This window comes from Apium graveolens, chromosome 5 (assembly GCF_009905375.1).
Source record: "Apium graveolens cultivar Ventura chromosome 5, ASM990537v1, whole genome shotgun sequence".
Taxonomy (NCBI): Eukaryota; Viridiplantae; Streptophyta; class Magnoliopsida; order Apiales; family Apiaceae; genus Apium; species Apium graveolens.
In genome coordinates this window covers 11608469-11680557 of record NC_133651.1, presented here as the reverse complement: position 1 = coordinate 11680557, position 72089 = coordinate 11608469, and the positions used below count along the sequence as shown (strand labels likewise).

The following is a 72089-nucleotide window of genomic DNA, read 5'->3' as shown; positions in this document are numbered from 1 at the left end:
AAACAAGTTAGTGGTGGAATTTTCATTAGTCAAACTAAATATATTTATGATCTTTTAAAGAAGTTGACTTAATGGATTGTTCATCTGCAAAAACTCCCATGGCCACTGCCACCAAGCTTGAATTAAACAAGGCTGAAAAGTCTGTGGACATTACAAGTTATAGAGGCATGGTTGGCTCACTTCTATATTTAACTGCTAGTAGACCTGATATAATGTTTTCTACATGTCTCTGTGCTAGATTTCAAGCCGACCCTAAAGAATCTCACTTAGTGGCTATTAAAAGAATTTTCAGATATCTCAAAGGGACTCCAAATCTAGGAATTTGGTACCCTAAAGAGTCTGGTTTTGATCTAATTGGCTACTCAGATGCAGATTATGCAAGTTGCAAGATAGACAGGAAAAGTACAACTGGCACCTGTCAATTTCTAGGGAATAAGCTTGTGTCATGGTTCAGCAAGAAGCAAAATTATGTTTCTACATCAACAGTTGAAGCTGAGTACATTGCTGCTGGTAGTTACTGTGCACAGATACTGTGGATGAGGAATCAACTATTTGACTATGGGCTAAATATTGATAAAATTCCAATATTCTGTGACAACACAAGTGCCATTACCATTACTAAAAATCCAGTACAGCACTCAAGAACCAAGCACATTGACATCAAGTACCACTTCATAAGGGAACATATGATTAATGGTACAGTGGAACTTCATTTTGTTCCAAGTGAAAAGCAGATTGCAGACATATTTACCAAGCCACTTGATGAATCAACATTCACAAGATTAGTAAATGAGCTAGGTATGCTTAATTATTCATAAATTCATGTCCTTATTATAATTTGTTTTGTAGCCTGAAATGAATTTGTTGCAAGAACAAAGTTGGCTTTAAGTAAAGATTATTCTATCAATGGATATTCCCTATCCGTTGAAAGCCAAAATTGTTCTATCAACGAATATTCAATATCCGTTGAAAGACAAATACATTTTTGATAATTTTATCCTTCAACGGATAAAACTGTGTTAGTATTCAACGAATAACTGTTTACCTCATCCGTTGAAGTGTCATATCAGTTGTTTTAAGTAAGTCACAGCCGTTGATTCTTTTACTTAACCGTTGATACATATATATATATACACAGTTGTATGTATTTGTATTAATAGCAGTTTTTAGAATTCATACAGTTTTCTTTATTCTCAAACGGCTGTAATTTACTTAAAAATATTGTTTAATCATTATCCTTATGTTTTAATTTGAGAAAGTGTAAAAGGCCTTTGAATTCTTATTTTCACTTTACGCTTTCTTGCAATTTTTCAAAATCTTTTACTCTCTTTCTCTCCCAAAACTCTCAACTTTTCTCTGCAACCTCTACCCACTACAATGGCACCAGTAGTAAAGATAATGTCCCAGTCTGGATTTGTCTACGAGAAAAAAAATTTCGTAGCTTTGGTGGAAAAGAATGAAGCCCACTCAGATTATCACAAGATGATGGACTTCATCAAAAACTGCAAACTAAGCTATGCAATGCTGGAAGCCCCAACTATTTACAGTAAGGTAATTGAGGAGATTTGGACAACTGCAGAGTTCAACCATACTGATATGACCATCACTTTCTCTCTCAAAGGTAAAGATTACTGTATTAACTGTGATGATATACAGTCCTGTTTCAAACTATCTGAGAACAATGCCATGACATCACACACTGATAATGATATATCTAGCATGTTAGATTCCATAGGCTATTCTTTTGATTCTGCTAGTTTAGGGAGTATTAGAAGAAAAGGCCTTAGGAAAGAATGGAGTTTTCTTGGTGATGCCTTTATTAAGGTTTTCTCTGGGAAAATTAGTAATTTTGATGCAATAACTTCATCTCTTGTTAATATGCTCTATATGCTAGTTTCTGATAGGTATTTTAATTTTAGCAACTATATTATGCTAGAATTGGGTACCAGGTTAGGTAACAAAGCTAATAGACCTCATAACATCTACTATGCTAGATTCTTTATGTTATTGGCTAACCATGTTGCTGAAGGTTTGGTCATAACCAATGAGAGTAATAAACTCAAGTGCTGGGCACAAGAGAAAAGGGTCCTTGCAGAACTTTTGAGAATTAACCTCAACAATCAGGTGCCATTGGTATATTTACCTATAATGAATGCACCTCAGGTAAGTGAGGTAAATACTTCTTCAACTCCTACTACTTCCAACCCCATTATTTCTTTGCCTTCAAGTGTGGCCATGGAATCTGTATCTTTGTCCCAACAGATTCCTACCAAGGCCATCAAACCTAAAGTTTCAAAACCAAAGTCAAAGAAAGCCACCTCTGTTGTTTCTCGAAAGACAACAGTTGTAACAACTACCATAAACCCTGAGGGGAGTGAACATGGTGTGCGTGGTGTGGGGAGGGGTGAACATCAAGAAACCCCCCAGGATAAGGTAGGAGAGGTGAGTGGTACCCCAGCTAGCCAAGCCACAGTTTCTCAAAAGACTGTGGTGGTTGAAAAAGATTCAAACTCATCCCTAGTTGCATCCTCCCAAAAGGGTGCAACTATTGAAAATAGTCCCCAACCAGGGACACAAAACAAAAGAGGGAGGGACACTGAAGCCACACACTCACCTGTAAAAGCCTTTGCAAGAAGAAAGAGGGTCAAAACCTTAGTTTCCAAACAGGGTGCACACACTGCACATATACACCCACTTGTATCTATGCCTTCTCAAATTCAGCTTGATGTGACTCCAACAAATGTGGAGTCACAGCCCCATTCTCTCAAAATTGACACACATCAATCACCAAATTCTCCATCACCATCTCTGGATGTGGACATGATATTCACATCAATTCCTGATTCTCCCTCTTTACAACTCAGGGAGGAGCCCCACTCAAATACTGGTGATCATCATCTTTTAGATGATTTGTTGGATCATCAGCCAATTCTTTCAGACTTAGTTGAAGAATCTGTGTCACCTAAATTAAAATCAATTCACACAGATTCAACAATTATGTCACTTTCAATTTCTACTTCTTTTCCTTCTTCAACGGATATTCCTCATCCGTTGACAAGTGGTTGTTCTTCGACGGATAAGCTTAACAACAGTTATCCGTTGATACTATCAGTTTCTACTTCAACGGATACTCCATATCCGTTGATAGTCTCTACACAAATAACTGACTCAATTCCAAGTATAGAAGACATGGTTACTGTACAATCACTTCTAGGATTGAGGGAAGGGAATGAAAATTTGAGTGAGAGGCTGAGTTGCTCCTAGGCAAAAGGAGAGCTTGAGAGTCTAAATATGCATACTATTTCTTCCAGCATGACAAAAGAAAGTGAGAGGAGTGCCACCTTAGTAGCTGAAGGTGAGGGTGTGAGGAGTGTGAGCCAGGGGGAGCCCCTGATGCAATAAAAGAGAGAAATTGAGAGAAAAGCAGGTACAGAAGGTATAAGGGTGGATCCAGCCATTGCTAATGAGTCAATGATTGTGGATGATGCTGAAAAGGAAAGATAATTTCAGCAACATTACAAAGCTGTAATTTATAACATTTCCTTGGATGCTGACACTTTTACTCATCCTATATCAGCCTATCAATTGTTGGCTACTCAGGGTAATGAGGAGGCAGAAAAGACTTTAAATCTAGTACATACTTTAGAATCTCTACAAAGGGATAAAGTTGTTGTCAACTTGATGCCTTCTACAGCTGGTGAGCCATCTGAAGAATTTGGAGTAAATTCTAATGATGATGACTCTGTTTCATTTGATGGAAGCATGAACTTAGGGTGAGATGAAGGCCCAAGTTCTATTCCAGATTAACCTGAATGGGCATTGACAAAGGAGTCTACACCAGGACAATTCAATGTATCCTTAGTCAAACAAATCATGTCTATCCAAAAAACCATTCAGAACACCTCCAATGCTGGTATCAAGGCTATTCTTCAAGCCCACCTAGATTCTATACATCTCATGAAGCTACAGCAATTAAAACAGAATCTGAGTGTGGATGAACTCAAGAAGGATATAGCTGACTTGAAGTCCTACAATTCTGAGAAGCTGGATTCAGTCATGCCCTATGGTACCATGCAGGACTTGTTACTGAGACTGAGAAGAGAATCAGATGCTGAAAAGAGGCTGGCCAAATTGGAGGACAGAGTTCAAGTCATTGAAAACTCTGTGGTCACCATTCTTCAAAATCAACAGTCTCAAACAAGTCTTCTAATGCAACTGGCTAAAGCACAAGGCTTGACTCCTCTCCTTGATGATAACAAAAAGGGGAGAATAAAGTGGAAGGGGGAGGGGAGCCATCTACAAACATTCAAATATCCAAAGTGCTAGTTCCTGCCATCACTACTTCTCCAACACTTCAAATCAAAGGAAAGCTTGATGGAATTGATCTAATCCAGCTAGCAGCAGCTGAGATGAAGGTGAAGGAGCAAAGGAGAAAAATTGATGAAAGGATGCAACAGGTGTTTGGCTCTACAACTTCAAAATCATTATCTGTGAAACATAGCACAAAGGTTGAGCCAATCATTATGGAGCACAAGCCAGTAAGAAGGAATAAGGTTGGAGAAACTTCTTTCAGGAATTTGAAACCCATGGTACTCAAGCCATCCACTAGATTCAACAGGGACTCTACAAAGAACCCTCTAAACTTTGGTCAACCAAAAGAAGTGGATTTTCCTCTTCCAAAACCTGATGAAGACAAAGTTTTGGGTGGTAGCATCATAAAGCACAAAGAAACCAATGATGTAGTGGAAAGAATGAATATGGCTATCATTTATAGAGAGGGAAAGAGTATTTGTGTGATGCAAGGACATCCCAAATTCTCAAAAGCCAAGAGGGAAGAAACCATGAGGTTAAAGGAAGAAGCTAAAAAGCTGAAGGCTGACAAAAGAGCACAAGCAAAGCTTGAAAAATAGCTAAAGTCAAGTCAGACTGAAGAAAAGAAGAAGATTGAAGACAAGAGTGAAGAAGACAAGATTAAAAGCAGAAATATGGATATGGGGAATGTGGCTGGTGAGAGTGTGGAGGAAAGAAAGGAATGACAGAAAGGGAACAAAAAGAAGGCCAATGCAAAAAGGAAGAGTGGAGATGACACTGTGGAAACCCAATCAAAATCTAAACCACTACCTTCCATTCCTGAACCTTTTGTTGCTGATCCTAGTATAAATGTCCATGGTGAACCAATCATCCCTAAAGAGGAACCTATTGATTGGGACACCATCAACTTACTTGCCTTCTTAACTGCCTCTCCACCATCAAAGAAACTGAAAAGAAAATCCAAATCAACACCTCCCCCAATCTCAAGTAAATTCACTCAGAAATATAAACCTAAGCCTAAGCCACAAGCCTCAAAGGATGATTATGTTCACATTTGTGACATAAAAGAGTTTACATATATTGAACTCTATCTGGATGAGCTGGAGGAAGTAAGGGGAATAAGTGCATACAAACAACTCCCTTAAAGGCTAGTGTTCAAGTATAAAGGAAGTGAGGAAAGGGCTTGGCCTCTTCAAAGAATTCTGAATGAAGGCTACTCTACCTTGGTTAGAGTCTACTCAGCTATCAAAAGGGATTCTGGCTTTACCAGGACTGCCAAAACTGAGATTCTCAACAAGATTGCCATCATAAGGAAAACTTGATGGGAGTCTAATTCCTTGCCTAGAACATTACTCATACCTAAGCATGAAATTACAATTCATAAATCACCTCATTGGTTGATGGAGTTCAGAGACAATAAAGGAGTCAGAAGATTTTTCAGACTTGAAGACCAGCTTAAAATTGCCAGTAATGAAACTCTCAAGGACATGCAATCTAAGTTGGACATCAGTGAAGAAGATGAAGCTGAATTTTACAGACAACTCCAACTCCAAGTAGAGGAAAATGACAGGAGGCTAGGGAAGAAAACAAGGGATCAAAGGAAAAGAAAATAATTTGCTCAGCCTAAAGGACCATCCTTGGAAATAATGTAATTCTTCAATTCTATCTCAGTATATACACTTTTGCAGCACTTTTGAATTTCTACTTGATTTCAGTTCATATATTTGTTAAGTGTTTTGTTATCATCAAGTTAAACCCAAATTTATGCCTACAATTCTGGTAGACATAAATAGGGGGAGATTTTTAGAAATATGTGTATTAGTTTGATGATAAGTTAAATAAAACACTTAAGTAGAAATTTAGTGTTTGTAGCCTCAACGGATAAGATCATTCTGGCTATCCGTTGATGAAGTAGCTTTACTTAGAAATAAGTTTAGTATTGTAGCACATTTTAATTTCTGTATTTAAGTTATAATTCTTAGATGTTGTGGGAAATTATAAGTCATGTTGACTACTAGTGAATATGCAAATAGGAGGGCTAATTATAAATATTTCATGCCTTGTAATTTTGTATAAATGAAGTAGTATCAACTGATAAATTAAAGGCCTTCAACGGATGAGAAACAAAGCTTCAACGGATGTCTCTAAAGCTTCAACGGATAACACCCATCAACGGATGAGTGCATCAATGGATAAAGCTTCAACTGCTAATGCATCAACGGATAAAGCTTCAACTGATAAAGCATCAACGGATAAAGCCATCAACGGATGAAAGCTTCAACGGATGCTCAGTTTAATAGCAGTTGACAGTGACAATTCATAAGCTGACAGAGGCACATGGGTTGACAGAGACAATTGGAATGTGGTAGCCTCTTGGAGGAATCAAGAAAATGCAGCATTTCCATTCTGGTGCAAACAAGGAAGTATTCAAAGATTCACAGATTATCCTAGATTGCATTGGATAGAGAAATGAAGAAGAAACATGTGAAGAACCTTTTTAATTGTATTTGTACTTTTGTCTTCACTTGTAAACTTGGTGATATATAAACCAAGTTGCAGCTAGAAATTAGATGGTGAATTTTTCCAGAGCTGTTTAGAAAAATTCAGAGAGAAAATCATCTAGTTTGTACTAGGACGCAACTGTGATCAATTCTTTGAATCACAGATTTTCTGAAATACACATCTCTGGTGGAACAACAAATCCACCAGAAAAGTTTTTGAAGCCTTTGTGTTCTTTACATTTGTGTCTTGAATATATATTTGTTTGCACCTGCTCAAAGCAATTCATACACAACTGTTCATCAAAACACTTAGCCTTTGAAACTGCTCAAAACTTAAAAAAGTTTTGAGATTTACATTCAACCCCCCTTCTGTAAATCTCATTGTTAGTTCCTTGGGAATAACAAACTTTTTCAGAAATAGGTCTGATAAACCTCTTTTTATCAAGTTTGGTCTCCATATCCAGCTTTTCAATATTTTCAAGAAGTTTGTCAACCTTTTATGAGTTGTAGAGTGCTGACCTTGAAGAGTCTTGACACTTAGAGCTGTGACTTTGAGTTGAGTCTTGAAATCAGAATTTATCATCAGCTCATCAGGTTTAGCAAAATGCTATGTCAGAACTTTAGAGCTTGGAATGAAATCAGTTTCATTCCACTTCTTGGTCCACTCAACACCTCTGTGAGTTTCTTCCCAAGGAACAGGAGCATCCTCTTTAGCAAATTTCTCAATGAGTGCCTTATTTCCAAGAATAGGAGCTGGAGTATCTACAGAAACACTGTATCCAGAACTAGAAGAAGACTCATTATCCTCTAACAACACAAGAGTGTGTGAGGCTATTGGAGATTTTGGAACAACTTCATCTAAATTCTGATCATCAGAATTTATCTCCAGAATAGGAGTTGTTGGTATCTCAGCCTGTAGAATAGGAGAATTGACTGTAGATGGCTGAGCTGCTGTGGTTGGAGCTTCCAGAAATAAAACAGTAGGAATAATCAGCCTTTGAAGGTCAATTTCAGGACTTAATCCTGAATCTTCAACTGTTGTTTCTCTGACTTGAGAGACAGTAGGAGTGATCACTATATCATTAGCAGTGTCTTTGGCTTGAGCTGGAGGTGGCAAAGATTCAATTACAATTGGTTTTGAGATCAGAGATTCCTGATCCCCTTCCTCAGCTTCAGTAGTATCCTCAGATGGAGGCTTAGCCATGTGCCTTCATGCCCTCATTTTCTTTAATCTCCTTGATAGTGAAGGAGTTGCTTGATCTGCATCAGAAATGCTCTCTTAGCAAGTTTAAATTATGAAATCAACTCACTTGCTAGTTGGGGTGCATCAGAGTTACAAAAGCTGTAAATAAGTTGACAGAATCTAGCAAAATATACAGTATTTCTATCTTCTGTCATTCTATCCCCTATGAATCCTAGTACAGCAGTAGCATAATCAAAATGAGATTGAGTAATCGGAGCATACCCAATTTGCTGACTTAGGATAGGAATTGCATCAAAGTTTGAACATTTGTTTACAAAAGTTCTGGTGATGCAGTCAAAGAAGAAACTCCATTCCCTCCTGATGTAGGGTCTCTTCAACTGCCCAAGCTTTGACAAACTTTTCTCATAGCCCAAATTGGTCATTAGCTGTTGAAGAGCTGGCTCCTCAACTGTTGAATAAGTGCAGTTTTTTGGCAATTGTAGTGTTGGCGAACTGTAGCCACAGTCACCACATGTTCATCCTCCCATGTTGTGAAAATAATACTAGGGGACCCATTTTCTCCACCATCATCATACACACCACTCCTCCAAAACTCCAGCACTTGAGTTCCTGAGAGAGATTGAGGTTGGGTCAGTGCATACCCAATCTCGCTGTTAGCAAGGAAGTCCTGAATGAAATGAAGATCTGATGGGGCTTCATCCTTGCTGAGAATAGCTAAGTAGTTGTTAGGAACAAACTTAGCTCCATTGAAAACAATGTCTTTTGGTGCCATTTCTGTAAGAAATAAGTGAGAGAATAAAGTGTACACAAGATGTTTGATAAAAGGCCTGTATGAAACTAGCTTCAGAGAATATTAGAGAGAAAGAATAAGAGAGATTAGAGAAAGAAAAGTAGGTAAAAGATTATAAAATCTTTTAACTCCCATATATATACTCTCTTTTTGACAACTGTTATGATTGAAACAGAACAGACTTTAGACACCTGACAGCATATCATTAGTCAAAACATTATTAGTGGGCACGGGTAATATGCAGTAATAAATGTCCACATGCAGTGTTTCAAGGAAAACACGCTTCCCACTTACTAAATGATTATGACTGTTTTTATCTCACATAATTATATTCTGATAAAATATGACCGTTACAGTATTTACCACAAATAAGTCAAGTAAATAAAAAATGCCACGTATGCATCAGAGTTTGCATCAGGATTTAATATCAAAACTTGACTATTATCAGATTTTAACGGTCATCAGAATATGGCTTCTGTACTCAAAAAATGAATGTTTGTATCTATGATTCTTTATACAAATACTAACTTGTTTCTTCAGAGTTTAATCATCAGAACTTCCATCAGAACTTGTCCTTAGAATTTATGCATATGACACCTAACTGTTTGTCTAAAATAACTTAATCACCACAGTATTTTCATCATTCATATGGAGTGATAGTGTGTGCATTAGCAAAATATCAGATAAAGATTAAAGTTTGATAAACTTCAATACATCTTAGAAATAAGGCATAACTAAGAAAAGTGCTTAAAATCTGTCTTTAATAATGAAGTCTACTATAGAATAAATTTATGCAGGAGTCCACCTCAATTGTTTGTGCTCATTTCATGCATCTTTTGACATTCTTTTTACAGTGGTTTCTCAGTGTAAGTGAGTCACAACTGCTATAAGAATTTATGCTATTATTAGAGTATTTCTCCAGTAATTAGAGAATGTGAAAAGTCACCAAGAAAAATTTATTTGCTTTTCTAATGCATATTACTTAATACCAACAATGCACTTGGGTCTTCCCTTCCACATATTTACTCTAGATCTCAAAGGAGTACCTGACTTCAATTTTCTTTTCTTAAAATAAGTGAGGCTTATCAAGCATGTGGTTCATCCTTAAGATTTACTGACATCAGAATTTGACAGATGAGAAGCAAGAATCTAGTTTGTGACTTAGCAATAAGATACACAAAGTAAATTTGACTAAGCTCATTATCAGAATTTGCTTGTGTTAATGGGTTTCTACATAAACAACTAATTCAAATATGGAATTTCTAGTATGTTAAAGACTACTAGGTCAGCATCTAGCACAGTAATCCTTATTAGATTGAATAATCACAGAACATTCAAAACACTATCAGAGTATATAGATCTGCATCATATAACAATTAGTATTTAATGTATTACAATTTAAGCACAGATTACATGGAGATAAGACAATCTGTAAACACTGATCATAAAGTCTGATGCATGAGAACAAAAACTAAGCAGATTTTGAGAAAGAACATGAAACCATTCCAAGTTCATTTACCAGTCTTGTGAAAGTAGCTTTACATAGTGGTTTTGTGAAGATATCTGCTAGTTGTTGATCTGTTGGAACAAAATACAATTTCACTGTACCTTCCATCATATGTTCCCTTATGAAATGGTACCTAATGCTGGTGTGCTTTGTCATTGAGTGTTGAACTGGATTTCCTATCATAGCAATAGCACTTTGATTATCACAGTAAATAGGTATTTTAGAAAATTCTAACCCATAGTCCAGTAATTGATTCTTCATCCAAAGAATCTGTGCACAACAACTTCCTGCAGCAATATATTCTGCTTCTGCAGTTGATGTGGAAATTGATTTCTGTTTCTTGCTAAACCAAGAAACCAATTTGCCTCCAAGAAATTGGCAGCTTCCACTAGTGCTTTTTCCTGTCTATTTTGCATCCTGCAAAATCTGCATCTGAGTAACCTATTAGCTTAAAATCTGATTCTCTAGGATACCACAATACTAGATTAGCTGTACCCTTGAGGTACTTGAAAATTCTTCTCACAGTTATTAGATGAGGTTCTCTTGGATTAGCCTGAAATCTTGCACAAAGACAGGTAGCATACATAATATCAGGTCTACTTGCAGTTAAATAGAGTAAAGAGCCAATCATACCTCTGTAGTTAGTAATATCTACTGATGCTCCAGTATCTTTATCTATTTTGGTTGCAGTAGTCATGGGAGTGGATGCAGTCGAACAGTCTTACATTCCAAATTTCTTCAGTAAATTTCTGGTATACTTGGATTGATTTATGAAGGTACCTTCTTCATTTTGCTTGACTTGAAGTCCCAGAAAATAGCTAAGTTCTCCCATCATACTCATTTGATATCTTGACTGCATTAGCTTTGCAAACCTTTCACAAAGTTTGGCATTTATAGAACCAAATATGATATCATCAACATATATCTGTACCAAAAGTAAGTCATTTCCATGGTTGAGGTAGAACAGTGTTTTATCAATTGTACCTCTGTGAATTCCACTTTCCAGAAGGAATTGAGTTAAAGTCTCATACCATGCTCTTGGAGCTTGCTTAAGGCCATAAAGTGCTTTGTCAAGTCTGTAGACATGATTTGGAAATTTTGGATCTACAAATCCTGGAGGTTGTTCAACATATACCTCTTCTTCCAATTCTACATTGAGAAAAGCACTTTTCACATCCATTTGAAAGACTTTAAACTTCTTGTGAGCAGCATAAGCTAAAAAGATTCTTATGGCTTCCAATCTAGCAACTGGTGCAAATGTTTCATCATAATCAATACCCTCTTGTTGAGAGTAGCCTTTAGCAACCAGCCTTGCTTTGTTTCTTGTAATTATGCCATCACTGTCAGTTTTATTTCTGAACACCCATTTTGTGCCAACAATTGATCTGTTCTTTGGTCTTGGCACTAGGGTCCAAACTTTATTTCTTTCAAATTCATTTAACTCTTCCTGCATTGCTTGCACCCTATCAGCATCTTGAAGAGCTTCGTCCACTTTCTTTGGTTCAGTCTGAGATAAAAAGGAATGATAGAGACATTCATTTGATGTTGCAGTTCTAGTTCCGACACCTGCTTCAGGATCTCCAATTATTAAGTCAGGTGTATGTGATTTGGTCCACTTCCTTGCAGATGGAAATTGTTCTCTAGAACTAGATCCTCCCCCATGATCCATGCTGTCTCCATCAGCATTTTATGATGCTCCCCCTATAGTTATGCTCTTTGAGACTTCAAAATTTGAGTCGGATCCTTCAGGATTTGAAGTATCATAGTTTCCAGAATTATCAGAATTTGGCTCATCAGAACTTGATGAATCAGAACTTGAAGAGCCAGTGACAGATTTTGATGCTTCTTGAGAGTCTTGAGTTGTGGTAGGATCTTCAGCTTGCTCCCCCTGAACAGGTGCATTTTCCCTTGGAGTAGTTACCACAGTTTCAATGACATCAGAGTTTAACCCGTCAGAACTTACAGGATCAGGATTTAAGCCATCAGAATTTACAGAATCAGAATTTAGATCTTCATTTTTAAAACTCAACTGATCATGATCATTGAAATCTTCAAGTCCAGTAATCTTCTTATCATCAAAAGATACATTGATAGATTCTATGACAACCCTTATTCTTAAATTGTAGACTCTGAAGGCTTTTGTGGAAAGTGGATATCCAACAAAAAATCCTTCATCAACTTTTAGATCAAATTTTGACAGCTGTTCAGGATGAGTCTTAAGAACAAAACACTTGCATCCAAATACATGAAATTATTTCAGATTTGGCTTCTTTTTATTCACCATCTCATATGATGTTTTTCCATGCTTGTTTATGAGTGTAACGTTCTGTGTAAAACAAGCAGTCTACACAGCTTCAGCCCAAAAGTAGGTTGGTAGCTTTGCTTCATCAAGCATAGTTCATGCAGCTTCAATAAGAGTCATGTTCTTTCTTTCTACAACTCCATTCTGTTATGGAGTTCCAGGTGCAGAAAATTCCTGCTTTATTCCATGCTCTTTGCAGAACTCTTCCATGATTGAATTCTTGACTCAGTGCCATTATCACTTCTTATAATTTTGATAGAATCTTTGATCAATTTATCCAGTTGTCTGACATGATCAGTTAGAGTAGATGCAGTTTCATTCTTCTTGTGCAAGAAATACACCCAAGTGTGTCATGTGAACTCATCCACTATAACCATAGCATATTTCTTCTTTGCAATAGACATGACATTGACTGGACCAAATAGATCAACATGCAGTAGGTGATAAGGCTCAAGAATTGAAGATTCAGTTTTGCCCTTGAATGAAGATTTTCTTTATTTTGCCTTTTGACATGAATCACAAAGGCCATCAGGAGCAAATACTGATTTTAACAGTCCTTTCACAAGATCTTTCTTCACTAGCTCATTTATGTTGTTGAAATTTAAATGAGAGAGTCTTTTGTGCCAATTTCAGCTTTCTTCAATTGATGCTTAACTCAACAGACAGATTCCAGAACCATCAGAACTTGTTAAAAGTCTGGCTTCATAAATGTTACCATGCCTGTAACCTTTCAGAACCACTTTGCCTGTAGAATTGCTTATAACTTCACAGTGTTCTTCAAAGATATCCACATGATAACCTCTGTCACAGATTTGACTCACACTTAGCAAATTGTGTTTAAGTCCTGAGACAAGAGCTACTGTTTCAATGATGATATTCCCAAGATTGATATTGCCATATCCCAGAGTTTTTCCCATGTTGCCATCTTCATAAGAAACTCTTGGGCCAGCTTTCTCCACAAAGTCTGATAGCAGGGCTTTATTTCTAGTCATATGTCCTGAACATCCACTGTCCAGCACTATGATATTTTTTCTATAGCCCTGCAATCACAAAGACCACTATTGGTTAGTTTTAAGGACCCAGACTTGCTTGGATCCTTTGGCCTTTTTAAGTTTGTTAGCATTTGCAGCGGATTTAATTTTAGATTTTATGCTAACATGCTGTTTATCAGAACTTATATAAGATTTTGCATCAGACTTTACACTAGAAGGAATTAAACTAACTTTCTTCAAAGATGGTTTTATTTAATAATAATCATAGTACAAACTATGATATTCCTTACAAGTATAAATGGAATGCCATAAACTACCACAATAAAAACAAGGATTTTGTGGTTTAAACCTAACAGACTGACTCTTAACTCCTGATTTAGGAGGTAAAGAGTTTATTTCTTTATTTTTCCTGTAAAAAGAAGCAAGATGGTTAGAGTTTTCACAGTTATAACATTTCTTTCTAGGAGCATTGAGAACATGAATATAATTATTGTTTTTATTCACACCTTCCTTTTCATTCCTATTTTTCCTAGCTTCTTGTTAGGTCACACACACTGTAGAAGGGGGTTGAATACAGTGTTTACTACAATCAAGTCAAATATAAGAACTCGAGTAACATAACACAGATTTTATTCAACACAATAAACTCTATTATAAAAAACTGTTCTCTCTCAGTGATGAACAAATTATCACGAGGGCTGCTAGGGTTACAATGAATAATAATCTCGATTAAGATAACACATATAGTGTAAACCCTATGTCTATGTTTATATAGACACACAGTTATAAGATAAGTTCTAATTGATATCGAATATAATTCTGCATCCTAATATATATCAACTAGTTTTCTTTTCTTCCAAGTATTCTATTCTTCATAGAATTCTTCTCCATGCATATCTCTTCTTATGTTTGTCTTGATCTTCTTTCCTTTCAATCAGCCGCCTTCCTTATCTGAACGTCTCCTTAAGTCCTGATATTATCTCCTGATAAATATCTCTTGATAACTTAAGTTCTGACAACTTAAATTCTGATATCTTAAGTCCTGACTTCAGTATAAGTACTGATTTCCAGTTAAGTCATGATTTGTCATGTTAAGTAAGATCTGAAAACTAAACAAAAATCATATTAGATATGACATCACAAATATATCTAACAATCTCCCCCAACTTGTAAATTAGCATAATATACAAGTTTAACAGATATTTGATTATGTCAAAAAATATTAAGTACAAATGCATGAGAATTTGACTAGATAACTACAACTTACAGTCCTTGTAGCTTTACCATCCTTAAAGTTTGATATAAGCTTCAGTCTGTATATCCTTCAGAATCTAAGCAGTTGTAGATCTTTGACTTGGCTTCAATTTCTGATCTCTTTGATATCAGGAGTTGTTCTGAGATAGTTCTTCAACAGACATCTCTCAGCATATTCAAATTCATTGACCATCCTCCTTTTAGTATTCTTCAGTTCAACTGTATCTTCGCCAGTTTGAAAGATAGGAGCCCTGAGATCATTTATTTTAGCTTTTCTTATATCCTGATCCAGTCTGATGATATAGGCTTTATCAGACTCTAGATTGAATTCAAGTCCCTTAATACCAGAAAATGTAGTGATGATTTTAGCAGTATTAGGCTTCATTTCAACAATATCTACACTGTGAGATCTGTACTTAGGACAATATGGGCTGTCAGACTTTACAGAGTAAAGCCTCTTCTATCTTTGAATATTTGATTTTAAATAACCTGCAGCACCATCTGTTGATCTATTTTTCACTTGAAGTAGAAATAGAACATGTTCCAGTTCTTCAAAATACTTCAATGAAATAGCATTCTCCCTGATCTGGAATACCCTCCCATCTGTCATAAAGTATAACATAATATCTTCTTTCAAAACCGAGTGGTAAACCATTTGTACAGATTTAAGTTGATTCAATCTCTCAGGAGTTGCTCCTACTCCTGGTTCACTTAAGGAAGTTGGATCATTGGTAGTATTATTTGTTCTCTTCTCTTTAGAACTATCCAATCCTGATTTGTCTCTTGCTTCCTTTTCTTGAACAACTCTTGCTTCAAAACCACTTGATGTAGTCTTCAAAGGTTGAGTCTGTTGAGCTTTGGTGAATCCTGGTAGTAGTATCTTTGAAGGTTTAACATGAGCAATGTCAGAGGTTTCCTTTTCTTTATCTTTTGATAACAAGCCAACTTGAGCTATGTCAGAGGTTACTTGCTTTACTGTAATATCAGAATTTACTAAGTCCTGATCTTGAACAACATGAGCTCTGTCAGAGGTTGTTTGAATATCCTTTTTCTTCAAAATCAGACTAACATCTTCATCAGATTTTGTCTCCAGATCCATGATTGACATATATACCTTTACAGGTTCATCAATTTTTGCTTTGCCCTTGGATCTAGGATATACCTCCACTTGTGATTTGGCTTTGGTTGCCTCAAAAATTGTCTTTTCTTTTATCAAAATGCCTTTAGGCTTAGGTGGCTTCTTTTCCATGACTTGAGCTTTAGACTTTGACTTGACATTTTCTGCTTTAAGTATGGCTTCTTCTTCCTTCAGACTTTCAATATCCATGCCTGGATTGTCTTTTAGGAATAGCCTTTTGGAAATCTCTTCATCAAGTTCCAGATGTTCACTAGAACTTATCCTTTTACCAATATCATAACTTATTCTTCTCCCGGTATCAGAACTTGTTCTTTGACTTGTAGTTCCAGCTTTGCTTGATGAAAAACCTTTGCCTTGACCATGACCTCTACCCGTTCCAGAGTTTCCCTGGTCATCATTTCCATCATCCTTACCCTTCAGTACTTGACTAGATTTGCATTTGGACTTAATCACTTTCTCCCCCTTTTTGGCAACAGCAGGTAGAAGAAGAGAGACAAGCAATTCCACTGAGGATTGGATCTCATTGAGTTGAGTTTGCTGAGAAGCTTGATTCTTTAGAATTTTAGATATCTGATCTTGTTGCTTCTCCTGAGTCTTTTCAATATACCCAATTCGGTCAAAGGCTAGCTTGAAAAATCTGTTCTTTTCCAATTTTATATTCATATCTTGTTGGATCAGTGATTCTTGAATTTTGTTCACCTTGTCATGAGTTATTGAGTGTTGACCTTGAAGGTTCCTAGTACTCATTACAATAAGTCTCAGTTGTGCCTTAAAATCATCATTTATCAGCATTTCATCAGCCTTAGCCAGGTGCTCAATAAGAATTTTTTCAGTAGGAACAAAACTAACTGAGTTCTATTCCTCAGTCCACTCTTTTCCTCTAGGAGTTTCACTCCAAGGTACTGGTGCATCCTCTCTAACAAACTTCTTGATTAGATCAGCTTTGTATAGAGCTTGTTGAGGTGCATGTCCAGATGGACCAGCTACATCAGCATCTAGATTGGTAGCAGCTTTACCAGTAGATTCAACATTGTCAGTATCAGAACTTACAGAGCCTGCAGTATCAGCATCCTCTGATAAAATAACAGTATGTGAGGCTATAGAGGCTTCAACATCATCCTCTAAATTCTGATCTGCAATTAAGTTCTGATCAACATCCAAATTTTGATGCTCACCTAAATCTGATTTTCATCATCCAGATTCAGAATTGGTGTTGTTGGAATATCTTCATTGAAATCAGCATCTAGAATTGGTGTTGTTGGTGGAGTGAGTTGAGTTGGTGGAGCTTCCAAGTACAGAACCTCAGGCACAACCAAGTTATGTATGTCTATTTCAGCACTTGTACATGGGTCTTCAGTATGTACTGGATTAATTATTGGAGATGAGGTGTAGGCACTTGCTCTGGAATATCCTCTTGCTCTTGAATAGGAGACTTTTAAGCTTGAGTAAAGTCTGATTCAGCAGTGGGAAGTAATTCAATTACTATAGGTTCTATTGGGATCAGAGATTCCTGACCCCCTTCCTTAGCTTCTTCTTCCAGAACTTCTTCAGAGTGTGATGATTCACTTACAGCCCTTCTGGCTCTTTGCTTTTTAAGTCTCTTTGCTGAAGTTGAGACTTTGGGAGCTTCATCATCAGAATTTAGCTTTCTAAGCCTTTTGAGGGGCCTAGAACTCCCAGTTTCAGTATCTTTCTGAGAAGAGATCTTCTCAGCTTCTACAACAATAGGTTCTGATATTGGAACATGTTCCTCATTATCTGACTCATCTCTCTGAACAATTCTCCTTCTCTTCTGTTGAGACTGAGGTACTATCTTAGTCCTCTTGGATTTTGAAGATGAAGGTTCACTGGATGTGCTAAAGGTTAAGGTTGAGATTACTGTGTTGGTTTGTAATATGTCCTGATGGAGGGTTGAGTTGGTTGAGGTTGAGAAGTGTGAGGTTGGTGAGAGATGATATGTTCTAATGGCTGTTATGTTGGTTGTGATGAGTTGGTGGGTTGGATATCAGGATAGACAGATGTATAAGTTTGTGGATCAGCATTTACCAAGATCTGTTTTACTGACTGAGGAATCTGTAAGGGTCTCAGCACTTGTTTCTTATTGTCAGCATTTAACAAATCATTAAATGCCCTTTTTGCAAGCTTAAAGGGTGGAATTAAATTACTGTCTAGTTGGGGTTCATCAGCACAACAAAAAGTATATATAAGCTGACAAAATCTAGCAAAATATACTACATTCCTATCCTCTGTCATCCTATCCCCTATGAAACCTAGCACATCACTTGCAAAATTAAAATGAGTTTGATGAAGAAGGGCATACCCGAGTTGCTGACTCATGATGGGAATAACATCAAAGTTGGAGCATTTATTGGCGAATGCCTTTGTGATACAATCAAAGAAAAAGCTCCATTCCTTTTTGATATTTGATCTTTTCAGTTGACCTAGCTTTCCCAAACTTTTCTCATAGCCCAGACTGGCCATAAGCTGCTGTAAAACAGGATCCTCCACTGTTGAGAATGTACAACCTTCAGGTAAGTGGAGAGCTTTACGAACTGCTCCAGGAGTAACAACATGCTCGACATCTCCTGATGTGAAAACAATGCTTGGAGTACCAGTAGTGCCACCATTATCAAAAAGCCCAGTTCGCCAAAATGTTAGCACTTGTTTGCTTGAAATAGTTTGAGGTTGGGTCAAAGCATACCCAATCTCACTATTGGCTAATAAATCTTACACAAAGTGTAGATCTGATGGAGCTTCAGCCTTATTCAGGATTGCAGCATAGTTATTTGGTACAAACTTGGCTCCATCAACAATTAAATCCTTGGGTGCCATCAGAATTAGTGTGAAATTAGTTTTCCTGAAAGGTGTTTGATGAAATGTTGTTAGGGCGAAAACACGCGCTAATAACACACGCAAGTATACGCGTTCGCAAGTAATATAGAATACTTTCTAGTTCGTTCCCACAGAGACTCAGACTAATTATTGTTCAATTAAACTCACTCACCAATGTATGATTACTTCTCAATGTTAAGACAATAACACTTAGAATTGTTAACTAAATATTAACTACAATTAACTACTAAAATTAACCACTTAATTAACACTTCGAATTAACAATATTAAAACACTCATGAGATCACAACTTCATTACTACTTCCTTCAATAGTTATTGTTATTACCCTTAACATGCAACAGTGATGATATTAATCGAATAACACGAAACTGATAAAAGCCAACTTTCATTGTACTAATACCATTCTACCAAACATCCACAATTAAGATAGAAGTTGAATAAGCATCAATTATGTTGAGTCCCTATATGTATACAGAAATTGACAACATAATGATTTAAGCACAAGTTATTCATTTTGATTACATAGGGCGAATAAAATTGTTAGAGTTACCCACTAATCATGCAACATCATACATGAACCTATGCTAGCATGGCAAGTTCTAAATCTCGAGATCCACCGTCGCTTCACAAGAGATTAACACCCTATCTTATATGTTCACGACGCACATAAGACAAATACGCACAACCAATACTAGATATCATACAATCATCATACACTAAGGTATTAAACAACTAACTAAAGAATTCCATAGTAAATCCGTTACAACCCCATGATCACGATTAGCCATTGATAGCACTTATCGTCATCATGGGTTCATATGAAAACATGATAAACAAACACAAGAGAATAATAACTAAACTAATTATATTAAACCAGAGTACGTCACAAGAGTAAATAGGTTCAAAGCAAAGAAAACTAGCATCCAACGTTACAACAAAATAAAGAATCACAAGAAAATATGCTTCCTCTTCGTTGCGGTGTGCTAAAACGGTCTTCTTCCTTATCTCCTTCGCTCCTTGCTTAATAGAACGATCCAACCTTGTGAAAACGTCTCTAAATCTACTTATATAATAGTCCCATAAAACTCAGATTACATAGAAGTTGGAAGCCAAACAGAAGTAGAAGTCTAAAACAAATTATCTTTTTTCCCGACCTTGCGCGGCCGCTCAGCATAGCTGAGCGGGCGCTCAGCTTTCTGCGCGGCCGCTCAGCATAGCTGAGCGGGCGCTCAGGACCCTACTGGAAAATTCCTGAGTTTGCTCCGTTTCTTCGCTGTAATCTGCTCCTTTCTTTCCTCTCGCAATGCTGAACACATGCCAAGGCTTATTCTTGATGATTACTCCCCCGAAATACAACTAATACCCTGAAATGTACAAACACTAGAAAAACGCATCAAATACACAAAATACTTGATTTCAAGACACCAATTTAAGCTATTTTAAGACGTTCTAAGTGGTATAAAATGCCACTTATCACACCCCCAAACTTAAATCGATGCTTGTCCTCAAGCGTCACAGACTCAAAAACAAATAAAAACATGCATGAATGCATTCTATATGAAATGCAGCGATCCCCCTTACTACGAACAAACCAACCAACTTACAACATCTCTACAAATGCAATTAGGCGACTAAAGATCAATCAAATCATGCCAACTAACATACAGCCAGAAACATGGTGTGTGCAGATGCTTAACATATATGCTTCGGAACTAAATCAATTATTATGACTCACTATCATTAAAGCAATCACATGATTATACAACGAATAAAAATTCTAGGCACGAAGTGACTTATAACACTACAAGAATTCTGGAGTCTATCACGGAATCATGCTTTTTATTCACAACAGCAATGCTTATTTGACCGTGCAATGAGTGAGGTCCATAAAAGACTTATACAATGGTATCCATGTAGCGAGCGTTAGGTTAGCGGATTCCAGACTATAAAAGCTTTAGGTCACTAGGCACAAAGTCCCCTAAGAACTTAATAACTCGAATACCAAAGAGCCCACTCGTGATCAATTATGCATAAACACATACTTTTTTTTTCTTTTTTTTTCTTTTTTTTTCTTTTTTTTCTCACTTTTTTTTCTTTTTTTTTTTCAAAATTTCTGAGCAAGTTCGTTTCGCTCCATCTTGCTCAACCCTAGACTACTCGCAGAAACCTACGAGCCGGCTACTAGCCATTTGACGCCTAGCCACTATTAGCAACAAATTCCATTTTTTACTCCATTTTTTCTTTTTTATGCCTTTATCACTAAGAACCTGTTATCAAATTCTAAGCATAATAAATAAATTAACCTCGAAAACAATCAGATCATAACAACAATCTAGTCCTTAAGCATTCTCTAAGACTTAGTAAAAATACAAGTGCTTCTAGCATGCATATCAACCTACACGACTCAACATCACTTTAATGCCATCACTACACTCGTATCAACATCACAAATTAGTCGATAAATCATCGCAAAAGGGATCATGGCATATGCATGAGCTATATGATATGATAAACAAATAAAGCTATAAAAAAACTATATGGCAAAAATTATGCAACTATATGAACTAAACTATCATGAATATGCAGCTATATGACACACACACAAAATATTCCTTAACTACCACCCCCAAACTTAAAACCTTCACTGTCCCCAGTGAAGGTAGTAGAAAGGAACACAGGGTATACCTACTCGGAGTCATCATCATCATCACCCTCAGTGGGTGGAGTATCAGGCGGCGGGTATGCGGAGTCCTCACCAAAAATTGGCCACTGGATGTCAGCTCCAAGGCCTCGAAAAGCAGTCCCTAGCGCAAGGGTTAGCTCCTGAGCAAACCTGCTCTGTGTCTCATACATAGCATCCATCCGCCGTGACAGCCTCCTATATTGGGCATCAGCCATCCCATCACCCTCCTGAGCTCTCGAAGAACCAGCCTCATCACGCCTAGGCCTAGCCATAGTAGCACCTCGTGCTGGACGCCCTCCTGGAAGATGATAACCCATCCCATGCTCCTCGGGCTCACCACTGGTCCACTCCTGCATCCCATTCAGAGTCCCAGAATCAATCGGAGCGGCCGACAACTGCAACTGTTCATGAGCCGGCCAGTTCACTCCCACTGCTCGGCAAAGCTTCATGACCGTGGATGTATAAGGGATGTTCATGTGCTTAGCTCCCCTCAAAAACTTCAGAATCCCTTGGTAGATGAACTCACCAAGGTCCACATAGTACTCCTCATTCAGAATTCCCCACAACAACTGTGCTCTCTCAACTGTGACCTCATGTGCATGCGAAGAAGGCAGAATATTAGCACAAATAAACGCATTTTATGCACGGGCATACCTGTTTATAGCGATCGCCAGAAAGTGACGATACTCATTAGTTCCTGTCTTGAAGGTCCAAACTGTGACCGGCCTACAGAGAGTAGCACAAATCAAATCCAAGTCGAAATCCTCAACAGTCTTCTCATTCCAGTTCTCCTCCTCGGGCTTCCTCTCTCCCTGCCCAATCACCCGGAGAATCGTCGCTGGGTGATAATCAATCGTCAGCCCTAGGACCACAGAAAACCCATTCTTCTCGACCTTCGCGTTCGCATAGAACTCGCGAACCACGCTCATCGGTACTGCTTCAGGCGACTCACAGAAAGTTATCCACCCCTTCTCAGCAATCATCGGTAGCAACTCACCATCCCTCCCCGATGGTAAAAACCCCCTCTCCTTCAGAATCGGGTTCCCCAAAAGCCTAGTGTACTCCTCCTCCGCAGCTCTGTCATTCAACCGAGGTCTCACAGCAGTACCTCTCGATGAATCAGTAGTAGGGACTGTGCTGCTGCTATCAATGGTCCTTGCTCTCTTGGGTGCCATTGAATCTGAATAAAAGTGCTTGAGAATAGTGTTTTTGTGTTTGGGAGAGAGTTTGAGTGTAGAAAGTGTGTGGGAGATGTATGGGATAGGTGTATGTATATATAGGGTATGGATTAGGTTAAAATTAGATTAGGAGTGGGTTTGAGGGATAATATCATGGGATAATGGGGAATAGGTCATGGGTTTATGGTATATGTTTTGTTTTTTTGATTTTCTGATTTTTTTGGATTTTTTATGAACTTAAAAAAAAATTCTCACAGTCGACCCCTGAGCGGGCGCTCAGCTGGCTGAGCGGTTGCTCAGCAGAGCTGAGCGGGCGCTCAGGGGGTCTCTGGAAAAAAAAAATTTGAGCCCGGTTTTTCTGATTTTTTTGTGGTTTTGGATAGGTTATTAACTTCTAAGGGTTCCTGTAACAACAAATCATGGGTTGCCTCCCACGCAGCGCTTCTTTTTCGTCATTAGCTTGACTTTGCGTACCTTTCTCAATTTGACAATAAAACGGCACTAACCACTTCTCGGTTTGCCGTGTCCCCATAATAGTGCTTCAAACGCTGACCATTAACCTTGAATGCTTGGTCCGAATCATTCTCAAAAATCTCCACCGCTCCATGTGGAAACACAGTTTGACAATAAAAGGCCCAGACCACCTTGATTTCAACTTTCCAGGAAAAAGTCTGAGACGAGAGTTGAATAAGAGAACTTGTTACCCCGGAACGAATAACTTAGGATGTAGCTTCCTATCGTGCCACCTCTTCACCTTTTCCTTGTACATTTTGTTATTCTCGTACGCTTGAAGTCGAAATTCATCAAGTTCATTAAGCTGAAGCATTTCTTACCACAGTTGTAGCATTTGACATTTGAGTAATCTCCTCTGTCAGACTTTCCTCCTTTGCCTTCAGATTTTCTGAAACCTTTCTTATCAGAACTTGCACCTTTCCTGAAAAAATTCTTTCCCCTTCTGAATTTCTTGTATGCAATCTTTGTGATTCTTTTCACCATAAGAGCACACAGCTTCATCATCTCTTCATCAGGGTCCATCTCAGATAGACTTTCAGTTTCTGAATCCTCATCACTATCAAAACTTGATGACTCAGTATCAGACTTTGTGATGAGAGCCTTTCTTTTTCTTTTCTTTGAGACAACCACTTTAGGGGATTTCTCCTCAGCCTTAAGAGCAACTGTCCTTGACTTTCTCCCATGCCTCTTGCTTCTTTGATCCATCTCAAGTTCATGAGTCTTGAGCATACCAAAAATTTCATCAAGAGTAGTTTCATAAAGAGCATAGTTGTCTCTTATAGTTGTGGCCTTCAAGTCCCAACTTTCAGGAAGAGCTAAAAGGAATTTAAGATTAGTATCTTCAGGATCATATTCCTTATCCACCAGTGACACATCATTCAAGTGTTTGACAAATCTGTCATATAAGTCAGTTAATGACTCATCAGATTTTGAGTCAAAGTGCTCATACTCTTGAGTGAGTATAATCCTCCCGTTCTTCTCAATTGAATCAGTTCCCTGGCATCTTGTCTCCAAGGCATCCCATATCTCCTTTGCAGTCTTGCAGTTAATTACCCTGTTTGACATGACATTATCAATGGCACTATGCAGCAAATGTCTTACCTTTGCATCCTTTGCAATAGATGAGATATCTTCAGCTGTATATTCACTTTTCTCCTTTGGTACAGTCTGTACTGGCTGATCTGCAACTACAACAGAGAGCTTGGTTGGCTTTTATGGTCCTTTATTAATTTTGTCAAGGTATTCTGGATCTGTAGCTTCCAGAAACATAGACATCCTCACCTTCCATATGCGATACTCAGAAGGTTTCAGTATGGGAACCCTAATGGTGTCATATCGATTATGGATTTGAGTCTTTGGAGTTTCTTCAGTTTTGATGGGCTTGGTTGGAGTTTGTGCTTCTTCAGACATGATTATTTTTGGATCTTTACTGTATATATGTTAACAGATGGCTCTGATACCACTTGTTAGGTCACACACACTGTAGAAGGGGGTTGAATACAGTGTTTACTATAATCAAATCAAATATAAGAACTCAAGTAACAGAACACAGATTTTATTCAACACAATAAACTCTGTTACAAAGAACTGTTCTCTCTCAGTGATGAACAAATTATCACGAAAGCTGTTAGGGTTACAATGAATAATAATCTCAATTAAGATAACACATATAGTGTAAACCCTATGTCTGTGTTTATATAGACACACAGTTACAAGATAAGTTCTAATTGATATCGAATATAATTTTGCTTCCTAATATATATCAACTAGTTATCTTTTCTTCCAAGTATTCTATTTTTCATAAAATTCTTCTCCATGCATATCTCTTCTTATGTTTGTCTTGATCTTCTTTCCTTTCAATCAGCCGTCTTCCTTATCTGAACGTCTCCTTAAGTCCTGATATTATCTCCTGATAAAATCTCCTGATAACTTAAGTTCTGACAACTTAAGTTCCGATATCTTAAGTCCTGACTTCAGTATAAGTACTGATTTCCAGTTAAGTCCTGATTTGTCCTGTTAAGTAAGATCAAAAAACTAAACACAAATCATATTAGACATGACATCACAAATATATCTAACACTTCTTTTACCTTGTTCACATTTCTAATCTCTTTCAGATTATACTTAAGCTGCTTCTTTGTCATTAAGCCTATGTTAACTTCAACTGGTTTTTCCTGTTTTAATTTGTCAGAAGTTGACTTTTCTTTGACTTCTGTCCAAGACTCTTTCATCTTTTCAGAATCAGACTTTACAGTTTTTGCTACAAACTTAACAGGATTTACCTTTGGCTTAGCAGTCTGTTTAACAATAATTGGCTCAATTTGCACAGTTCCTTTCTCACTTTTATCATCTCCATAACCTAAGCCCTCTTTCCAGTTTCCACTACTTAGTAAATTCTGAGTTGTTCTGCTAGAGTTAGTCCAAGTTCTGATAATCTCTTTTTCCTTTTCTAAGTCAGCTTTTAGAGATTCATTAAATTCTAACACTTCATCTCTAACATACAAAGCATCATCTCTTTCTTTCTTAGTTTGATGAAGAAAAACTAACTCATTTTCTAAATAGTCATTTCTCTTTTTAAAAGCAAGATTTTCAAATGTTAATCTTTCACATGTTAAAGTCTGATCTATATAACTAATGAACATGGTTTTAAGATATAATCTCAACTCATTAATATCATCAGTATGAAAAGCATAAGTTGTTTGAGGCACCTTCAATTCGGCAGTTTCAGTACTGCTGTCAGCATTTGCCATCAAGGCATAGTTCACCTCATGTTCAGAATCTGAAGTGTCTGTCCAACTTTTCTTCTTTATGACAAGTTCCTTGCCTTTGTCATTTTTTCCTTTCTTGCAGTCAAGAGATATATGGCCTCTTTTACTACAATTGTAGCATTTGACATTTGAGTTGTCTCCTCTGTCAGACTTTCCTCATTTGCCTTCAGACTTTCTGAACCCTTTCTTATCAGAACTTCCACTTTTCCTGGAAGACTTCTTGCCCTTTCTGAATTTCCTGTAGGCTATCTATGTGATACCCTTCACCATAAGAGCACACAGTTGTATCATCTCTGCATCAACCTCCATTTCAGGTAAACTTTCAGTTTCTGAATCATCATCATCAGAATATGATGACTCTGAATCAGACTTAAGATGGGAGCATTTCCTTTGCCCCTCTTTGAGGCAACCACTTTAGGAGATTCCTCCTCAGCTTTAAGAGCAACTGTCCTTGACTTTCTTCCATGCCTCTTGCTCCTTTGATCCATCTCAAGTTCATGAGTCTTGAGCATACCATAAATTTCATCAAGAGTAGTTTAAGTAAGGTCATAGTTGTCTCTTATGGTAGTAGACTTTAAATCCCAATTTTCAGGAAGAGTTAAAAAAATTTAGATTTGAATCTTCAAGATCATATTCCTTGTCCACCAGTGACAGATCATTTAAGATTTTGGCAAACCTGTCATATAAATCAGTTAATGACTCATCAGCTTTTGAGTCAAAGTGCTCATACTCTTGAGTGAGTATAGTTCTCCTGTTATTTTTGATTGCATCAGTTCCCTGGCATCTTGTCTCCAAAGCATCCCATATCTCCTTTGCAGTCTTGCAATTAATTACCATGTTTGACATGACATTATCAATGGCACTATGCCGCAAATGCCTTACCCTTGCATCATTGGCAATAAATGAGATGTCTTCAGCTGTGTAATCACCTTTCTCCTTTGGTATGGACTTTGCTGGTTGATCAGCAACTACAACAGAGAGCTTGGTAGGCTTATATGGTCCTTCATTAATCCTATCAAGGTATTCTAGATTTGTAGCTTCCATAAACATAGCCATCTTCACTTCCCGTATGGGATACTCAGAAGGTCTCAGTATGGGAATTAATTAAATCAATTAATCAATTAATTTTCGAATTAACTGACCAATTAATCAATTAGAAATTAACTGAAATTAATTAACTAATTAATTTAGATTTATTTTTGAATTAAAAATAATTTTCGGAATTAAAATACTAATTTTTAGAATTTTCAGAAATTAAAAATGAATTTTTATAATAAAAATAAATAGGAAATATGATTTTTGAATATTTTTAAAACATGAATCCTATTTTTGCAAATTCTGGAAACCTCAGGAACCTAACTTCATCATTTCCAAAAGTACAGGGACCAAACTGCAATTTTGCAGTCCCGTTGCCGGAAAACGTCGGGGGTGGCCGGAGAACTCGACTTCGGCATCCTCCCACCACCACAAGCTCCAGATCAATACTACACAACACTAGGAATCTATATCTGCAATCAAAATTCATCAATAACCCCGGACTTGGCCGGAAATTGGCCAAGAACATCGCCGGTTTCCGGCGAACATCGTAAAACTTAAAAACACAACTCCCTTCAATTCACTAATCCTCTGTTAACGAGCTATATACCAATCGATTGCAAATTTCATAAGGAACACAACTTACTATAAATCAACAGCTAATAACCCCTGAATCAAAAACCCCCAAATTTCAATTGAAAATATTCATACGGGTTATAAACCCTAATTTTGAAATTTGAAAATCAAACTCAAATTTGAACATGTTATTGAACTCCAAATCAGACGTATAATATATCAAAATCATCAGGAAAACAAGCTCTACAACATGCAATCATCAAATCATACAAACAATCATCCGAACAGAAATTCATATTTTTCATAAAAATAATTCGAAAATAAATAAATTTCTAGAAATTAAACCTTTGATTCTGCAGTTCTGAAACTTGTATAATCTGATAGTACTCTTCAAAACCTCCGTTTTGGTTACTAGAGCTTCCAGAGCAGATTTCAATAACACCTCCAAATAGTAGTTTGATTCTCAGAAAGATTTATGAATATATGATTTTTCTCTGTAAAATTATATAATTATCTATCTGCAAATGATTTTGATACGAAATAAAATACGATAAAAGGCTATTTATAATTACAGAAAATTAGTATCTCGTTGGATCATTCCGGATATAAAACGGTACGTTTATTTATAAAAACTGATCCAAACGGTATCGGTTTTCGGGATAATTATCCAAACCAGTACAATTTGTACTGCGGTCTTGGTTTCAGCACCTGGTTACACGTATTACGAAGTGATAATTGGGATAGTTTAATAAAAAGCTCCCGTTTATCGAAAATACGGGTTTTATTGATTTACCGAAACGAATATTGTATCGAAAATGTTGCGCCGAGACCCGCGCAGAACAAACCGTACGCCGGATCGAAAAAGTCGAAATATGGAATCTGCTCGGAATATTACAATTAAGTTAGGAAGGAGTTCTCGAAAGAGTTTCGGGTTCCAGAAACGTAACAACGGGTGACGTCGGTTGGTTCCCGTTTTTATAAAATAGATTTTAAATACTTGGAAAAAGATTTTATAAATTTCATATGATCCTTATAAATCCATAAATCAACATAAAAATAATTTGGAAGATATGACAATTATCTATATTTTATTTTGGACATATAAAAATTAAAATACTCAATTAATAATATTTTTAAATATCCAAACACCGATAACACTTAACAAATAATTCACAGAATAGATACTGAACACACATAATAATTATTTAGTAGCAAAAATAATTACACGATATATCCTCGATATTACAAAAGTTCTCGTATAAAAGCAAAGTTTGAGTAGTTTAGGGAGGGAGATCTAGTTCCTCGAACTTCGAATGATCTAACCCATTAGCGGGGGTCGCTGCACAAGAAAAATTATCGTCTATCGAGATTAAAAAAAAACAAAAACAAAATAAAAAAGCAAAAACACACACAACAACCAAAGGTAGTTGAAATGTGACACATTCGAAGAAATACCCTCAAAAGAACAAAAATAAGAAAATCAAATCGGACTATAAAAATTGGTTTTATCGCAAAATGAGATCCCCGTTAAAAGAAAAATATTCCATGTTAAACGTGCCTATAAAAAAAACAACAACAACACTTTTTAAGCAAAGTTAGAAGTTCAAGATAATAGAAGATCGGTATACAATTACACCAATAAAAAAAAGAAGAGAAGAAGAGAAGAGAAAGACCAACAAACGTAGTAATGCTATCACAAAATCAAACACGATCGCAGAAAAATAATAAATGACCATTACGCAATTAAAGAACCCCTTTTTAGAACAAAGTAACTAGATTCGAAGTCATCAAACACCGACATCAACAGTTATCCTTAATAAAAATTTAGGTTAAAGTCAAAAATACACCCACGAAAATAAAATAAACCGAACATCATCTTCAGGAGAGATGACCAACACAAATCCATAATGAATCCATAACGTACTCAATCAAATTGAAAAAGACAATTCGAAAAATACATCGACTAACGAGGCATTCCTCGCCTTCAAGGGTCGACACTTTTCTCCTTAGTCTCATCAGCATAATCTCGGAGATAATCTTCAAAACCATGACCCTCGATGTCATAGCCAGCGATCTTCATACGGTTAAGGCATCGACCATACCCGTTACCGAGGGCCCCAGCTATATCCTCCACACCCTTCTCTACCTCTAGTTTTAAGTTCAAGTTGTCGATCTCCAAAGCTTCATTCTTCTCACAAAGGGTGGCGAGTTCGACCTCGAGGGCCTCACGCTTCTTCGTCTGCTCACGAAGCGAAGCTTCAACACTCACCAGTCGAGACCCGACACCCTCTGACTCCTTTTTCAAAGAACCATTGGTTAACTCCAATTCACTTATCTGCATTTAACAAAATGTATAACTATAAAACGAACATATACTTAAAAAATAACTAAAAATAGAGAAGTGTGTGATTTACACACCTTAGTCCGAAAAGCTGAATTTGTTTTCGAAATTTCAACATTTCGACTATTGGCTTCAATTAAATTGTTTTCAAGCTTCTTCTTTTCACCCTTCAAAATATCCCTCTCTTTTTCGAGCTTTGAAGATGAATCTCCACTTTCATCAGCCCTATACTCCTCAAGAAGGTGCATCATATCGGATAAAAACTGTTAAAACACAAATAAAAGTGAAGACATCGACCAAAGAGACTTATAATTACAGTACTTAAAACATAAGTTAGACAAACATCTAATAAAAATACGCATACCCTGCCAGCTCGCCCTAAACATCAATCAACGAGTTCCGTTCTAGATCTCTTAGCATAAGCACTGGAGTCTTGAGCTAGATTAAAAACACGAAAGCTCGAAGAGGAACTGTTGAGCCACCAACCCACCTCTTTGTGGGGCGAATCTCAATGCGAATAACTTCCTTGCTCATTTCAGGGTCGACGGTAGGCTGCATAATTCTTCGATTTCCAACTATCGTCAAAGTCCTGTTTACTCCAGACCATGCAACATCATCATGAACTTCTTTATCGATGATATCTGGAGTCTCAACATCTACAGTTCTCGCCCTCTTCCGAGAAGGAATCTCGGCCCCCTCACAAGAAACACGTTCAGACCCCCCGACAACCTTATTACCATCTTCATCCAAAAGCTCAATAGAAATGGTTCTTGATGAAGTATTCTCTTCAAACCCTCGGCGCATCGACAGCCCCAGCCTTTGATTTCTTAACCGACATCATCATGGCCTTGCCATTTCCGCCGAAACTCCACGGTCCAAAAGCCTTCTTAACGAACTTCCAGCAACTGAAATAAAGCACATATAAAGCCACATTAGCGGATATATACAAAGAGAAAGAAAGGGGAAGGGAGAACTCAAAAGAGCAAATAATAAAAATCTAACGATTATGCTCTTCAAGAAACTTAGAGTCCTTTAAATCATTATGCGTAAAAACGGGTCTCGACCCCTGAAAGCTATCGAGATACTCAATATCATACTTATCAAGACTGTTCAAATACTCGACCGTCGACTGTGTTACTTTACGACAAGGCCTTACAAACTCTAAATCCTTACCACCGACGTAAACCCACTTAGGATGATATCCTGAGTTAGAGGATTTCACACTTACAATCTTGGGTCGCTTACTCTGGGTATCGAAATAAACCTGACCGTTATGATATCGAACACAATAAATTGAAAAAAACAGTTTTAGAGAAGGAATCCTCTTTTTCTCGTTACACAAAGCTATAAAACCACTAATCTGAGCTACTGAGTTAGGTGACAACTGGGCGACCCCACATCCTATAGCCTCGTACATAGCTAGGTGAAAGGGGTGCATAGGGAGTCGAAGACCATACTCAAACATAATTAAGGGGATATCGTGCGTACCAAATTCCGGCATAACCCACATCCGCTCTTCGGGGGTCGGGATACGTAATCTATACCCGTTTTTTAAATCAACCCAAGATCCTAATTTCGTCATATTTAACCTATGATTAGTAAAGTGACTTATATAATCAAGGCTGCTACCCTGGGGAAACTCAAGACGACCAAGTTCTAAGCTCTCGCGAAGAACCCTCTCTCTATATTCCAAGGTGCGAGGACTGAGTGGCGGAGATTCCTTCGATGCTACCTTGACACCAGAGAAGAGCTCGTCTTCATTCATAAAGTCGAAGGATTTACACGAATTTAAGTTGGGAATCTCCAGGTTATCTAAGTTTATGGCAGATTCTTTGTCGCCCTCATCTAAAAGTCGCTTTTCAGGATTGCGAAAGGGGTTAGACGAAGCAGAGTTTGGGTTAGCCATATAATTGAAAAAGAAACCACAAAATTTTTGAAGCGGACAATCAAGACTCAAAGACGAAGAATGCAAATCAAGAACCTGAATCTAAAATGTTAAAGATTTAATCAAAACAAAATGTTAAGTTGCAGAAGACTTACAGAAGAAGTAGAGACGCCGGAGAGAAGATACAATCCTTTTAAAAACAATGTAGCACCTGTTTGATAAAAGACAAGGAAGCTGAAAAGACTTCTCATATTTAAATCAATACATATTGTATTACTATCATTACATACCTCTTTTTTTAACTACTTATATAACTAAAAGGTGATAACAAAATAATAAAAAAGAGGTATGAGCAAAAAAAAACAAACAAAAGTTTTTTTTTAACATTTTTTATCTTTTGGTTTACATTTCAGTTTTTACGGGTCATAATCCAGAACTTTAGTAGCAAATCTAAAGATATTACAATAATGTTTGCGGAGGACAAATGTTGGGTCCAAGAATAAAAAAGGAGGAAGAAAGATCATTGATAGGGGATTTAATTTATAATCTTGTAATAAAAGCCCAATAAAGGCCTAATTGTAAAGGGAAAAGCCCGTTAAGGGTCCCCTATAAATAGAGACTAATTGTCTTACATAAGGGGGTTGGAAAAATAAGTATCAACAAAACAGTGTTGTTCCTCACTTAAATATGACTCAAATCTAGGGTCATCAGAAACTATTCATATCAAATAAAAAATAAAAATGACATAAATGTAAACTAAAAAAATTCTTTTCTTTTTCTTTAAGAATTGTGGAGCAAACATAAAATTTTTACAAGTCCTTTTTTCATGTTTATTACGATAAACATTGCTTATTCAATTTGCAATTCTTTTTTCCTATTATTTACGGGGTTATACTTAAATTAAAATAAAATTACGTAAGGAATTGTATGTACAATTGAAATAATGAAAAGAGTTTAGGCAAGAGAAATTGAACTTAAAATTTAATTTTTAATTTTTTTTGTTTAATGTTAAAACTTAAAATTCTATTTATCTATTTTTATCGAGCATCCGTCAACAATGATAATAAAAAAATTTAATTTTTTGAGATACCAATTAAGAACTTATTTATTATCGTCCCGTGTTACGGGTTCGATACTTTCTCATTCCAAAATTTGTTAGAATAAATTTCGAGGCAAAATTCGCTTTTTTATCTCCTTTTTTGCTTAAGTATGTTTTTTTTTTTATCTTAAATAGTATTCTAAAAATCCCCAATTTAACCAATTAATCACTTGTAAAGTACCCGATGGATTCGAATTTTGAAATCCAATTAATCTTTATAAATTTTTCTTAATTGGAGATTTGGAGTATATATAATTATTTATTAAAATTAAAATAGCATCCTCCAAATCTCAAGTCGCAACAACTTGACTGTGCGGGACTGAGAGCAGCGAATTTTGTTTATTTAAAATTCTTTCAAAAAGAGGAAGACAGTAAGAAGAAGACAGATAGAGACATACACAGCGGGGTGCGTATCCATCTCTACATCCCTCAGTCGAAAAAGAGAAGAAGGAGAGAGATGGCAAAAGCGGGTGGAATAACAAACGCGGTGAACGTGGGAATAGCAGTACAAGCCGATTGGGAGAATCGTGAATTCATCTCCCACATCTCTCTCAATGTCCGTCGCTTATTCGATTTCCTCATCCAATTTGGTACTCTCTCTCTCTCTCTCTGTACTCAATGATCCGCTTCTGCTTCTGATTATTCGTTAATTAATTTACTCAATTATGTACTCAATTCACTGTTACATGCTTTGATCTAACTCCAGACTGCAATTATTTTGTGAGATTGATGAATGTGTTTGAATCTCAACTCTTCTTTATATTGTATATTCTGCTTGTACATTTATTTTTAGTTAAAATGAAGCTTACATTTAGTGGTTCGGAACAAACATGTGCTTTGGAACTTTGGTAAATTATTAAATTAAAATATCTTACAGTTTACTTGTCCTCTTTCAGAGGCTACTACAAAGAGCAAATTGGCATCATTAAATGAGAAACTTGACACACTCGAACGTCGCCTAGAATTGCTTGAAGTTCAAGTTGGAGCAGCTACGGCCAATCCGTCTCTATTCACCACATGAGTATACTGGCTATTGGCTTTTGCTTACGTGTAAGCATCCATTATATCTATGCACAAATATCAATTTTCTGTAATCTTCCTGTTATTATATAACTGTATGTGTATCTTATGCTTTTGTGAATCTATGTTATCTAGTCAAGAACAGATGCAAAGTTGTTGTGCTTAACATATACACATATCGGACTAGCATATTGTTGTTAGTTATTGTTTCTTACTATATTGTTGTTAGTTATTGTTTCTTACAATATATCCCATATATATTTCGTGAATGAGTCATCGAGTGATTTAGAGTGTTGAAGATAGATTGATTTGTTTCCTTTAATTAGTTTTGGTAGTAGATATTTACAGGGCTTAGTTTTATTAGGAAATTACTTGGCTCCCAAGTAATTAATAAGCTATATAAACTCTTGTAATTCTTTTTAGAGTTAATTGCATTTTGCAACCCCTACTTTTCATTAAATAAGAAAACTAATTACTTACTTTCAAAAATACAGTTTGCAACCCTAACTTTCGACATCAAATACAATATGCATCCCTTTAACCATTTTATTAAAAATATTTATATTGTGGAGGGTAAAATTGAAATTCAGCAAAATATTTAAATAATAATTTTAAATTTTTTTAAATTAAACTAAAATTTAGAATTTCAAATTATAAAAATAATATTAATGTCAATTATATTTTATTTTACTCATTATAATTTTTAAAATTTTAAAATATTGATATATTTAGAAACTTTATGATTATATATATAAACATATATTTTGCTTGATAGATATATTTTAAATATTTAGCAATATGATTAATTTAGAGTATTACTGATAGAAAATAGCTATAATTTTTTTCATGTAAAAAATGCATTAAAATAAATATTTTAATTGATTTGAAATTTTAGTTATTAATATTAAAATCTCAATTTCAATTTTATAACCGCAAGGGATGAAAGTTATAGTTGATATTGAAAGTTAAGGGTTGCAAACTGTGTTTTGCAAAGTAGATATACTGTTTTGATTTTAAATGAAAGGCGGGGGTTGCAAAGTGCAATTAACTCTTCTTTTTAATTGGGTAAAGTTGAAATGTTGAATTATGAATTAAATCTGCGAACTGATTCTTTGTGAAAATAGGCATTTATCCCTTGCTTTACCCCTTTCCTAACCCTTGTCCTACATCATCAAGATCTTTGGTCATACCCATATCTCACTTGCTCATCTTTGGGACACTTCCATCTATAGCATAATTTTACGATTTGTCTTTGAAAGCTGTTATGGTGCGTGATTCATTAGGTATTTCCATTTACTTGTCCATTTTTTTTAACAAGCTTGATTTAATAATCAATTTGGATCAGACATGGTTCGAGTATTCAAATCATTTATTATCTACATCCTCTCTATTTTTGTTATTCGGCCTATGTGTATTTCTTCTTCCTTCTTTTCACAACTACCCTTCTTTTAGAATGCATATATCATATCCATCAGAATCATTAAAAGCATCCCTATTTGAACAATGTATTATTTTTAAGAATATTAGCAATGGTTTTTTACTTATAATCGAGCCATGACGGCAGTTAAAATGATGAAGTACAACATTTTTTAAAGAGAATGAAGAGAGCTCGTTTTGTTTGCCAAAAAATATATGTTTTTTTTTCTGGGAAAATGTTTCTTGAGTAAATGAATTTCTGGAAAATGATAGATAGTAAATTATTTTTTCAGAATGATTTTCGGGAAAAATATTATCCGTCGTTTGTTTATCATGGAAAAATTATGGAGAAGTGTTCAATTTGGAAAATGTTTTCCTCTTCTGTAAAGGGAAAGTAATTTTAAGAAACTCATAACATTTTTGAAAGAAATTTCCTCATTTGGAAGATTTTTTATTTTTCCAAAACCAAAAAAGCTTATCATAATCATGAAAATATTTTCCAGAAATCAAGCAAGTGCAAAAAATTAGAAAATTAGGAACAAATATTTTAAAAGCAAAACAAGTGCCGGAAATTTATATAAATCTTCCTGAAATTTTTTCGTGAAAACAAAGGTCTTCAGTTTCAATTAATTGTTGTTCCCCATAACACTATTTAAGTACTTTCATATTCCTTGTAAGGTTACAAACTACTCCCTCCGTCCTTTTCAATTGTTTACATTTTTTAGAGAGTGTCCGACACGCATTTTAAGGTGCATATAAAGTATAGTTCTTTAATTTTTTTTACAATTTTGTTTTTCTGAATAAAAATAAAAACATTCAACTATTATTCAGAAAAAGAAAATTGTAAAAATAAGTTACATAACTATACTTTTTATGCACCTTAAAATGCGTGTCGGACACTTCTTCAAAAATGTAAACAATTGGAAGGGAATTGGAAGGGACTGAGGGAGTAATATTTATTTCAGATTGATTTTAAATTTCATTATTTCAGTCATCATCTAATTATTCTTCAAGAATTAAATATGATACATTTCTTTCCTTTTTTGGATTGGTATAAGTAAGAAGATATTACAATGACAGCCTTCATTTTCTTCTATGCTGAGTATAGAAGGTTGACATTATGAGGCTTTTGCGTGCTGCACTTGATTTATCAGCTTGATTAGATCTTACAATTATCATTGCATTGTGAATTTCTGTCAGTGATGAGTGACCAAGATAAACAAATGAACTCATAATATGTCAAACTTATATCCATAGAAATGACACATATACTTTTTGGGTTGGGAATACTAAGTGGACATACTTTACCAAGCCCTTATACAAGAGTGAGGAAATTTATCTTTCTCTATGTCATTATCTTGGTTGTGGAGGAGCAGGTTGTGAAAGGATGGGTGAAGTTTCTGTTTCTGTTGGAGTTGGAGTGGGTGGAATAACAATCGTTCTTTCTATGGAGAAGCGATAGGATCCTCCCAGGCTATCCATGGACTTGAGATATTCAGATGCATTATTCTCTATAATCAAAGCATCTTCTAACTCGCGTACAATGTCAACCATGCTTGGTCGGTATGCAGAGAAAGTCTCTATACAATGCAATGCTACCTCTACAACTCTCCACATAGCTTCTGCATGATAAGCTCCCTTTATGTTAGGATCAACTATTTCATCAATTCTTGAGTTCCGTATATAAGGTTTTGCCTGTATTGGACATAGGTGTTGGATTAAGACATAAAAATAAAATAAAATCTAATTCAGTTAGAATAACCAAAGTCACTAAATTCTCCATAGTGGCACCACCCTAAATCTAACTGTAACTGTATATTATTATAAATCCATCCACCTATTAGTAGAACTCTTAATATATTGACCATAGTATGTAGCTTACCATAGTTAAATCTGCTAATAGATAACTGTTCATACAAGCAGTACATAATTAATATATACGCTTCGTTGCCCTTTTGTAGATAGTCAAATGTTCTGTCTACCACAATATCAGGGTGGTTCTCATTGGCTTATCTAGTCATATCATATTATTACTATGACACACTTTCTTTCTAGCACGGACACTTCTGTTACAGATTGTTTCTGGACATATCTCACATTGTTTATACTTGCCCATTTGTACTTGGAATGGGTACTTCATTTTATTGAAAGGGAAGATCATGGTGTCATGAACTTATATTGAGTTGATAATAAGTTTTCAATTATTTATAAGCAACAAACAGATTTTAAATAATATCAGATCTTACCCATTCAACTAAGCTCCACTCGCTGCGTGGCCTTTGCACGTTGAGAGGTTCTCTTCCACTTATAATCTCGAGTAGGACAACCCCAAAGCTAAAGACATCACTTTTTGCTGTCAAATGTTGAGTTGAATAGTACCTGAAAAGTGAAAATTGTGATGTTCGATGAGTTCACAAGCAAGAATGACAAGGGTTGAGCCGTTGAGCCGTTGAGCCAACCGCATTAATGTAATACGGACCAGGGTTCATTTATCACCAGACTTCTTGCCCTATAATTATCATATGCATGGTCATAGTATGTAAAAACTAGCCTGCATTCTAGGGTCCTAATAACTTTTAGAATATAGTAGAATGCGTAATCACACTATAGCTTTGCATATCATTTTTTGGCAAACACAGTATTGGAATATTGGTTGCATATTATGATGTCAGTAAATTATAATATGCTTACTCCGGATCCAAGTATCCAGCTGTTCCCCTTACTTCTAGGGAAGCAGCACTATCCCCTTCTTGAGGAGCATATTTTGAGAAGCCAAAGTCTGCTACTTTGGCGTTCATGCTCTGATCCATTAGTATGTTACTTGATTTTACATCTCTGTGTATTACACATCGGCCCGAAAACGTGTGAAGATAAGTCAGACCTGAACAATGAAACTATCATTACACATTCAGAGATATATAGTTACAGGATGGAAATGCATGAAATAATACTGGTTTTAACTTTTAAATATATTATGAAGTCGAGTAACTGGCGATCCACATTTCATATGAATAAATTATTTTACTAAAAGAGAAATCAGTGAAGTCTTGAAGCCTAAGAACGTACAACCACACATCTAATTGAAAGTATTAAAATTTCAAACAACTCGAGTTTTTTAATATCACTGCCGATCATGACTTATTATTGGTTATGCAAATATAACTTCTAATCATTTTGTTTCTGAGCTGGATTTATTATTGTTATTTTATTTTTTGTTAACTTAATTTAGCACAAAATAGTGAAAAATTATATAATCAAAATATGTGTAACTTGCCTCGAGCAGCTCCTAAAGCAATGGAAAGCCTAGTTGGCCAATCTAGAGTTTTGCGTCTAGCTGCTTCCCCTGTTATAAGAATAATGAAACAAATCCATAAAAATATGTGATGATAAAGAAAATATTGGAGAAAAACTTTAGTGAGAAGTACCATAAAGACGATCTTGTAGGGAGCCGTTGGACATAAATGGATAAACAAGAATTTGTTGGTCCTTCTCGTAACAACAGCCAAGAAGTGGTACCAGATTGTCGTGTCGAATGGCTGACAGAAGGTTCAGCTGTAGAGAACATTCTTAATGATGGTCACTTATTTGTATATGTCAACATTAATCATTCAGTGAAACTTGGACATGGCTCTTACGTTACGCTCAAATATCTGTTCTATATAATCTTGTTTTGACAGATTTATATACGCTTAAAGACCTCTTACCTCATTATTGAATTCACGAGTCCCCTGGGTTGAAGTTGCTGAGCGAACCTTTACCGCCACTTCTTGCCCATCTGTTAGAGTACCACGGTAAACAGATCCAAAACCACCTTCACCTATCAAAATTTTATACCGCTGAGTAGCAGCTTCTATGTTCTCAAGGCTAAAATTCTGAATGTTTATTGATCTCACAGAAATATCATCCATGCTTCGTATTGAATAGATTGCATCTGCATTTAGAAAATATTGTGTAAGTTATCTTTTCAAAGTGGCGGAATTATATTCATGACCTTTGTCATGGGGGGGGGGGGAGGGGGTTGCCTTGACCACTAGGTTAAACCCTCATAGTCAGGAAAAAAGAAGACTTTTTGAAACTGCCTACTCCACGCCTGGAAAGTTGGTTTAGATACTATCACTTCCTTGTTCCATTCCTCGTCACTTGGTTGCATTAAATTTCTTATGCAGTGTATAAAGAGGACATGTTGAAACTGCCTACTTCCCGTCACTAGGTTGCTAATCTGATATTAATATATTATGAATCTAACATGTAGAAATATTTGTTTACGCACTCTTTGTCAAAGGATGTCCTCCATCAAATTTTCCTCTTGTCATCACCTTTTTCTTGACAAGGCAGTAGCAAAACACTCCAGCTGCTACGAAAAAAAGTAGTCCACCTGTAACAGTGCCTATGACAATACCTTTTGACTTGGTTGATGATCTTTGACGATGACATGTTCCATTACTGAAAGGAAAACATATAACATTGTAAGGTCTGTACCTTCTTTCTCTGCCTTACCCTTTGTACTGCAAATGTTCTTAAAATTCATAAGAATCAAATTCATACTCTGTGTCAAGTTTTGATCTGTTAAGGGTTTCAGGGAGCTCCCTGCTCATATGCTGATTGCAGCCAAATGAACTATAGAAAAACCAAGAAGTGAATTAGACAACCAGCGCAGGATTATTATTTTAAGAAAAACAGCCAGCTAAAAATTAGACGGTTAATCTAGGCTTGTTATTGAACGCCCGGTAACAGATTGTCTACATAGTAGTCAACTGAAGTAGGAACGTTTCTTGATTGATTATGCGCCTTAAAGGTAATTATATATACTTACAATGTGGTTAATTGCCGCAGTGAAGCAAGTGATTCTGGAACCTTTCCCATGAGATTGTTGTGGCTGAGATCCCTAAAAGATTATCATATCCATGGAAATATTGTCAGTTCTATTTAGGCAGACTGTATTAAGGATAAAAACATATATGAATAATTCGTCGACTCTAATAGATGAAGAGATGTGTACACTGAGGTCAAAATAGACGAAGCTGGAAATGCTGGGACAACACTGCTGAATCTGTTGTTGCTCATGTTTCTAGATTACAGGAAAATAGTAATCAACAAAAATCCAGTGTATGAGAAATTACAATTGAATCTCAAACTCAAGAGCGACCCAATAAATAAAATCTTTGTAAAATCATACAGTTCCCTCAGGTGGCGCATTTTTGTGACACTGGGAGGAAGTGATCCTTGAAGATTTTGAAAAGAAAGATTCCTGCGGATTGAAGTTTATACATGAATGCAGGCTAAAAGGAATGAAGAAAAAAACAAAAAAATATAACAACCATGAAGTAGAATAAACATACAACTTGGTGATGACTGAAGAACCATTAATTGATGTACAAAACAGGCCATCCCATGGAAGGGGTAGGCATGGGTCTCCATACCAGCTTCTCAATACTTTGTTATCTTGATTGTCTACTAATAAATCATTCTTCACATCCACTATGGTGTCCACTGATAAAAAAAAGAGATCGATTAGGTTAAGAGCCTTCTACATTGTCCGGTAACTGGTATCATCACTTAGTATACTTGTTACTGTCTTCTAGGTTCTCTCTAAAATCATATTAACTAAATATGTAAGGAGTTCTATGAACTTACAATCTTCTTGTGTGGTCCCCTGAAGCTGGGTTCGAACCTGCATAATCTCATAAGCATTACAAATTGGCCCTAACTGGGAGCCATTTGTTTTGAGAAGTGTCAAATTTAGAACCCCGTTAGCCTTGAAGTTTAAATCAACTACTCTATGATTGTAACCAACACTCAAGATGTCAACCTCTTGTCGCTTCTCGTTGTTAATGTATATGTCGATCACTCGTTGCCCAGCTTGTACAGACTCGTTGTGCTCAAAAAAGTAAATGTAAAGATTGTATGTGTAATACCCTGTGTCCAGATTATTATGCAGGAATTCCAAGCGCTCTGGATGGGTTATAGCTGTTTCTAGTACTTGGGTAGGAGGTAGTAATGTGCTAGTAGGGGTGATGACTATGTTGAGCAGAGATGACTGTGTGACATCACTGGAATGAAGTTGATCTGGTTGTGGTCTCCAAATTCTATCATATGGATCATATGGATACCTGAAATTTTGTGATTAAATTGAAATTATGTAAGTTTTGATACTATTTGTATCTGTTATAAATGTAGCTCAATCGTCAATATAGAAGGAATGTCACATTTTCTTGAGTATAAGTTTGCTTACTGGTGTATATTACACTGCAGTTTACTGCTGTATATAATAGTAACCTTTTAAAGATATCTGATGAAACAAGTATATTAGCCATTAGATTTTTTTGTTAAGTAGTGTTTTCCCTAATATTAATTTGGTTTACATTCTATCTTTTTTAGCTCTATACAATCCAGTCTTTTGAAGAAGTGCTTCTCTTAAAATTATGATAAATAGTAGTAGTAGTAGTAACAATAACAATAACAATAATAACAACAACAATAATAATAATGATAATAATAATAATAATAATAATAATAATAGTAATAGTAATATTAATAGTAATAATAATAGTAATTATAATTAAAATAATTATAATTGTTATGGTAATTTGATTATTTAGCCAAGTAATGGGTTTTATGATGAAAAATAAAAGATAATAATAATAATTAAGATAATTATAATTTTTATGGTAATTTGATAATTTAGCCAAGTAATGGTTTTATAATGAAACATAAAAGCTTGTGAAGATGGTCCTTATGATGTTTGAGGTAAAATAAAGCACAACATTTATGGAGATGCCATGTTGCTTGAAAATGTAGAGTTGTGGTGAATTAGTATGATTTATGCGTACTCTGGTAATATATAGTAATTGTGGTGAATTAGTATGATTTATGCGTACTCTGGTAACATGTAGTAATTTTGTTGGGTTTATCTGTTTTTCATTATATAGCATTGTTTTCTTGCTTGCTGTTAATATCAATTTAGTAAATTGATTTCAATCTTAGTACGCATACCTGATACCCCTTCCTGTATTTCCAACATCGATTCTATCTACAAGTTTGAGAACAGTTGAAGCTTTCGCTTTCAGATAATTTGAAGCTAAAGGCCTCAGCTCAAGTTTTGACAGGTAAGGATCTCCGTGTTCTTTTAGTAAGCAAAAGTTCATATAATCCATAGTAGTTCTGAAAACTCCTTCCACTACAGCATCATTTGATGAGTTCACTTGAGCTATAGATGTTATATCAATTAGTACATCAAAGATATTGCTCTGAGGTGTTCTCTGCAGATCTCCGGCTGTGAATGTACCTCTTAGTAGATAGTCTTGATCCTTCCTTGTTGTCAAGTTATAACACCACTTTTTGGCAAAGCTTGAGTTAAAAATTCGAGTTTTAGCATGAACTGTGGAATTTTTAATCTGTTGAGTAATTCCTTGACAAGTTCGTTTATCTGGGTACCAGTTGTCATCTGTAATCCAACTAAGATTAGTAGTTGACTCGGTAAAATTTGTATCTGCACAGCACTGTATACTCCTGAAATCTGCAGAGCAGTACATTGTGTTAAATAACAGTTGGCATGGCATTAATCAAGGTGGATTATTACTACTTGGCAAAAAAAGGGTAGATCATTACTAGTAATTTGACAGATTACTAATAATACTAAATATGTGTCTGTCCGGATCTTTAATTCTTTTTTTGTCCCCCAAGAAGTGAGATCTGTTCTCTCCTGTCTCCTCTTCCCTAGATTTAGACATTAGATCTATGACTCTAGTTGGTTCGGTTTTGGTATGGTGAAGTTAGCAGTGAATGTTAAATTATTTAGTTTTAATTTTTAAGCAGTATATGCAGAGTTTGCATTGTCAATAGATGGACTTTGCATTTCCAAGTGTTTGCTCAGTTGGGGTTATGGTCATTGTATATATCAAGCAAGATCTAAATTCTTTAAAGTTGACTATCAGATGAGACTGTACTATCTAAAGAGCAAATAATGTTTTTATAGTATTGTGTTGATCTTTACCCAGTGAATGTTTTGCATAGTAAGTAGATTTTCTAACATTACTAATATTACAATTGTGTGATGATTTATGAAGCAAATCTTACTTCAGAGACCTATGAGAAGATTTTCATGTTTGATACATGTAAATAGATATGAAAATTGTACCTTCTTGGGCATAAGTTGTCTGAAGAAGTATAAGGATGCAAAGGGTAGAACAGGTAAGCACTTCTCTTGTCCAGTAATCTGAACTGCCCATCGTCTCCTTATCAGGAACACGAACCCCATCTGATCTTCATGGAACTAGTCTTATCTGTTGACAATCATAGTAGACCTCAAACTTTCTTTTTGACACCCGTTTCTCGCTTATGATGAACTCGACATTTTTCAGATTTTGGAGGAAGGGGGGAGGGGGAGGGGGGGGGGGAGTGAATCCTTGATTTATGAATACTGGGACTGCAGGAATAGATCAGTTGGAAGAAATTGAGTAGAACCTTCTTAAAAAAACAACGAAGAGGTTAAAGGGAGAGTTCTGGAGCAAATTTCAGTTTGACTTGAATAGTTATAATCTGCAGAACTGGTAGGAAATGATGGTAGATGGATTCAGAATAATACAGATTAATATCGTGAATGTTATTCAATTAAATAAGCTAATACTTATAGTTTATTTTAGTAGTGTAGCTGGGATGTACATTTTACACTACTAAAACAATTTTCTGTAAAATAATAGAGAAGGCAAGGGCAGCCTCTTGTCTTGGTCTCTCATTTTGTCTGTTGCCTTTGAAGTTTGAACAATGCGTCATGAAAGTGAAGTTTGCCTTCTGAGTTATAAAATACTAAAACTGATATTATGGTGGTCATTATTTGATTGATAACGTCGTTATAGCAGTGGGTGCAAGTTGATAGCATAAGACAATTAGTATGAGTTGGGAATGCTAATTATCCTGGTAAGTATTTGAATAAACCATGTATTACAGGTTGCTGATTCCCCAGTGTGAAACTTGGTCAATCTTGTGTGTTTTAAAATGGAATTTATTGGCTTCAGTCATTAGTTGCTATTGTTATTGTAGAAACAAAAATATAGGTTTTCATTACACCTGTGGAATTATGCGGATGAAGTCATAAAAATAAACATTACAGTGGTGTTGCAATTAAAGGGAGAAAACATGTACTCTTATATTGCAACTATATTTCTCTATTTAACTTTCATCTCTATATGGCTGCTGATTGAAATTATTTTCAGCTCTGACTGTAAGTGAAAATTGGCGATAAAGAGTCGTAACTAATGTATAAGACTCTCGTATGGGAAGTAACTAGTACACTGCGTTGATGTAGGATTGGGATTGTTTTCTTTTTCTTTCTCAAGGACTTGGGGGGAACATATAAGTCTCATAAAATTTGAAATAATTTATTAGATGTAGCTGTCCAATAATTGGATAAAATATTGTATGTTTTTTTAAATATAATTTTGGTCAAGACCCGGGTTCTTACGTTTGGTACTAAACGTGCAATTCGGTTTGGCTTATGACTTGCTTTTTCATAATAATTTACAGTCAAATTAAATATTGGAAGTTCTTAGGAATATCCCAAATTAGGTTTTTGGATAGTCAACTGCGCATCATTTATAATAGTTGTTATTTTAGTTGCTTGATATATATTGATTTAAAAATAAAATAGGCATGCGTTTCTCCCATAAAGATGCTAAATCATATTAGATTGGCAATTCTTTGTTTATAAAAGTAGGGCCGAAAATGAATCCGAGTAATTCGGGTTCGAATCCAGATTCAACTCGTTAATAACGAATATAATTCGTATTCGTATAGAAAACAAGCGGATTTGAATCCTATTTTAAAATTTGAACGAATATCGAGTCGAATTTTACTATCATAATATTCATTCATATTTATATAGAGTAGTTCGAATAATTTCATAGTACTTAAATATGTATGTAATAAAGATATTCGATTCGATTTCGTTAATTATGTTCATAATATATATTACATGTCATGTATATATATTAAAACTATATAATATAAAATGATCACATTTTAGTTTTATACTTATTTATTCGAGTATTCTTAATTTTTTAGTATTATTTTAGACGAATTCGAATCCGAATATATAAAAACGCGTAATTCGGTACATAATCGAGTAGAACCAAATCATATACTTTATTCGAATTCCAATAATTTTAATTCGAATCCGGACCGATTTTGAACGAGTATTATAAATTCGAGTCGAATCTGACCTTACTATTGTTCGTACATATTCGACTTGTTTTCACCCCTAATAAAAAATATACTAATTTCACACAATGAGATGCGGTTATAAAAGTAAATTTAAAAAATACGATTAAATTATACGAATTGTTATATTAACTTGGAGGAGCTTATACTTTTATAGGTAATTGTTTTTCCCTCTCTTTTAATGAAATTAGGTGATAGGTTATAATTTGATAATAAAAATAAAAAATATTTAGGGAGTTTTAAGGATTTTTAGTTTTTACTACAGTTTTTAAGGAAACTTTTTCAAAAAAATTGAAGAGGGGTATTTTCTGAAATGAAAACTAAAAAAAAACTTGAAAACACAATTTTCTAATTAATAACTACTTTTGAACATTGTGGAAAACAACTTTGGAGTATTTTCTTATTTTAAAAAACTGAATATGAATAATGTATACTGTAAATCTATTATATACACCAACATTCTAATCAAGATTTGATATCTGAGTCAATTTGAGGTTGGTGCTATTCGGTGCCCGATTCCCGAACTCTAACTCACTTTTCGAATTCGACTTGATTTTTTGGAGGAGGATTATATTGCTGCTTTATCCCTTATCATGAAGGAGAATTGTTATGGGTAATAGGGAATTTGAATATTTTTCATCATATTAAATTTTATATAGTTTTATTGTATGTTTAATAAAATTAATTTTAGTTAGTTAGATGAATAAATATGTTTTAAATTTAATATCAAATTTTAAATAGCAATTTAAATTTAAATATATTTTTAATATAATATAATATTAAAATACTTACATTTAATCATATTCTATTTTTAAATTTAATAATTTAATATATATTTTTAAATTTCTTTTTCACTTTGTGAATCCGAAAAATACCCCTAACTTCGAACATGACGGCTTTACTCCCAATTAGGGGTGAAATCGAGCCGAGCCGAGCCGAGCCGAGCCGAGCCAAATACTGTTAGGCTCGGCTTGAGCTTGATTAAAATAGTTCGGGCTCGAGTTCGAGTTCGATCGAGCCTTTAATATTGTTAAATTGATAATTTATGTGAATAGGACAGGATATAAGCCATATAATTGATAATTTATGTGAATCATTTTTGAATACATTAATATTGTTAATGTTAATACAACACTTCATATAAAAAAACTCGTTTAAAATTTGCAATATATATAATTATCAAATTAAATACAAATATATTGTTAATATAATAATACATACTACTACATTTTACAATAAATAAACATAAAAAGTTAAATTGTGTTATCGATATAAAACTAGTTATAGACTATAATTTGAAAATATCCAATTATTTAAAAATAAAAAATTAATACTAATAATATATATCAAATAAATATGAGGAATTTATAAAAACATTTTATATTTTGTTAGGTCACACAACACTATAGAAGGGGGTTGAAAATAGTGTTTATACAATCAAATCGATTTAGAACACAAGTATGTAACAGTAATCAAGTTTATTTAATATAATAAGCTCTGTTACAAAGTAGGTTAAATTACTCTCTCGATGAACAATATCACTAAGAGTTAAGAACTGTTAGGTTATAATGAATAATGTTCTCGTGAATGATAACACTTATAGTGTAAACCCTAAGCTGTGTTTATATAGTACACATTTACAAGATATCTTCTAATTGATATTAAATATAATTCTGTCTCCTAAAATATATCAATCAGATATTATTTTTTACAAGTCTTCTAGTTGTCCAACTCTTCATGCATATCTTCTTTTGTTTTAGTCCAGATCCTCTCATGTAAATCAGCTGCATTCCTTATCTGAAATACCCACACTTAAGTCCTGATATAAATCCTGACGGCCTTAAGTTCTGATATAAGTTCTGATATAAGTTCTGACTTCAGTAAGTTCTGATTTCCAGTAAGTCCTGATAAGTCTTGATATTAAGTTCTGAAACTAAACACAACAGATTAGACATGACATCACAAATATATCTAACAATCTCCCCCAACTTGTAATTTATGAAAAATATACAAGTTAATAGATTTGATGATGTCAAAAACATTTAAGTACAAATGCAATTAGAGTTTATTTAGACAACTAACTACAACTTACAGTCCTTACAGCTTTTACCAATTTTACTGAGTCAATCTGAATCCAAAGTGATTCTTGACAAAGTTTGATATCAGCTTCTCTTCTGCATTTCTCAGGACTTGAGCTAATGTAGCCTTGACTTGCTTCATTTCTTCATCTTGACTTCCAATCTGGTAGACTGCAGTCCTAAGTGCCGAGATGTGATTTCTTTCTAATCCATCACCAAGTCTGATTACCCTTGGATGATATGAGTCTTCATTATAGCACAAACATTTCTCTTTCAGAATAACCTCAAGTTTATCAGAATTTTTCTTCATTGGAATTTCACTTCCATCATCTTCAACTATCTTTGGAATAAATTCTGCAACCCTTGATCCAGAGATTCTGGCTTTATCCCTTATAGTCTTCATGATGAAATTTGACCATCTTCTGGTAATCTCAGACTTTATCTCCAAAAGATAAAGAAAGAATTGAAGTTTTTTCAGATATTTGTTCAACACATCTTATTCTGACATTCTGTATGTTCTTCCATCTTTAAGAAATAGAATCAGCTTTTCTTTGACATTACTTTTATCATGAGCATCCAGTACCACTTGAACAGATATAACCTTGCCAAGGTGTTTCTGTGTAACTTCCTCAAGTGGTTTGTTAGTTAATAAAAATGGATCTCTGATAATTACTTCAACTCATGTTTTGATCTTGGCTTCTTCGGAACCTAATCCAGCTCTGTCTCTTGCTTCTCTGGCTTTCAATCCAACAGTCATGAAATCAGATAGAAGTTGACTTTTTTTAGGATTTGATGGATTAACTTTTTTCCATAAGAGTTTCCTCTTATTAGTAACTGTCATCTTGTTCAAATCAACTTGAGCTCTATCAGAGGTTGATGTCTTGATGACTTGTTCAGAATTTGTAACTGCTTCCTTATTTTCTTGAGTAAATAGCTTCTCAGAATTTGATAAACTCTGAGCTTTCTTTCAGTTTCTTCCTTCTCTTCAAAGATTCAACTTCCTCTTCTATCAGAGTATCATCATCATGCATTGTAGCTTGATAGGCAGGATCTATTAGAACTGAAGGAATTTTCTTCTTCTGAATCTTTGTTGGTTCATCAACCTTTTCTTTCCCTTTTGCTTTGGGATCAATCTCAACTTGTGATCTTGTCTTGGGCTTTAAAGCCTCAGAACTTGATTTTTCCTTGATCACAATGCCTTTCACCTTAGGCCTTGGAGGTTTCTTTGCATTAGAAGTTTTAGATTTAAGATTTATCTTCTCAGCTACAAATCTAGCTTCTTCCTCCTTTAGAGTCTCTAAATCCATTCCAGGATTATGTTTGAGAAACAATCTTTTAGCAATTTCTTCATCAAGTGTCTAAATTTTGGGATCCTTATAGTAGACAGTAGTCTCCCTTCCCTTAAGCTTCAGAGTTTGTAAGAACTTCTGAGAGTCTTGACTTCCAGACTGAATCAGAATATCAGGCTTTGTCATCATACTTTGATCATCAGAACTTGCTTTCAGAACTTGAGCATTCACAGCTTCAGAACTTGTATTCTTCTGTGTAAAAGATTTGCTAGAATCAGAAATTAGTTTCTGTGAAGAAACTTTGTTGCTTTGTTTTCCTTGACCTTGACCCTTGCTAGGGTTTCCCTGGTCATCTTCTTTATCATCCTTCTTCTTCAGTACTTGACTAGTTGAGCATTTGAACTTAACTACATTCTCCCCCTTTTTGGCATCATCTGATAGGAGTAGAGAGAGAAGAAGTTCCACTGAAGACTGGATTTCATTCAGTTGAGTCTGTTGAGCAGCTTGATTTTGTAGGACCTCATCCAATTGGGCCTGCTGCTTTTCTTGAGATTGCTCAATAGCTTCAACTTTATCTTGAATAGGTCTGATAAACCTCTTCTTGTCTAGTTTGATCTCCATGTCCAGCTTATCAGCTTTTTCCAGAAGTTTATCAATATTTTCATGAGTATGTGAGTGTAGACCTTGAAGACTTTTAGTACTGAGAGCTGTGACTTTAAGTTGAGCTTTGAAATCAGAATTTGTCAACAACTCATTAGCTTTTGCAATATGATCTGACAGAACTTTTGATCTGGGAATGAAGTCAGATTCATTCCACTTCTTGGTCCATTCAACTCCTCTGTGAGTTTCCTCCCAAGGAACAAGGGCATCTTCTTCAACAAACTTTTTAAGCAGTGCCTCATTTCCAAAAATTGGAGCATTTACTGGAGCACTGTCTCCAGAACTCGAGTGAATCTTATCATCTTCTGACAGCACTAAAGTGTGTGTTACTGAAGGTGATTTTGGTACAACTTCATCTGTTTCCACATCCAGAAATGGTGTGGTAGGAACTTCAGCATTTAGTGGAGAAACATGTGGAGTTGTCTCCTTTGCTTGTGCTTCCAGATACAAGACAGTTGGTATGTTCAGCCTGTGAATATCAATTTTGGGACTTAATCCTGAATCTTCAACTGTAACAGTTTCTTTGATTGGAGAGACATGAGGTGTGATCAATGTATCTTGAACAATGTCTTCAGCTTGAGGTGGAGGTGGCAAAGCTTCAATCACTATTGGTTTTGATGAGATCAGAGATTCCTGATCCCCTTCCTCAACTTCTTCATATTGAGCTTGTGTAATTTTCACACACACTCTCTTCTTCTTTGATCTTCTGGATGATGGAGGAGTTTCTTGAGCAGCATCAGAACTTGAAGTTCTTTTCCTTTTTTAAAATACCAGAACCCTCAGCTTCATTCTCCTTCTTAGGAGTTACCTCTTCAGCTGTTACCTCCTTCTGAAAAAATTCTTTTTCAGCTTCTATTATCACAGGTTCTGATGCATGAACCTGGACTTGCTCATCTTCATCTGATTCATCCCTCAGAATTATCTTTCTTCTTCTTCTTGGTGGAGATTAAGGAACATATTTTGCTCTTGAAGATTTTACAACTGGCACCTTTTGGGAAGTACCAAAGGTTGGTTTGGTAGTAGGTGCTCATGGTTGTGGTTGAAAAGATTGTGCAGGTTGGAAATAGGTTTTGATGGTAGGCCGTGGTTGAGAGTTGGAAGGTTGTGTTGGTGGAGGTTGAGAGGGTGCAACCTCAGGAAATTTGGGTGTGTATGTGTTGGGGTCAGAGTTTACTAATAACTGTTTTACAGAGTCAGGAATTTGAAGGGATCTTAGTATCTCTTTCTTATTATCAGTAGATAACAAGTATGTGAAGGCCCTTTTAGCAAGTTTAAAAGGTTGAATTGACTCACTAAAGTTTTGGGGCTTATCAGAACAACAAAAACTGTAAATGAGTTGACAAAATCTATAAAAGTAAACAGTATTTGGGTCCTCATTCATCCTATCCCCAATAAAACCCAAAATAGCAATAGCATAATCAAAATGAGTTTGATTAAGAAGTGCATACCCTATTTGCTGACTCAGAATTGGAATGACATCAAAATTTGAGCATTTATTGGCAAAAGCTCTGGTGATGCAGTCAAAGAAAAAACTCCTCTCCCTTCTTATTGTATGGCCTCTTCAGTTGTCCCAGCTTGGACAAACTTTTCTCATAGCCAAGATTGGCCATCATACTTTGTAGTATTGGCTCCTCAATCTGAGCATTGAAAGTGCAATTTTCTGGCAAGTGTAGAGCTTGTCGAACAATTGACAAATTAACTAGATGGTCATCTTCCCCTGTTGTGAAGATAATGCTTGGGGACCCATTTTCACCACCATCATCATATACCCCAGTCCTCCAAAACTCCAGTATTTGTGTTCTTGGGAGTAATTGTGGTTGGGTCATAGCATACCCAATCTCACTGTTAGCTAGAAAATCTTGAATAAAATGAAGATCTTATCGAGCATCATCCTTGCTGAGAATAGCCATGTAGTTATTGGGGACGAACTTGGCTCCAATAAAGATGATGTCCTTGGGTGCCATTTATGTAAGAAATTAAGTAAAAAGTTGTGTGTACGAAAGGTGTTTGATAAAATGCCTGTAAGAAATAGCTTCAGAGAATATTAGAGAGTGAGAGAGAATAGGAGAGATTAGAAAATAAGAATAGTAGATTGTAAAATCTTTTAACTCTCTTATTTATACACTCAACATGACAATGACTATTTTTGTGAAGCAGAATAGACTTTTTATACATGGCAGCATGGAAATAGTCAAAACTAATGAGTGGGCACGATAAACGTGCAGTAATTATTGCTCACATGTTGTTATCAAAACAAACACGCAACCCATTAACCAAATGGTTATCACTGTTTTTATCTCACTTAATTATTTTCTGACAAAATATAACCTGTTAAATATATTTGTGATGTCATGTCTAATCTGTTTTGTTTAGTTTCAGAACTTGATATCAGACTTTGATCATCAGAACTTGCTTTCAGAACTTGAGCATTCACAGCTTCAGAACTTGAATTCTTCTGTGTAGAGGATTTGCTAGAATCAGAAATTAGTTTCCTTGAAGAAACTTTGCTGCTTTGCTTTTCTTGACCTTGACCCTTGCTAGGGTTTTCCTGGTCATCTTCTTCATCATCCTTCTTCTTCAGTAGTTGACTAGTAGAGCATTTTGACTTAACTACCTTCTCCCCCTTTTTGGCATCATCTGGTAGGAGTAGAGAGAGAAGAAGTTCCACTGGAGATTGGATTTCATTCAGTTGAGTCTGTTGAGAGGCTTGATTCTGCAGGACCTCAGTCAGTTGGGCATGTTGCTTTTCTTGAACTTTCTCAATAGCCTCTATTTTCTCATGAATAGGTTTGATAAATTTGTTCTTGTCTAGCTTGAGCATCAGGTCCAGCTTATCAGCATTTTCCTGTAGTTTATCAACCTTGGCATGAGTAATGGAGTGTTGACCTTGAAGACTTTTAGTACTGAGAGCTGTGACTTTAAGTTGAGCTTTAAAGTCAGAATTTGTCAGCAACTCATCAGCTTTTGCAATATAATCTAACAGAACTTTTGAACTTGGAATGAAATCAGATTCATTCCACTTCTTGGTCATTCAACTCCTCTGTGAGTTTCTTCCCATAGAATAAGAGCTTCTTGTTCAACATATTTCAATAGTTCCTCTTTTCCAAGAATTGGAGCTGGAGTGTTTACTGGAGCTGACTCTCCAGAACTTGCGAGAAACTCATCATCTTCTGACAACACAAGTGTGTGTGTGGCTGTAGGAGATTCTGGTACAACTTCATCTGTTTCCACATCCAGAATTGGAGTAGTTGGTATTTCATCATTTAATGGAGAAACAGGTGGAGTTGTCACTTGTCCTTGTGGTGCTTCCAGAAACAGGACAGATGGAATGTTCAGCTTATGAATATCAATTTTAGGACTTAATCCTGAATCTTCAACTGGAACATCTTCTTTGATAGGAGAGACAGGAGGTGTGATCACTGTGTCATGAACAGTGTTTCCAGGTGCTGGAAGGGCTTCAATTACCATAGGTTCTTATGAGATCAGAGATTCCTGATCCCCTTCCTCAGAGTGAGGTTGTGCCATATGCCTTCCTGCTCTCATCTTCTTTGATCTTCTGGATGGTGGAGGAGTTGCTTGAGCAGCATCAGAACTTGAAGTTCTTTTCCTTTTTAAAATTCCAGAACCCTCAGCTTGAGTTTCCTTCGGAGGAGTTACCTCTTCAGCTGCTACCTCCTTCTGAAAAATTACATTTTCAGCTTCTATTTCTACAGGTTCTGATGTTGGAACCTGTGCCTGCTCATCTTCATTTGATTCATCTCTAAGAATCATCCTTCTTCGCCTTGGTGGAGATTTAGGAACATATTTTGCTCTTGAAGGTTTTGGTCTAGATGTTGTAGCAGATGGTTGTGGTTGAGAAGATTGAGCTGGTTGGAAATAAGTTCTGATGGTAGGCTGTGGTTGTGGTTGAGAGGATTAAGCTGGTTGAGTATTGGTTGTAGGTGCTGATGGAGGTTGAGAGGGTGCAACTTCAGGAAATTTGGGTGTGTATGTGTTGGGGTCAGAGTTTACTAAGAACTGTTTTACACAATCAGGAATTTGAAGGGGTCTTAGTATCTCTTTCTTATTATCAGTAGATAACAAGTCTGTGAAGGCCCTTTTAGCAAGTTTAAAAGGTTGAATTGTCTCACTATAGTTTTGAGGCTTATCGGAACAACAAAAACTGTAAATAATTGACAAAATCTAGCAAAGTAAACAGTATTTGGGTCCTCATTCAACCTAAGCCCACCAAAACTCAAGATACTCAAAACAATCAAACTCACAGTCGATATGAGAGTATTAGGGTTCCCATACTGAGAGTGTTAGATATATTTGAGATGTCATGTCTAATATGATTTGTGTTTAGTTTTCAGAACTTAACAACATGACATATTAGGACTTACTGAAATCAGTACTTACTGAAGTCAGAGCTTAATATCAGAACATAAGGTCATATCAGAACTTAAGTGCGGGAAGACTTTCAGATAATGAATGCGGCTGATTTACAGGAGAAGATCGAGACTAAAACAAAAGAAGATATGCGTGGAAAGAGTTAGAAGACTAGAAGACTTGTAGAAGATATCTGATTGATATATTTTAGGAGACAAAATTACATTCCATATTAATTAGAAGTTATTTTGTACCTGTTTACTATATAAACACAGACTTAGGGTTTACACTATATGTGTTATCATTATCGAGAAGATTATACATTGTAACCTAGCAGCTCTTAGTGATATTTGTTCATCACTGAGAGAGAACAACAGTTCATATTGTAACAGAGTTTATTGAATTTACTTGATCTTTGTTACATACTTGTGTTGAAATCGATTTGATTGTATAAACACTGTATTCAACCTCCTTCTACAGTGTTGTGTGACCTAACAAGTGGTATCAGAGCTTTTTTGTTAACACACATACAGTAAAGATCCAAAAAATCATGTCTGAAGAAACACAAACCCCAACTAATCCCACCAAAACTCAAGAAACTCAAAACACTCAAACCCACAGTCGATATGAGACTATTAATTATTTAATTAGATTTAATTATTTAAAAATGATTTAAAAATTCCGAAAAATAGTTCCGAGCTTTAAAATATTATTTTAAATTATTTTCAATGCTCGATAATTATTATAAAATTGTTTCGAAGCCAGAATTGGCCAATCGAACCCTGTTTACTAACCCGAAATTGATCCAACGACCCGTTTTAATTCCGAAAAATGTTTTAAAAATCATTTTAAATAACCGAAAGCCTATTTATGACCCGAGAGTTCTTTATAAATGATATGGCATTGATTATGTGACGTATTATGTGTTATATGTGATATGTTGGTTAATTGTCGGTCTATATATTCGGTGATTACTTGATTATTGCATAACTTTCAATCCGTTAATCGGATTTGGGTGAAACGAAGGGTAGATAAAAGTATGTGTTGAATAGAATTCTATGAGTCGATTATTGATAGATACTTATGATATGTGAGCAGAAGAGGCAAGACGTAGGAAAGGGAAACAGGTAGTTGAGGAGTAAGACGATTGTGATTGGAAGCGAGTGTAGTGTAGTAAGCTAATATCAGGCAAGTGTTCTGAAATTTCTCGAGATATTGTAGTATTTGATAGTCTTGTTGATATTGTAAGTGCTTTGAAGCACTGAAACCCAAACCCTGATTCCAGTTATTGTTCTTGAGTCATGAACCTTATTCTTTCTAAGCCATTGATTATTGTATACCCCAAACACGAACCACAAATCTACGATACTACTCCACAAATATATACAAACTAAATAACAAACACTGAATTGAATTACTTATATACTCAACCCATTGTATTTTATGCTTTGAAAGCCCAAACCTTTGAAACCCTGAAACGTTGATTCCTTTGTTATCCAATTCTTTCATTACCCAGCATCTAAGTTTTGAAATTACCTTATTGATCCGTACAAGGATTGAAACCCTTTCATTGTTAAGCACTCATTGTTGTTAATGATTCTGGTTATTGTTTATTATTGTTCATTCTGTTATTATGTTAGAATTGGATTGTTTTTATAAAATTGTGGACCAGATTCGTGGTCAGACCATATAATGGTCAAGTTAGGCCAATGTGCGCCTTGGATCCAGTAGTTAGAGCAATGTTGTGTGCTTTGCTAGGGGTTAGTGCGTGACTGATCAGCAGCCTAACCTTGGTTTTTAAAATATAAGTATAATGTCCAATTCTAAATCATAATTCATTGTTCACTTGATATCGTAACCATTTTCACCTGATGATCATTATTCTCAGTTTTGTCATTGTGACTTGCTGAGCTAGTTAGCTCATTTGTGCGATGTTGTTTATATTCTTTTCCAGTTAAGAAGGAACAGGTTGGTAACGAGGATCCCCAGTCCAGCGCGAGAGCTAGGGATTAAGGTTGATGAAGCTGAGCTAGTAGGCTTCTTTTGGAATAAATTAAGTTTGTAAAAGTTTGTAATAATGTTTAATACTCAGTTCTGAGTTGGGATAGTTGGGATTTGAACGGTTTGTAATATAAGTGTGTGTTCGGCTTGTGTGCATATTTTAACCTGTTGCGGTCCGTGGTAGTTGGTAAGTAGGGTCACTGCATATTATTATTATCTTTATTATTGTTATAAGCAGGTTATAAATAAGGTGTGTGTGTGGACCCCAAACTTCTGACCCGGGTTTAGAGGGCGCCACAACTTTTATACTTACGATTTATAAAACATCTTGGAGGAAATAAATTGCATTGATAATTTAGGGTGGTGTCTTAACGGGGATCTCATATCAACCCCTTTTCGCTAAGACTGATTTTTCATAATTAAATATAGTTCTGATTCATATATTTCAAACAAACTGATTACTGATAAAATTTCTTCAAGTGAATAGCGTTCCACATATTCTTGATAGGAGTACCATCGAGTGTCGAAAGACGATAGGTCCCCGGTGCAACGACCTCTGTCACTTGATAAGGTCCTTCCCACGAGGCTTTGAACTTTCCTGTAATGGCGGGTTGGGATGCTGTCGACTCTCGGAGGACTAAATCTCCAACCAAAAATTGTTTAACCTTCACCTTCTTGTTGAAGTAAGATGCCGTGTGCGCTTGTTGCTGAAGAACTCTCTTAGATGCTTCATCTCTGACTTCATCTATAAGAACATTGTGAAGTTAAATTCCTTCCTGTGATGCTTCAGCGTCAAAATACTCGACCCTTAGGGAGTTTAGAGACACTTCGACTGGTGAGACAGCCTCTAAGCCAAAGGCCATCTTAAAAGGATATATCCCTGTTGAGCTCCTGGGGTCGTTCTATAAGACCAGAGTACATTTGGCGATTCCTCGACCCATGGCATTGGCAACTCATCAACCTTTTTTTTGATCCCCTGTAGGATTATCTTGTTGGTCACTTCGACCTGTTCGTTGGCTTGGGGGTAAGCTACCGAAGATTTGATGTGCTTTATCTTGAGTTGTGAGAGTATTTCTGTGAACTTATCCCCCACAAATTGAGATCCGTTGTCGGTTACAACGACTCTTGGTACCCCAAATCTGAACAAAATGTATTTCATCAAAAATTCAATCATCTCTTTCTCGCGAATCTTAGCCAAAGGTCGGGCTTTGACCCATTTTGTTGCATAGTCGACAACCACGACAATATACTGGGCTTGATTCTTAGACTTTGGGAAAGGGCCCACGATGTCTATGCCCCACTGAAAGAAGGGGAATGGGTTGATGACTGGAATCATTTCTACCGAGGGTTGATGGGACACCGACCCGTATAGCTGACACGACTTACACTTTCGCATAAAATTTTCACAATCACTTCGCATTGTAGGCCAAAAAAGACCTTGCCTCACTATCTTAAGGGATAGGTTCTTGCCTCCTAAATGATCTCCACAGATGCCAGTATGGACTTCAACCATCGATAGGTGGGCGTCTTCAGGACCTAAGCATCGAAGTAGTGGCTCTACGAGTCCCCGACGATATAGACTGTTTTCTAGCACACAATAATTTTTTGCCTTATATGATATGGATCTAGCTTCGTTCTTATCTTGTGGTAGCTTGTTCTGCAAGATATATTCCAAAAAAGGTTGACGCCAATCTGCCATAGAAGATATCTCATTGATTTTCAACATATTAGGGAATGGATGACTTAAATCAATGGAGGGAACCCTTCTTTCCTCGACATATATTTCCTCCGATGTTGTCACAACGTATGAGGCCAATTTAGACAGTGCGTCGGCCCATTGGTTGTCTTCCCTGCAAATATTCTTGATTGCCAATGACTGGACTTTCTCCCACAAAGACATGGTCAGCTTCAAATATGTTGACATTCGAGCATCGTGCGTTTTGAACTCACCTTGTAATTGTTTCGCTACAAGCTGTGAATCCCCAAATATCTCTAAAATCTTTACCTCCAGCTCAATTGCCAGGCACAAACCTGCTAACAAAGCCTCATACTCGGCTACATTGTTTGTTACTGGAAATGAGAATTTTAAGGCCTGTTGTATTTTGAATCCCTCTGGACTGATTAAAATGACACCTGCACCCCCTGATGATGTTGATGAGCCGTCGATATAAAGAACCCAAGCCTTTTATGGAAATAATGTTTCTTCAGTTATAGGGTTGTCAAATTTGCATTCTACAACAAAATCTGACAAGACTTGAGACTTTACTGCGTTTCAGGGTAGATATTCAATATGGAATTAACTGAGCTCGACCGTCCAAGCGGCGAGACGTTCTGTCATATCGGGCTTGTGTAAGATACAGTTTAGGGGTTGATCGGTCATGACTTTTATCAGACGACCTTGGAAATAGTGACGGAGCTTTCTGTTTGCCACCACGAGGTTTCAGCGTCTTTCAGAGTGTGACTGACGTAGTAGACTGGAGCTTCTCATCCCTCGACATCTTTGACCAATACAGAGGCTACTGACCCATTGGAGGCCGAGATGTATACTTTCAAAGTTTCACGAGGCAACGCTCTTGCTAAAACTGGGGGACTTGTCAAAAATGCTTTTATAGCTTTAAAGATTTCTTTACATTGATCGTCCCATATCAACTTTTTGTTCCTTGATGCTTCTTTGATGACCTTGAAGAAGGGACTACATTTTTTGGAGGCTTGTGGTATGAAACGCCGAAGGGCCGCTATGCAACCAGTGAGACGTTGAACCTCTTTGTTGGTCGACGGGTCTTTCATTTCAGATATGGCTTTAATCTGTGAGGGGTCAGCCTCGAGCCCTCGTTGGAAAATAAGAAATCCTAGTAATTTCCCAGATGTTAAGCCAAAAGAGCACTTTAACAGATTCAATCTCATGTTATTACGCCTGACGTTCTCAAAAGTCTCTCGAAGGTCGCTGCAATGATTATTTGAAGATTTTAATTTGGTTATCATATCATCAACATACACCTCGAGGTTCCGACCCAATTGCTTCTTAAATATTTCATCTATCATGCGTTGAAATGTTGCACCAGCATTGATTAACCCGAAAGGCATGTTTCGATATGCAAAGACCCCTCGATGTGTGATAAACGCTGTTTGTTCCCAATCTTGATCATCCATCCTAATTTGGTTATATCCTGAAAATGCGTCCATGAAAGACAACAGTTCATGACCAGCCGTAGCATCAATAAGTTGATCTATATTTGGAAAAGGATAATAATCCTTCGGACATGCTCTGTTAAGGTATGAATAACCAATCAACACACATTCGCCATTTCCTATTACTTTTCTTCACAAGGACGACATTAGCAATCCATGTCGGAAATTTCACCGGCTCAATGAAATGGGCAAGTAAGAGCCGGTCAAGCTCCTCTTCTATAGCTCGTCGTTTTTCTTCTGAGAACGTGCGCCTCTTCTGCTTGACCGGGGTTTTTTGGCGGTCGACATGTAGAGAGTGTCTCGCTACGTCGGTGGGTATTCCTGGCATGTCGGAAGGCAACCATGCGAATATATCTGAAAATTCCCGAAGCAACCTTGTTAATTCATCTTTTATCTGGATGTTTAGATCTTTTCCCACTTTAACTGTTTTATCCGGCGAATTTTCAACAATCGACACCTCGACAGTTTCACCGACAGGAGAGAACGAGGGATCCCTCGGGATATCGATGATGTTACCGGGGTCTATCTGAATAACCTCGTTGACAGTTTGAGAATCACAATCTTGTTTTTTGGGTACGACGGTAGTAAAATAGCATTGTCTCGAAACCGCTTGGTCACCGCACATCTCCCCCACTCTAAACTCAGTTGGAAATTTCATCTTCAAATGGGGTATCGACGCGATGGCTTCCAGTGACGATATAGTCGTTCAACCTAAAATGACATTGTGGCTTGAGTTTGCACTAATTACATGAAATTTAACTATCTTCCATACTTGGTAAGACATTGTGCCAAAAAGAACCGGTAGATCAATTGTTCCAACAACTTTTATCTCATTACCCGTGAAGCCATAAAGAGGCGAATTGATGTTTTCTAGTTTTCTTTCCCTTGTATCCATTCGCGCTAAGGCATGATGATATAGAATATCGACGGAACTACCATTATCGACGAGGATCTTTTTTACTGTATTGGTGCCAATTTTGGCAGTGATAACCAGCCCATCTTGATGCCCTCTTATGATGTTTGGAGAGTAATCTTCATCTGAGAAGGATATGACCAGAGATGGAGATGGCTTGCATTTTTTGGGATATGAAAGGTTAACACTACACACCTCTCGGGCGTACGACTTACGAGAATTGTTTGACATACCTCCAGCGGCGTAACCGCCGAAGATTACATCGACTATTTTGTCGTCTTGTCTTTGTTGATTTTGGTCCTGTCCTTCGATGTAATGGACGAAATGGCCTCTTCTGATTTTGGATTCAATGAGATTGCTTAACTGATAGCATTGTTTTGTAGTATGTCCCATATCTTCGTGATAGTCACAATATCGAGACCTCGGAGGACGACCTGGCTTCATAGGCCTCGGCGGTCGAAAGTCAGGCTCTGTCTTTAGAATTGCTAAGATTGTTGCTTTGTCGACTGTAAGCTTGGTAAACTCTTTGTCTATCCTGTCACGGGGCTGCCATTTTCTATCTGATACAGGATGTCGCTGGTATTCTCGACCTCTCGGGCCTTGGAATTTCTCCTTTCCAATATCCCTTCTCGGCGATGAACGTCGAGGAGATTTGGAGTCATACCTTCGAGACCTCGGGGTCCGGGGGCTATGAGTTCTTGTCCTGTCATACTTGTAATTAGAGCGTCGGGGAGATCTTATGCTTCCCACCGTCTCTTGGAGCGTCATCCGATGTTCGACAATCTGGAAAGCCGCATGAAGATGTTGAGGATATTTTTCTATGAGCTCTTCTAGCAGAATGCCATGTCGGCTTCAATCAATGCCTGCTGCTAAATAGTTTACTGCCAAAGGTTCCTCTAGGTCTGTTATTTCAGATATAGCTTGACGAAAGCGACCTAAATAGCTTCTCAAGGATTCGCTAGGCCTTTGACGCATCGTAATCAAAGATGCTGTGATTTTGCCCCCTTTGTAGTTGCTTGAAAATCTCGTCTGTAATTTAGTTTTCAATGTAGTCCAGGAGTCGATCAACCTAGATGGGAGATTATTATACCAACGCAGGGCTGTTCCCTGTAAACATGTAGAGAAAAATTGGCAACGGGCAACTTCTGAGTGTCCGTAGAATGCCATTCGACCATCAAAAGTATTGAGGAAGCCTGATGGGTCGGTAGATCCATCAAATTGGTCGAGCGCCGGAGTTTTCAAAGTCCTGTCTATCTTAGCTTTTTCGATACTTCGAGATAGAGGGCTTTCAACTGGGGCTTCAAATCTTGACTGCGTTTTAACTAGGTCACGTAGCTGAGCCATATCTTCCTGCATCTTAAGAAACTCCTCTTGTGATATTGAGTCTGTTGACATCGACCTTTGTGGGGGACCCCCTGAAGAAACTGTCATGGGGCGTCGAGGCCTGAAATATATAGACTCGGTGGATACTTCCCCATCATAATAGTAATCTTCGTCGTCCTCTGACAGTTCTACATACCCCATCTCTTCATCACCCCCTTCCTTAATTGACTCCTGCTTCAACTCCTGTTGTAAACGATGGATTTCTCTTATTTTCTCTAGTTTTGCTTCCAGTCTTTTAGTTTCAGCTTCTAACAACTTAAGTTCTTCATCTGAACCTTCCATGCCCTCTATTTCCTGCTCCCGTAAAAGTTTTTTCTGTCTTAATTTCTGCAAATGCAACCTAGCATCACTGGAGAGAACCTGCTTTCCTTTCCCTGTTAGAACACGAGAACGTGTGTCTTTAGTGATTTTCTTTTTACGCTTAACAAGTGGTTTCTACATCTGAGAGCCTTCAGGTGGAGGATTATCTGGAAACAGCCGTCTTGGCTTGAGGGTCGATGGTTCTTTTTCTTTTCCTGCTAGATTAATTTGCTCTGATTTTTGTATAGTTTGGATCTCTGTCGTGTTTCCGCATTTTTCTGGACTTCTTCTTCATTTATCATGTTGGAGTATCAAATTACAGAGCTCCTTCTAGCGCCAAATAATGACCCTAGATTTGAGTCATATTTAAGTGAGGAACAACACTCTTTTATTGATACTTATTTTTCCAACCCCTTTAAGTAAGACAATTAATCTCTATTTATAGGGACCCTTAATGGATTTTTCCCTTTACAATTGGGCCCTTATTGAGCTTTTTATTACAAGATTATAAATTAAAGCTTGGATCCCTCTTCCTCTTTATTCTTGGGCCCAACAGTTTCATTATCATACAAATAAGATAAACCCAGTTAAATTATGTCCCGTTATTTCATTTCTCTCTCAATCTATCCAAATTTGGGAAGAATTTATTTGGATACAATTCAGCCTCATTTTCCTCGCCTTTCTTTTATTTTCTTTATGCAAAAGTCTAGGGAACATACAGTAGAAAAGTTTAAACTTTCTTGATTACTGTTAACCAAACAACTTAACGATGACACTTCATAGGAATTTTAACTTCCAGGGAATTTCAAATGCCAACCATATACGAATGTACTGCTCATCAGGCTGCATAACCATTAACCAAGCAAGCATGAACGAAACGAATGTCATACACCAGCGCTGCAGTGGCTGCATGACTGCATCGTTGGACAACATAAATGATTTCCGAAGCTGGCCATTTATAAAGTCTATGCCTTAAAAGTATTTTAGCAGAAAGTTAAATTTATAATAAATAAAAAGAAAAAATAAAAGAAAAAAGTTCCATCTAAAAGATGAGAATTCCTTATACAGGATCATCTTAATGAAGAAAAAATGCTACTGCTCTTCTTTGCTTAGATCTGGGCACCCATATAGGTTTGTAGTTGGTACCGGCAATTGGTTTCAAAATCTGTGCCAGCAATTTAGTATGTGGCCCACAATCCTTCCAGGTTCCAGTATAATGACTTGAATAGAAACTTGTCACCTACATTCACACAGAAACTGCCAACAAGCCACTGTGCCTGAGCAAGGGCTCAGGAGATGGTTCACGCCCTCGGAAATCTACAAAAACCTGGATTTTTTTTAAAGAAAATAACTAGCATGATCAGAATTGCCTTGGCACTGTTGAAAAAAAAGTATAAATAAAATTGGCCTCATCTTACATCTAGTGGTGCTTTGCCACCTCCAAGGGCTAGTATGGTCTCACGGAATTTCTGCCCAGTTTTTTTCACAGCCTATTGAAAAGAACATAAATATTAGTACGGTTCTTCACTTGCTAGTTGTTTGAAATAAACTATCAAAAAGGCTACATAAAGGGAAATCGTGACTATGAGTTACTCATGCAGGACAAAATCAATAAACATCAGCAAATTTTAAGAGTAACTATTACTTGTAGTACAGCTACATTTAGTCCACGACTTGCTTCTCCAAAAAAGTTAGTAATTTTAAACTTCTATTAGGTTTAAAAGGTTATTCTAAGGGGTCTTGGGTGTAACATGATATTTTTGGAAAAAATTGTGTCAATATACTGTGCATGCATTGATGGGATTAAAAATGTTTGTGGTTAATCTCCCTCCCTCCCTCCCTCCCTCCCTCCCTCCCTCTCTCTCTCTCCCTCCCTCTCTCTCCCCCCCCCCCCCCTCTCTCTCCCCCCCCCCTCTCCCCCCCCCCCCTCTCCCCCCCCCCCTTCTCTCTATCAATTCTAATATACTGTTTAATTACTTGCTCGTCTAATAACTGCACTTATAAACACAAAAACACCAAAAACATACGAATACATAAAACTACAAAGTTGAGCTCCTGACAGATTTCCAGTACCAAAGAAACTGATTGGGGGGATTAGAGCAATAATATCAGGGAATGAAAAGACAAAAAAAAATATAAAAGTTCCTAATGAAGACGCTAGCAACATAAATGAACTACAGGATCAACCTATTTAAAACCCATAAGAAATACATACGCTTGAATATTATGCCCTTTTGGAAAGCTGACCTAGGAAAGAAAGTGATGCAGGACAGGATTGTAGAAAGATGATTAAAATATGAAAACAAGAACAAAAGATTAAAGCAATGATTTATATGTTTCCCAAATAAAATCAATTTTATCCCCAAAAAAATGTATAATCAAAACTAATTAATAATGTGGGGGATTACATCACTTATATAGACTATATGGCAAGCGGTATACACTGAAAAGAATGTTTGGTTGGATACCAAACCCAAGTTCGCTCCAGGAGCCCACCCCCTCGAGAGCAGGATGCCGGCCGAGATGGAGCTGGGAGCCAGTCTCCTTGTGGGAGCAACTACGGTAGCCCCTATGCGATGGCTTTAATACGCCCACCCTCTTATAAGTTATAAGGATAAAACCCAAATATTAAACCTAATGGACTAAAGCCCGTAAACAAATGGGCTTTATTGTAGATAAACTACTTAATTAATTAACTCTCTAACCCCACATATAAAATATATAAATAAATATATTATTTATCTCTACGCTAAACAAATTTAAACTAATTAGTAACATATATATATATATATTTGTCATTTACGTTCCTCATCAGAAAGCCTGAATTGAAATAAGAATTTGTCCCAACAGCATACCTTAATGTCATTTAAACCAGCGTCCTCAAAGGCAGAGAAAGCATCAGCAGATAATACTTCAGCCCACTGCCAAAATCAAACAGTTGTTATCAGAATACTGAGGAGTTTATAAGGGTACCTTTCACAAAAAAAAAAAATAAATAAATAAAATTACATAGAGTTTATAATTTGGTGAGGAAGCAAACTTGTAGCAAATATCAACCAGACATACTCAGACTAACTTTATATTGGAAAGATCGGGAAATAGAAACGCAATAATGTACTAGGAATTTTTTTATAGAGAACAGGAAAAGATTACTTACATTTACTAAATTAATATATATATATATATATAGAGAGAGAGAGAGAGAGAGAGAGAGAGAGAGAATCCATGTCAAAAAACTGACTCGCGATTTAAAAATACAAATGAGAAACTAATGCAAGTCCTACCTTGTAACTGTAGTATCCAGCAGCATACCCACCTATTAATACATTTGTTCCATTAGATAAATAAAAAAAATTCAATCCCAGGACGAAGATGAATGATAATATTAAATTGCAAAAAGTTGTAAAATACAAACTAGACGCTGTGATGATAAAGTAAAATTATTAGGAAGAAAGAACCTGCAAAAATATGGCTAAATCCACAAAGAAACCTATCCTCCGGAAGTGGAGGGATCACTTGTGTTTTCTGGCTAACCCTTTGATCAACGTCGTAAATAGATTCTGAACCCCCAGGTACATACTTTGTGTGCAGCTCCAGATCAAGACTAGCAAATCTTATCTGCATATAGAATTATGCAAGCAAAAAAATCAGAAAAATTACTGCAACTAATGATTTGTAAAACATAAGTTATATATTCTGCTAACAGCTGCCTAGCAAATGTTGAAGCCCAGAATTATCCATTCAGAAAAAACCATATGAAAATAAAGGACAGAAAATAAATAGCTAAATAAAGTTCAGATGCTACACAAAATTGATCACCCTGCACTACAGAGTGATGGGAGTAGACATTGGAGTAACATATAAAAATTTAAAGGAACAGAAGCATAATCAAAGGATTGTCAGTGTCACTTACAATTACCAGGATCGATATATTCTAAACTTGCAAGACATGTGCATGGCTAAACACAAGACTGAATGGTGACCCAACAACTTTGAGGCGAATCAAAATTAAATTTTTACAACTAGAATTTAGTAATTTGGATAAAATCCACACTAAACATTAAATTTATCCATATCATTTACTCTTACTTATTAAACTAATTTCTCATATATAGCGAAATGCATATAATAATCTTACAGTCTACAGGACCACTAAGGTGACAATGTAATGCATACTGGCAAAGAGAGTTCTTGTGTATCATTATAGAAGGCGATGTTTCACTGACCTGGCGAAGACTTTGTGAGCCTGCACGGAAAGTCCTAGCTGCAAGAAGCTTCAAATAAATATCTTCGGGAAGAGTCTCCCCAGTTTCAAAATGCTTTGCAATGCTCATCAAGGTATCCCTGTAACAATGAATATAGAAAATTGAAAGGCGTCCATTTTGGAAGAGGGAAATTTGCTAGTTCTTGCTTACTAATACAGTACTAAATACTAATAAAGATCATTAACGTATCCATGCCAACGAACAAGGATGTGGGCACCTGTAAAATCACTGAATTAATGTTTAGAAAATTGTGGGCATGTAGCCCACAGAACCAATAAATTCCTCCAACTTCCTACTACATATAACTCCAAGTGACTGAGAGTTCCCCTTTCAAGATATGAACTGCTTTTTTTTTTTTTAAAAATCAATGTTGTGGGATCCAAAAGTTTAACTAAATTGTTTGTGATTTATACAATAATCTACAATTAAAGGGATAAAAGGAAAAAAATAGTTAAATTACGTGTGCCTAAACATTTGAGGATAAAAACAGAACACTCATTAACATCAAGGAGTACATTTAAGCAGCTAGAAGGAAGTCCAGAAGTAGAAAGCCAGTTAACATCATTTATATTCCTAAAGGCATTCGACTCTAAAAACTGAACATTATTTCCTGAGGTTGCAACTAATTTTTCCAATGCTACATTGCTTTTATAACTGGAAATAATAAAGAAGACAGAGTATCACTTATATTCAGAAATAATAATTATAAAAGTGTACCTGTGATAACACCAATTTTCCATAAATTGTGAAGGTAATTCAACAGCATCCCACTCGATGCCCCTAATACCAGCTACAAGACCCTCATCTTGTTTTGTTAACATATGCTGGAGTGCATGACCAAATTCATGGAAGACAGTTTCAACCTGAAAATTAGGCAGTTTAGAGTAAAAAGATTGTTATGGCGTAGATACTATCACCAATTTTCCATAGTTAAAGCATGCCCACGAAAAAAGCACTTACCTCACGGAAAGTCATGAGGCTGGGCTTGTCTCCAACTGGAGGCATTTGATTGCACACCATATGTGCAACAGGCAACCTAGCAGAAGCACCGTCACGAGAAAGTACACGGCTTCGAGCAACAACCTCATCCATCCAAGCTCCTCCACGCTTTTCAGATGGACGAGAATATGGATCAAAGTAGAAGTACGCAATTGGACTTCCAGAAGAATCCTTGACACAGTAAAATCTAACATCGTTATTCCACACCTAAAAAACATCAAAACATCATTAGTTAAGCTACATCTGCTGCTGCATGGCAAGAAAACCCACTGCACAATTAAGCCATAATTACCGGAGCTAAACCATCAGCTGACTCTACGGTAACTCCGAAGAGCATCTTAGCAAGGTTGAAAAGGCCATCCATAACTTTAGGCAATGAAAAGTAAGGACGTAATTCTTCCTGTATCATTCAAAGTAGTGGCATATCAGCGCATCCATGCAAAAGGTTTATAGAATTAACAAAAAAAAAACTCTATTTATACAGAACGAGAAAAACAACAAATTTGAATCATAAAACAGTATCTGAGAAGCGGCGCTGTTGTCGTAGAGTTGAAAAAAATTATATCAAGGTTTCAACAGCAAGACTGACATTAGAGAATTTTCAAAGGTACTAAAACTTTAAAAAAAACCTACATAAAAAGTTTCTAAAAGACTAGGAACCAGCACCGAATTAAATACATAACAAAAGCTCATAGATTTGGTAGAAACTATATTCCAAAAGCATAAAGTGAGGACCTAGGTGAAATAGAAACTCTTGATGACAGCTTAAAGATATGCTACTAGCATCTATGATGTTTATCACACATTAATATAACAAGGCACAAGCCCAATATACCGGATTTCAGGATAAGACAATCCATGTATTTTAAAATATTTTAAAAAAAATTTAAGGCATGATAATCTGGAGTCAGCTAAGCACACAATGGAATCTGGCTGTTATGTATTAATCAAGTGGTTAACAACCCTTAAAGAATATATATAAACAACTACAAGTATGATATGCTGTGGGTGCTGCATAAGTTAACAGGGGGGGAAAAACATTTTAAAGAACAAAGATAACTGACCTCATTTATTTCATATTTTGATTCACGTAGCCTCTCACTCCAAAATGTTGTATCCCAATGGGTCAAATCATCAGCTTCTGAGGCACCTTGATCTTTGGCGAATTGTTTTAGTTCTTCCATATCTACACCACGATCAAAAGCATTTAATCTCTTTTATCTTTTAAACAAAATTAGGAGTACTCGATAGCAAGTGAGCGCATTGGTCTTTATTAGGAAACTACCAATAATTAATCTGACAACTGTACAATGTACCTAAATGTTGCAAAACAGTAACAAGTAAAGTCTAAGGACTTAATTTGACTTATGTTGACTATTCAGTCAAGTTACTGAATTATAATGTAACAGATTATACTCGCAGTCACTGATCTGCTGACAAGAAAGCAGAAATTGTATATTGTGTCTGTATTTGTGAAATTTGGCGTGATCAACATAGTCAAAGCAGATAAGCAAATTAAGTAGTCACTACAATATGCATTCTCCAGACAACTCCACTTGATTACCGGATATTTTACCTCAGATTATGGATCGCTATACTTAGAAATGACATGGAACTAAAGCTTATACATGGGGGGGGAGGATTCTATTATACTATATAAACATTTAAATTTATCTAGGGTGCAAGTTACATACTTTAGTGGCACAGAAATGGAAGAGGTTAAGTTCAAATTGCAAATCTCTTTACTTAAAAGGGCACGACAGTAATGCTTATCCATAGAAAGAAGATATATAAAACTGATGAACAGACTTACCCTGTATCATTATATAACAACATCCATCTCTATTTGGGGTTTTCCTCTTTATACACCTATAAACCTTGAACTGCAAAAAATGTATTAAAACTACAATTACATATTACCTTTAACAGCTGCATCCCAAGAAGCAGCACGAATCTTTTCAAGGAGCTCTTCTGCTTTAGCAACAGTAGCCATCTTGGTCACCATACTTACCTGATAAAATTCACCTTTTAACTTATAAGCATGTCCCAAAAAGCGTACTGCTGGAAAATAGGAGTCATACCTCAGCATAATTGTTATAGCCCAAAAGCTTAGCTTTTTCCAATTTAAGCTTCAAAATTTGATCAATAATTCCTGTATTGTCAAGCTCGCCACTAGAAGCACGGGTAATATAAGCAAGGTACACTTCCTTGCGCAAAGTTCGATTTTTAGCATGTTGCATGATGGACAAAAAACTTGGAGCATCCAATGTTATTACCCATGGGCCATCTTCAGCGGTAGCATTTTCATGCCCCTGTTGTAATATACACAGATGAAAAAGCAATTTAACTATATGTAATATATGCAACTACAAACTGATGTACGATTTCTATGAGTGCATAGTACCTTGGACATTGCTGTTTGTGCACCCAACCCTAAAGCAGTACCTGGCAATCCTTCTATATCTTTCTTTTCAGTTATAAGTTTTTCAAACTTCTTTGTGGCATCTAAAACATGCTCGCCAAATTTTTCACTAAGCTTCACCAGTTCCTGCAATTAAAGACACACGGATCCCAAATCACCAGTATCAACTTTAAATGTCAATCCAAAGTTTTTAGTAAGGAATAAAATTAATGTAAACCTTTAACAGATCTATTTATAAACATCATTCAAATGCACGAAAACTGCTACTATTAAACAGAGTTTTAACAGTCACCATAACAAATCTATATTATCAAGTAAAGAACGCTAAAGTAAGTATAGATACCTGTACAATCTTATCCAAATTTTCCATAAAATAATTTGGGTGCTACTCCCCACACAGTATAAATCTTGTTTAAATGCATATTAATTTACTAAAGCTTACCTGCTCAATTTTGTTGAACTGGTCCCTTTTATCATCTTCGAGTGAGACACCATTAAGAACAGCCTCCTTTATTTGAGCTGCATTGTATCAGAAACACAAGTTAGCATATATAATTCATCATATAATCACAAAGAAAGAAGGAACTGTGCAGGACGTATAATCAAGGTTCTGTGTGATTTAAACTTTTAAAAAAAGCATCAAAGATCATATAAAACTAGAGATAGCGATCATTTTTCCTCAATTAAAAAAGTCCTTAAAAAGCAGAAAGTCTTTAGAGTTATAGAAGCAGCAAAAAGAGGATAAACTAAGTGAGTGACAAGGTTTGCTGTACAGTTCAGTTATGGCCCGTTTGGGAAACTGGATTTCATTTGAAATTCTGGATTTGATCAAATAAGCTGTTTGGGAAATTGGAATTGGATTTCAAATATTTGAAATCCAGGACATTCAAATATTAGTATAAACATGAGAATTTGAAATGACAACTCAAATCCTGTCATTTGAAATCCCTCATTTAAAATGAAATGCAACTTTTCAAACGCCCTCTTAAAATATTAAAAATGCACGCCAAAAAAGGATAACGATAAAAATAAGATATTATGTACTTTATTACACCTATCACCCTTAGCCTCTGTCGGAATTACTCTCTGAAGGAACAGCCAAAAATCAAGGATTTTACATACTGTATCATACTCACATTCCACTATACGCTTCCGAGCATCACTTAGCTTGTCCCAATCAGGAGACTCTTTGATAGCCTTGAACGCATTATAAATTGGTTTACTTTGTCCCAACTTCAGCTCAAATTTAACCTTTTCAGGCTGAAATCAGAAAATAAGCATACAAAATTCAATTACCTCATGCTTCAATTCGATAAAACAGTAACTAAATTCCAAAAATCATTTATAAAGACATACCACAACAAAAGCACACATCAATTATCAAATTGAATACGAAACTCAAGCATACACTAAAACTAATCATTCTATACCTGAATTTCTTCGATAGCGGTACGAAGCTCAGCAGTATCTTTAACAGCCTTGAGATGATTAACCGCTCCCCAAACCACCTGCAACCGATCAACAAGCTTCTCTAACGGCTCCACCAGCTTTGGCCACGACGGTTCCAAACTACTCTCCAATTCAACCAACTCATCCTCCTAATCACACAAATTCAAAACTTCTTCAATTACAAAAACAAAATACACATCTAATCACAACAATTACACAATACATACGATCACACAAATTCAAAACCTCTTCAATCACACAAAATACATCTAATCACAACAATTACACAATAGATACGATCACGCAAATTCAAAACCTCTTCAATCACACAAAACGCATCTAATCACATCAATTACACAATAAATTACACAATAGATACAATACTTACAACTTTCTTCAACAACGCACGTACGCCAGGACGGACATGATCAGCATTAACGCAATCGAACGGCGGGAAATCGAAGTCCCTAAGGAGAGGATTGTCCTGATCGGAAGCAGCCATTGCCGGAGAAGTGGAGACGGCGGTGGTGAAGCGACGGCGAGAGACGGAGGAGTTACGGAGAGAGAGACAGAGAGAGAAAGAGGAGGACCAGAGAGGGCAAGGATGGGATTTACGAAGAAGTTTAGGGGTAAAAGAGAGAGAAGAATGATGTTGTTTTTTTAAGTAATGGCAGAGCGGTAAAGAACGAGTGAGAGACGAAGAAATGGATGAGATGCGGCTCGCCATTAGGATGAGTAGGAGCGTTTTATAAAGTATGGTGACTCGCGGATTGGTAGCTGCACGGGTGTTCATTTTGTTGCGTGTGCGGAGTCTTGTGTGGTACGAAATGTTTATCAACCCTTTAGCTCCATAATAATTACAGTTATGCGAAATATATTTTATATATGACCGGGTATAAATTTATATACTTGTTATGAAATATAATATAAAATAAAGAGAAATATATAAGATATTATAAGAGGGAGAAATGATGATTTTCATATATTGATGTGTACATTCTCAATTATAATACCTATTTATAGGCTTTACATGACATAAATTATAAAAAACTAAAAAGTCAAAAGTGTAGAAATGAAAATTCAAAGGTCGTTGTATAACACTCCCCCTTGGATGTCAGTTATATGACACGGTATCTCATTGAAACCATACCGGAGAAATCTTGTGGGTGAAAAACATAGTAAAGAAAACAA

General features: G+C 36.1%; 4 protein-coding genes across 5 annotated transcripts; 1 reads left to right on the top strand and 3 right to left on the bottom strand.

Moving 5' to 3' along the window:
- Positions 1-33226: 33226 nt before the first annotated feature.
- On the top strand, positions 33227-41432 carry LOC141723387 (protein BRICK 1). Of its 2 annotated transcripts, XM_074525171.1 has the most exons (3): positions 33227-33521; positions 33828-33981; positions 41294-41432. In XM_074525171.1, exons 1-2 carry the CDS (start codon positions 33389-33391, stop codon positions 33950-33952), a joined length of 258 nt encoding a protein of 85 aa, XP_074381272.1. In that variant the 5' UTR covers positions 33227-33388; the 3' UTR covers positions 33953-33981; positions 41294-41432. The 2 variants fall into 2 exon arrangements, with proteins under 2 accessions (XP_074381272.1, XP_074381271.1); XM_074525170.1 differs by lacking the exon at positions 41294-41432 and having other exon boundaries at positions 33229-33521; positions 33828-34168.
- LOC141723386 (nodulation receptor kinase-like) lies at positions 36322-44046 on the bottom strand. The gene is made up of 15 exons (XM_074525169.1): positions 43505-44046; positions 42361-42883; positions 41002-41477; positions 40707-40857; positions 40544-40615; positions 40367-40435; positions 40181-40252; positions 39913-39984; positions 39638-39810; positions 39072-39298; positions 38793-38919; positions 38642-38710; positions 38059-38248; positions 37614-37746; positions 36322-37062 (listed from the first exon to the last, which is right to left on the bottom strand). The coding sequence occupies exons 1-15, from the start codon at positions 43593-43595 to the stop codon at positions 36721-36723; spliced, it is 2787 nt and encodes a 928-aa protein (XP_074381270.1). The 5' UTR covers positions 43596-44046; the 3' UTR covers positions 36322-36720.
- Positions 44047-59873: 15827 nt separating this feature from the next.
- Positions 59874-60848, bottom strand: LOC141659804 (uncharacterized). Its single transcript, XM_074466728.1, has one exon. The coding sequence runs from the start codon at positions 60846-60848 to the stop codon at positions 59874-59876; it is 975 nt and encodes a 324-aa protein (XP_074322829.1).
- Positions 60849-62699: 1851 nt separating this feature from the next.
- On the bottom strand, positions 62700-71710 carry LOC141723385 (putative cytosolic oligopeptidase A). Its single transcript, XM_074525168.1, has 17 exons — positions 71287-71710; positions 70880-71047; positions 70586-70709; positions 69892-69968; positions 69432-69575; positions 69109-69339; positions 68948-69038; positions 68092-68213; positions 67320-67427; positions 66989-67234; positions 66746-66891; positions 65990-66107; positions 65222-65381; positions 65048-65079; positions 64619-64684; positions 63182-63253; positions 62700-63090 (listed from the first exon to the last, which is right to left on the bottom strand). The coding sequence occupies exons 1-17, from the start codon at positions 71689-71691 to the stop codon at positions 63010-63012; spliced, it is 2391 nt and encodes a 796-aa protein (XP_074381269.1). The 5' UTR covers positions 71692-71710; the 3' UTR covers positions 62700-63009.
- Positions 71711-72089: the final 379 nt, after the last annotated feature.

Excerpts from the sequence above, each read along its gene's own strand:
- LOC141723387 (XM_074525171.1), top strand. The coding sequence starts at position 33,389 with ATGGCAAAAGCGGGTGGAATAACAAACGCGGTGAACGTGGGAATAGCA. Across the intron at positions 33,522-33,827 it reads CGATTTCCTCATCCAATTTG|AGGCTACTACAAAGAGCAAA; the intron begins GTACTCTCTCTC and ends GTCCTCTTTCAG.
- LOC141723386 (XM_074525169.1), bottom strand. The coding sequence starts at position 43,595 with ATGGGCAGTTCAGATTACTGGACAAGAGAAGTGCTTACCTGTTCTACC. Across the intron at positions 42,884-43,504 it reads GACAACTTATGCCCAAGAAG|ATTTCAGGAGTATACAGTGC; the intron begins GTACAATTTTCA and ends ACTGCTCTGCAG. Across the intron at positions 38,249-38,641 it reads TGCTTTAGGAGCTGCTCGAG|GTCTGACTTATCTTCACACG; the intron begins GCAAGTTACACA and ends TTCATTGTTCAG.
- LOC141659804 (XM_074466728.1), bottom strand. The coding sequence starts at position 60,848 with ATGACGCTCCAAGAGACGGTGGGAAGCATAAGATCTCCCCGACGCTCT.
- LOC141723385 (XM_074525168.1), bottom strand. The coding sequence starts at position 71,691 with ATGAACACCCGTGCAGCTACCAATCCGCGAGTCACCATACTTTATAAA. Across the intron at positions 68,214-68,947 it reads TTGGGATGCAGCTGTTAAAG|ATATGGAAGAACTAAAACAA; the intron begins GTAATATGTAAT and ends ATCGTGGTGTAG. Across the intron at positions 67,428-68,091 it reads CAAAATATGAAATAAATGAG|GAAGAATTACGTCCTTACTT; the intron begins GTCAGTTATCTT and ends TGAATGATACAG.